General features: G+C 39.2%; 1 long non-coding RNA gene across 1 annotated transcript; it reads right to left on the bottom strand.

Annotated features, from left to right (window-relative positions):
- Positions 1-48436: 48436 nt before the first annotated feature.
- Positions 48437-71855, bottom strand: LOC125394113 (uncharacterized). Its single transcript, XR_007230100.3, has 3 exons — positions 71760-71855; positions 71100-71215; positions 48437-52344 (listed from the first exon to the last, which is right to left on the bottom strand). It is a non-coding gene; the product is annotated as an uncharacterized LOC125394113 (long non-coding RNA).
- Between the last annotated feature and the right edge of the window lie 234 nt (positions 71856-72089).

Here is a 72089-nt window from a genome sequence, read left to right as displayed (position 1 = left end):
GTATGATGATATTAGGGGGTAGTACTGGACCTACAAGTAGGTATGAGATTATGAGATTATTGAAGGCATGCCCTTGGAACAGAGACTTCATTTGTACAAAAAGAGAGTGTTTCTACAAAGCAGCTCCTCCCGTATTTGAATTCCAATCTAGAAATGTGATCTCTCTCTTTTGCGCCTACTGTCACCATAGTGATGTCATCCTCTGGAAGGTTCTTGTGAAAGCTAAGATGATACTAAGATAATACAAATATGTATACTTGTCATATGCTCAAGCCTCTGTATCTGTGAACTAAATATATGTTTTATAAAGCTACCCAGCATCTGGTATTTTGTTATAGGTAGGGGAAATTGGATTGACATCCAAGTGAACATCAAACCAAAAATATTTATTTATTTTTTTGTGAAACTGGAGTATAAGGATTCAGAAGTCAAACCAAACCTCTAATACATAGCCTTTAATCGAGAGGAATTTATTACAAGGATTGGAGTCCATAGAACTCCAATTGACCCAGTCAAACCAAAGTGAGCAAGACGGATGATTGAAAGTAAAGCAGTATGCATTACTTGGGGTGGGGAAGAGGAAGAGGACTCCAGAGAAATAAGCCGCCAAGGGAAAGGGAAGAAGAACACTCACTGACATAGACAGCACAGGAGACGTCATTAGTTATGGGGTGGTTGAGAATGTCTATTCTTCAAGAAAGGTCAACGAAGATAAGCATTGAGAAAAGATGAATTAACTTGTCCATCAAGACGAGATGACCTTTGAGAATGTGGCTTAAGCAAAACACCTGGTCTTGGTAGCCTCTTAATCACTCATTATGTAGTTCACTGGGTTAAAAGGAAACACATTTTTAAACTTAGACTGGTTGCTGGGAAAGCATCAGTACAAGTCAAGCGCATTTGCCAGAATAAACTGCAAGTGGTCCCCGGGAAGCCACAGAATGAAGAGGGTTTGCTCTCCATCCTTGTCTCTCAGTTCTCCTGTGTTAATGAGTTCCTTGCTTTCTCTGTGACTCACTAAAGTACATACTTCCTTCTTCACTGCTATTTCATTCATCAATTCATTCATTTTTTCATGGAGTGAACAAATAAACTCATAAGACATCATTCCCATGTGTTGATTTCAATATACAATCAAATTTATGTTATTAAACTAAAACATTTCTCATGTGTCCACTAAAGACAATCAAAGCCAAGTAGTCGAACTTCGTTTGAAAAGTCATAACAGTATTTTGCCTTTCTTTGCATAATATAGATTAAAAAAATAATAGAGTGGGGGGACCCTTAAAAACTGTCTAAGAGAAGTTGCTTTCGATGCTAATTCATAACTTCGCATTCAGATTTAATTAGAGGCCATGTTGGCCAAAATTCCAACACTGACATTTATCTTTGAGGTTAGCCCCCTCCCTTTTCTAATATTTGATCTATCTCTGGGACTGAAATGTGTGACCTTCCTTTGTTCTGAGATGACTTGAGGCCACAGGACACATCTACCCTGTAGACAGAAGTCAGGGGAGTGTTTACATTTAAAATCTTTGTTCGCACCACTGGATAGAATGACCTTGTCTTTTACAAAGCACACTAAGTAACGCCAAGCAGGTAAGGAAAACAAGCAAAGACATAATTTCCAGAGAAGGCTCCCGACAGCCTCCATAGCACTCCCCAGAAAGCCAGATGTCCCCAAAGCCCACTGCTTTCCTTCTCTGTAATATAATGGTGTGTGCACAGCCATCACTTGCTCACGGCAATGCTAAGGAACAAAGGAAACACTTTGAGGAAGAGATTTCTAAATCTCTAAACATAATATTTTGGTGGCTGCTCTGAGATCTCAGTTTAAACAAGTCATGATCCTGAGCCAAGAGCAGTGACTTTTCTCCTCCCAGACCAATAGCTGACAACTTAATTCTTTCCTGCATTATGTAATAACCAAAAGTTTTAAAATCAGCCCATAATTTTTTGTTCGATGACAAATATGACCATTTAGTTACTACTCTGCCAGCATTCTGCAGGACAGTCACCAAAGTGTTTGGAGCCAATCTGATCCCTATGCTGCCCTGATATTTAATGCTTTTAATTTTCTATCTCCAGGCCATGGGTTTATCGATATGAAGAAAAGTATTCCTTACTGTTCTTTATTCATGCCTAAGCCAGTTATTTAGTTACAACACAAAAGTTAGCAAGCAGGTATAACTTTTTGAAATAGTATGCTAATTATATAAGGCATTTTGCTTTGTCTTAATCCAAGAGGTATCTTGAGGTCAAACATAAAGCATTCTAGAACCAACCTTCACTATAACCTTTCATGTTTATACTTCATCTTTATTGTTTTCATTTTCTACCAAAATGAATATATAAATACATAGATTATTTTAAGATTAAACTATATTCATCAATGGTCACCGAATTAATACTTAGGTAAAATACTGTTGCTAAAACCATGGGTCCTTGTACCATCAGAAAAGTCAGATGGAGGTACAGTTTATAAGAACAAAGAACACAGCCTTCATTCTTCCCTGAAGCATAAAACAGCCAGCACATGGTAAAAGAAAATGTCAAACATAATATAGTGAGAGACAGATTTGGTCTTTTGAAACCATCCTTGGTCCAGGTGGGATGCTGTCTGCACCTGTGCTTTTCCCACCATTTTTCTTTGTAAGTTGATGTCCGGAATAAGTTACATTTCTATTGCTGTGATAAGACACCACAACCGAGGCAACTTACAGAAGGAAGGGTTTGTCTTGGGCTCACAGTTTCAGAGTGGTAAGAATCTATCACCATAATCACCCACGACAGGAAGCAGGAATGGTGAGAAGGACTGGAAGATGAGAGCAAGGCTCACATCCCCAATCACAAACTGGAAGCAGAGTGAACTTGAAATGGTTCATTCATTTAACACATTCTCGGAGACATTTTCTCCAGAAGGACCATACTTCCTAAGTCTACCCCAGCAGAGCTACCAATGGAAACCAAACACTCAAATGCCCAAGATTATGGAGAACATCTCATTTAAACCACACTTACAACTCATTTGTCACATTTCAAAAATGACCGTGAGATGTCATTTTTGCCATTGTAATAAGACAAACATTATTTTGCTACTCCTTAGAAATTATTGTGTTCTTATGTGTGTCCCTCACCATAAAGAAATGCTTCTGTTATTATCTTAACAGTCAACTACGTGATTTATTATTGTAATAGAAATAGTATGATTTCGGCACACTTTGAGCTGAAGAGAAAACTGTTTACTAAAGTCCCTGGCCAACTGGGACTAAACAAGGCTTAAGCAAGAACCAGCCTTGGACAGAAAATTTTACTAACTCATACATACTTGAGGCTTATACACTTCACAAACACTGTCATCTTTAAATGTCATTTGGGTGCAGGCCCCAGATTACACTTTGAGCAATTTAAACAGAGACAAGACACTGCAAGTCTGGCCCCTTAGGCAGATAAGAAACTTATTTAAATAGCCAAGGCATTCCATATTACCAGAATTATCTTGAGTACACCAATATTGTTCTTTTTGGAAACAGTTGTCACCCAGGGTCATCTTGCTCACCTGGCAGAATTGTGTCTTTTCTAATAAGAGAACAGGGCCCTCAATGGCAGACCTGGACTTAATAATGGTTATGACCTGTCAACGTCTAGTGTGTTGTGGTCCCTGGGTAAGGGTCTCGTGCAAATCAAGACACAGGGGATGCAGAGTATGAACAACTGCATAACAAGCTTTATTTTGTATGGATTTTTACACAGACTAAAAAGCATTACCTCAACTCTAAAACCCCCCTTTACTCACGTACGTGGTCATGAGAAACTCTTGCCTCACCTTGCAAGAAACAATACCCCAATTATAACAGTAATAAAAATGAAAAGAAGTAGATAGAAACAAGGCAAAAAGTACACAGAAGCAAAGCACTCCTTTGTAACTGGTAGAGCGTGAAGAACTGAGCTCAAAGGCCACTTCCCTATACAGGGTACAGATTTCCGACGGAACATTTGAGAAATGGGCAGAGAAAGTTTGCTTTCATCTATGCTTGGTTTGCCAAGCAACTGTTTCCCAACTTCGTCTCATCTGTCCCAGGAGGAGCCTGCACTCTAAGCCAGTTCTGTGTCTCCACAATGACCCTATACTGTCTTCCCTTGAGTTGCTCCATAGAAGTATATGTTTGGGAAAGGGCCTAATGGCTGGTCAGTGCTGGTGAGTAAGCATTTACATCTTAGTATCGTAAATTTTGCTTATCTCTAACAGGCCTGGTTAGCATATGACTTATCTTTGGAATATTTGTGGGACAGTGCTCCTTTAGCTAAATTCCACTCATGTGACTTCATGTCTCCTAAGTAAATCTACTAGTAGGTCCTCTCTGTTACTTCAAGCTTCTTCTACATCAGCATGTTTGTAGACAACTGAGTCTATGGTGTCACAGAGTGGTTATAACATTTCGAAGCCATTGTTAGACTAGCAATTGGCTTAGCAACAACTTGTTTGTTCATTTTCTCTGTCCCTTTTTGTAGGTTCTTGCTCTCCTAGTTAAAAGAATACAAACAAACAAACAAACATAAAACAGGTACAGAGAGGAGCTCAAGAATGTTATTGGTGATGGGTGGAGGGACGACAAAACGACAGGGTAGGACGGCTTAGAATTTGGGTAGAAATCTCAGAAGGCAGAGGCAGAAGTATCTCTGTAGTCAAAGGCCAGTCTAGTCTACAAAGGAAATTCTAGACCAGTGAGAGTTACATAGTAAGTTCTTTTCTGTCTAAAAAAAAAAAAGAAAAAAAGAAAAAAAAAACACAATGATTGGTCTGAAAGGGATGGCAAACCTGGTAAGGGTCAGCTGACATCTCAGAGGACAGGAAAATCTCTCTGCTGCCCATTAAAGTTGTGTAGAAATGAACTGACAGTGTTACCAGATTGTAAAGCATCAACTTGGGGCCCCAGGCTAGGTGGGAACATGTCTATCAAAGCAGTGAGGGATGGAGAAATTCAGAGAAACGAAAGAAGGACAGATAAAAGAGTCCAGGAACTCTCCTTTGCCTGCCCACCAAAGATTGTCTGTGGGATTCTAAGTCATTCAGGTTGAAATAAAGGGCAAGAGATATGCTTAATTAAGCAGTTCTGACCAAAATGTACCCCAGAGCATCACTGACCCAGCATTGTCTCAGTGCTGCTTTGTTAAAACTATGTGAAATCTTCCCCTGGGAGGCAAGTTAATAGACAAAGAAGAAGCATGTGTGTCTCTCTTCAAAATATCTTCTCTTCTTCCAGGATGACTGTAACAACAGACAGGCAAATTAAAGAAAAAAAAAGAGGAAGCATATAGATCTATTCACTATGCTCACATGCAAAAGGGCTTTACGAAAAAAAGCACCTCAAAGAAGAAGGAGGTGAATAAAGCTTAAACATTGTCTTTTCAGAGGAGAGAGAAGTGGGGAAACAGGGGCTGTGAGGAGTGTTGGTAGTTTAAAGGGGAAATGTATGATTTTTAAGAACAACAGATAGATAAGAAAAAGACAGTGGCTAAGAACTTAGATCCTCTTAGCTCTAGAAGAGTTGGTGATAAGTTAAGGAACAATAAGTTGGCAAAACTACACTCTGAATAAAAGTCAGTATAGCCTGAACATGTTGGCATACACCTAGAATCCAGTACTGGGCAGGTTAAGGTAAGCGGACTACCAAGAGCTTGAGACCAGCTAGGCTACATACTGAAAGCCTCTCTCACATGGAAACCAAGCCATTGTCTATTATCTATTATTGTCTCCTAATTAGTGACCTAGTAATAGGTAATAATATGTAAATGATAAATAATAATAATAATAGTAATAGGTATAGACGTTCTATAGTCTTATAGTGTCTTCACAAGAAGAGATGGTGTTTTTAGTGTAAATAGAAACCTTTAGTTTTATATTAATCTTGCTAGGCTAACACAATTTTGACAAGAGAGTCTAAGACAATTACATTGGAAAAATAAACCTGTGTGTTTGGACTTGGGAAGCGGAAGAGAGTCACAGGGGAAAGTTAGAGAGAAGTTGATTTCCAAGTCTGTCTAATTTAAGTCAACATGAGCACATAAAACATTATGCATTAAAGAGCTGTTTTCTGAGTTGATTGGGGTCTGCTAGGTTTTTCCTTATCTATGGAGTGTCCATGAGCATCAGCCATTTCTTCTTTCTGCAATTAGAGAGAGAAAAGGCAATGAAAGGTAGTGTTGAAGTTATCTGAGCATACTCGGGATATACTACTCAATGCCTGGAGTGTCTCTCCTGAGCCACAAGACTCTGTCCTCTCAAAAATCTATTCCTACATTTCCTTTCTGAGAAATTTGTATGCAAGAAGCCTACAGGAAAGATATTTTTAAAATCTAGGAAGTGTGCACTGTTCTTTTTTTCTTTTTCAGGATGTCTAGCCCTTTTCAGTTGGAGTACACACTTCAGCAAAGTATTTTCTGTAGCCCAGTAGAATGGTCCTACCCTAAGTTCTGAGGTCAGTATATAGGCCAAAAAAGAAGGCATATCTATTGACACACCAATAAATAATGTCTCCTTAGAAATGTGTGCACTAACCTTGATTAATTTATTTCAAATCATTAAAACCAATAGCTTTTAGTTTGTGTAAGATCTTATGTAATAGCAGGAAGCTAAAACTGATTAATGACCCTGAAGCTAAGTATCTACTTGGTGTGTTTATCCAGAAGTGGTTTCCCACCAGCCTCTTAAGATATTGAATAAAGGTAAAACACTCATTAGTAAAACGAGGACTTGATCTTGAAAACCTTCCTGATTCTTCAAGACATTAGCATTCTGGAAAGCCTCACTTTTGCTCACTTTGGTCAAACAGTCAGTTCTTGCTTCCTGTGTTGTTCTTTTGAAGAGACTCTTGACAGAAAAGCAGGTACAATGCTCCATAGTGTAAGTGGCTGTGTCTTTTTTCTTCCTTGGTCCTCACAGCAGAAATATCTCAAGAGGAAAGGAATAATCATGCTCATTGATGTTATGGTTACCAGAGTCCAAGATCCTAGCAATCACCAAGAAACTGAGCCACTCATCCCAGAAATAGCACATGAAAACTGACGATGAAAGGCAAGGATTTAATTAGGATATTTATAATGGGAAGACAAGAAGATAAATACATTTTAGTATGTATTTAGGGATATTGAGCTTTTAGAAGAAGCTCAACCTCAGCTCACTCCATGAGGTATCATGGAGGCAATTGTCCCCTACTAATAGGGACAGTGTTATAATAGGACTATCTACTCTAAGACTCACTGCTGGACCCAAGATGACTAGAGGCTTAAAGTAATAGTTGCTTTCCAATATCGCTCTGGGGGTGAAGAAAACCACATTGAAAAAGTAGAAAACCTTAAATATTCTTCTTGGTACTTTAGCCTTGAAGGGTTTAGGTAAATTTAAGGTTTACCAGCCCTCTTTTACATGACAGACATTGATGTGGGATTCCCCTCTCTATGTTTGAATACCAGTGATTTATAAAGAAACTGCTTTGGACCTATAGCAACCATTTGGGCAATAAACTGTTCTTTCCTGGACTGCTTCATGTTATGTTGTGTGAGCCAGAAATGCAGGACCCACAGAGAAATGATTGCTGATGTTACCTAAAGGTGAGATGATCCTTCAGGTTTTCTGCTTCATGAAGGAATTTGTCAGACATTCTGCAGGATACAGACGAAAGTAACTGACAAACTGCCATTATAGCTGGAACTTTCTTTGAAATTACTTGCTTTGTGGAAAAGTCTTCTAGATACTATGGGCCTATAGGCTGAAGATGGATGCCCCAAGTACAGAAGAACTTTGGGTGACTATAAAGGCAGCAAGATGTCTCTATCAATTCTAGAGTTTTAGAAGTTGCTTACAATGCACTTCCTGTTTACTTAGGTAATATTATATCTTTCTGGAGTCTTTGATAAAGTTGAAGAATAGATAGTTATAATTTTAGTTTTTCTTAGTTATGATAAAAGATAAAGTAGATATAAATATTGTAACTATAATTCTTAATTAATACCTATCTTGTTATATGTAATTTTACTATGTTAAAGTGAAAACCTCCCCTTTTATTTTAACAGAAAAGAGGTGGTGATGTGGGATTCCCCTCTGTATGCTTGAATGCCATTGATTAATAAAGAAACAGAATTGAACCTATAGCATGGCAAAATAGAGGTAGGCAGGGAAAACTAAACTGAATTCCTGGAGAAAGAAGGCAGAGTCAGCAAGACACCAGGTAGCCACTGCTGAGAACAGACATGCCAGAACCTTGCCGGTAAGCCACAGCCACATGGCAATACACAGATTAATAGAAATGGGTTAAATTAAGAAGGAAGAGTTAGCCAATAAGAAGCTAGAGCTAATGGGCCAAGCAGTGATTTAATTAGTACAGTTTTTATGTTGTTATTTCAGGACTAAGCAGCCAGGAACAAATAAGAGGGTTCTTACAACAAGACACAAGGAAATGACACATTGTCTTAGTTAGGGTTACTATGGTTGTGATGAAATACAGCTTGGAGAGGAAAGGATTTATTTCACTTATTCTTCCATATTATTATTCATCATTGAAGGCAGTCGGATAGGAACTCAAATACGGCAGGAACCTGGTAGCAGGAGTCCCATGTTGAGTGCCATTTTTGTAGGGGGAGACTGCTCTTTCATTTCCCAGCCATTCAGACCCAAAAAATCACACAGAAACTATAATAATTACAACACTGCTTGGCCTATTAGCTCAAGTTTCTTATTGACTAACTTATATCTTAAATTAACTCATTTCTATTAATCTGTGTATCAGCTTGAGGCTGTGGCTTACTGGTAAGGATCTAGCATTTGTCTCCTTTGAGAGCTACATGGTATCTTTCTGACTCCACCTTGTTTCCTCCTCTATCTCTGATGGTAATTCCCACCTAGTTTTATTCTGCCCTGCCATAAGCTAAAAAGTTTTTTTAATTAGCCAATTAAAAACACCATATATACAGAAAGACATCTTACATCAGATGCAGAGGTTGTCAATGGGTACAGATTATTGGCTTGCTCCTCATAACTGGCTCATCCTGCTCTTTTATAGAACCCAGGACGACCAGCCCAGGGATAGCATCACCCACAACAGGCTGTTCCTTCCCACATCAATCACTAATTAAGGAAAATACAGGCTTGCCTGTAGGCCATTCTTTTCGGTGGAGGGGAGGGCACTGGATTTTGATTTTGTTTTCCTACACAAGGTTTTTCCATGTAACAGCCCAACCTGTCCTGGAATTCCCTCTGTAGATCAGGCTGGCCTTGAACTCACAGAGATCTGCCTGCCTCTGCCTCCTGAGTGCTGAGACTAAAGACATGCACTACCACCACCTGGCTTTGTAGGCCATTCTTATGGAGACGTTTTCTCAGTTGGGGTTCCCTCTTCTCAGATGACAAGAGTTTGTGTCAAGTTGACAGAAAATTAGCCCTAACACATGCCTACATGTAGAACTGTTAAGGGATCTGGCTAAAAGTTTTAAGCTAAGGAGGAAGATGCAAAATGTAGGCAGACATGCTTCCCATTCTTACTCTGTTTTAGCTGCCCATTGTGCATTTGCAGGCCCAAGTGAAGAGTCCGTGCTCTTTCGCAAAAGTGGCCTTTAATGGTCTGCCCCCCCCCCATCTTCTCTACTATATAAATGAAGGAACACAAGTAAGTGGAGAGACAATGTTATACAACTCCAACTATGAGGGTATCCCTCTGCCTGTAAATGTTCTACAATCCTTAATATCAAATAATCATGAGGACAGGAGATAGAAACTGGTCAGTAGGACAGTGTGCCATTGCTGGAGGCCGGAAATGCCATAGGAGAGAACTTATTCTTGGTCTCTGGTTGTCGCTCACTTTTACTCCAAAGTTCCAAAGTGAATGTGTCTGCACATCTGCCTCTACAGGCCTCACAGCACTGTCTATCATAAGTCCTTCAATAAAACCCTCAGGCTAGCAGCCTGGTGGAACCCCATCCCCAGAGGCCTGTTCTGCTGTACTGCAATTCTGGCTTCTCTCTCTCTCTCTCAACATCCCACCTATAAATCTGTGATAAACTACTATCTGAAGCTTATCTTCTGTGGTCTGTGAATTTTATTCTTCAGATTCACAAGACAGGAATGTGAAAACCACTGAGTCAGTGAAAGTTTTGTATGACTGTGAGCATCTGGTATCCTAAATTCTGAGTTAAAGGCTAATCCAAAAGCCTAGGAAGGCTCCAATACTCAGGAGACACCACTCAAATTTCCCCTATCAATGATCAAGAGACAAACGAAGAGCAATGCAGAGAGATTAGTTTGTTTGCACTGGTTCTTTGTCTGGGCAGTAGATGAAGTACACCATACCTTGGCAATCTTTGTCTTCCAAACTGGACAGGTTCTAAGTTTTTGAGGTTCTTATGGAGCCTGCCTAATGGTGCTGCTAGAGCAAAAAGTCATTTCCTAGCATTTTGACAAAGCATGAAGCCATTTAAAGCATCCCACGTTGGGACTTTGTACCTTCTAATGAAGTGTTCTTCCATTGACATAAAACCACAAACCCAGGAACTTCTTATTTTTCCACTCAACTTAAGACAAAAGCGTATTTTAAATGAATTAATTTTATTTCATGTATAATGAGGGAGGTGAAATAAGCTGTGAATATGTTTTATTGTCATCGGTTAACAAAGAAACTGATTTTGGCCAATTGATGTAGGTGGGTTTTCTGCATTTCTGTTGCTTTCATTGGTTAATTAATAAAGAAACTGCTTGGCCTCATAGGTCAGAACATAAGTGGGTGGAGTAGACAGAACAGAATGCTGGGAAGAAGGCAATGAGCTGCCCGCCATGAAGCTGCCAGGTCAGACATGCTGAATCTTTTCCGGTAAGCCACGATCGTGGTGAGATACAGATTATTAGAAATGGGATGAACCAATATGTAAGAGTTAGCCAATAAGAGGCTAGATATAATGGGCCAGGCAGTGTTTAAAAGAATATAGTTTCTGTGTAATTATTTCGGGTGTAAACTAGTCGAGAGCCGGGTGGTGGGACACAGCCCACCGCTTCTTTTGCTACAGCCAATGGCTTAACAGAATCAAGGCAGGCTGAAAGAGATATATAGAGAGAGTAGGCAGAGTCAGAGAGAAACCTTGTAACTGCCCTTAGGAAACAGACACACTGGAACCTTGCCAGTAAGTCACAGTCATGTGGTGATACACAGATTAATAGAAATGGGTTAATTTAAGATCTAAGAGTTAGCCAGAAATACACTTAAGATATTGGTCAAGCATTATTGCAATTAATACAGATTTCTGTGTAATTATTTCAGTCAGGGTGGTTAGGAAACAAACTAGCAACCTCCAACAACACATGTATGTATAGTATTTGGCCTGCAAATATGTGTGTGTACCACATGTGTACATAGTGCTTGGGGAGCTTAGAAGAAGGCAATGAATTTTAGTGACATGCCATCCTGTTCCTTCTGGTACATAGAAGACACACGCTCACAAATGGAGAGTTTATTCCCTGATGTTAATTTCTGTCTCAAAAGCACACATTTAGAGTGTCTCTGTACTTTCAGCTAGTTCATCCCAGCACCCATATCAGGTGGGTCACATTCACCTAATTCTAGATCCAGGAAATCTGATGCCTTCCTCTAGCCCCCAATGATACCTCCACAGACAAGTGAACATGCGCATGTATACATAAACGAAGATAAATAAATCATTGCTTTAAAAAACTGGTTAAAACTAACCTTGCAGACAAAGAAACCCATTTTGTGGCTGCATGATTTTTATGGACATATTTTGGGGTGCTGTGCCTTAAACTTTGTATTCCGCATATCTGTCATGCCAGGGTCTTTAGGGGCTCACAGTCTCCTGAGAAAAGAGAAAGGCAAATCAGTGTGCTGAGTGCTGGGACAGTGGCATCCAGGGCAGACAGAGGAATCTCATTGGTATCATCTGTGGGTTATTAGTCATGGAAAGCTTGACAAAACTGTTGTCACTATAATTTGTCACAGTGTATTCCATTTGACTGCCTCCATCCAGTTTGCTTAAAAAAGAAAGTATAATTGAAACAATTGAAGCATTATTTAAAATCAAGTTTTTGTCCTAGCCTAGTCAGTAGTCAGTCACCAGAGCTCCGGGGAGGAGCCATGTGCCTGATGGGTACTACAGTGGTTAGGGAGCAGAGTGAAGCTGAAGCACTAATGCTCATTCCCGTTGGCTCACTAGTCCAGCCTCTCTCAGCTCTTATAATAAGGAAGGAGTAAATACCTGAGCTACCACAGATCTGTACCTGTAACTAGACTCTCAGGTTCGCTACCACAGCATTCCAAAGAGAAAAACCAAGAGACCAAAAATGCAAGGAATTGGGCTGATTACAATTTGAACAAATTGGGAAGAAGACAGAGAAATAAACACACAAAAACCTCTTAAGTTCTTTCTCACTTTGCCATGGGAATATTACCTTGAAGGACAGATGGGTCAAAGGCTAGACGTTTTTGTAGATTTAACTGAGGGGTTAGGGATGCTTTACTTTGAAAGGTCAAGCCTTCCAGCTCTAATACAGTTCCCTGTACCCCCAAACAACTATTAACTGAGAGAAGTGGTTCTACAGTGCTACCGAGAAAGGCTGAGGAAGGGTGATGACATGATCTGCTGGTCCAGGAGATTTGAGGTTCAGCTAGGCACATGATTTAGATTTGAAATGGCAGTACTTGAGAGAAGGAGGCATGGTGAAATCAACAGTTTGAGATCAGACTATGCTACATAGCAAAATCTTTACTCAAAATGAAAAAGAAAAACAAAAACAAAAGCGTAAGAGTAAATAAAGGGGGAAAGAGGGAAGAATGGAGAGCAGTGGATGAGGAAATACAATTTTTTCTTTCATATCCAGAACTGAGGAGGTTGATGCATGTGTGTCCATGTATGCATATATGTATGCATGTGTGTGTGTGTGTACAGATATGTCACATGAAAATAAATCAACTGAAAAGAGGAAGGAGATCAGCAAGAGGTAAAAAGGAGGAGGGACGGAGATGATAGTGTCTCACAGGGAATGTGAGATAATTTATTCTTGTGCCAGATGTGGGTGAACATGGCCCAGAGACACTGATTTAGGCTTCCCTGAATAACATTACAGATTAGAAATGGTCATATGAATTTTAAAGTCACTGAGCAAAAGGAAATCATAAATCATGGCAGTTTTAAAAGGTGGTGATATTGGATACGTGAGTACGGCAAAGCTGGGAGAACTCTGCTCTAGGATTTAGATATTAACATATGATATTCTTAGCTTTTGCATTGGTGAATGCTAACAGTCCTAGTGGTCTGTTAACTTAGGACATTTCAGGGTTTTATCTGATCAGTGAGCTGATGTTAAATCAGACAGGAGTGAGCAATTGATGACTAGTAAGAGGACTAAAGACAGCTCAAAATAAGTTGGCTCTGGATTCCAGTATTCCATTACATTCTTGCTGTCAGTCAGTCAATCTTGTAGAATTTAACCATGGATGTGGCTTTGTTTGTTTTGTTCTGGTCATTTCTGTTCACGATGACAAGAGGATCTGAGGAAAATGCATGGATTTGTATGTATGAAAATGTCATGATTAGGTCAATTATTTTGTATGCTAACTTTAAAAAGTAAAGAAAAAGAAAACAAATTCCACAAAAAGTAAACAAAAACAACATTTGCGGCATGGAGGCCTACTAGGTCAAGTATTTTGCCCTACATCTGCACGAACCCAGGACACAGGGTTATATGTGAGCCTAAATGTTTACTGTAGCTCTTCTTCCAGTTTCTTAAAGTTTCCCCCTACACTGAGATGTCAACTAGTTTTGGAATTGTACAGGTTTGTTTGAGCAGTCATGTTGTTAAGATTTCATGGGTGTCACTTCTAGTCATAGCTAGAAGGTACAATCTAAGAGCAGACTTCCTGGTTCTCTCGTTCTTACAGTCTTCCTGACAGCAGAAAGACATGAGCCTCACACTCTCTGTTTTCAGAAATTATTTTCTAAATCTTCAGATGTAAGTATATAAATAAGAGTAACCACAGATGCCAGGAAAAGTAAAGGGGAATCATCAGGGGACAAATGGTTGTAAAGCTTTAGAGAACTATTACATTCATGAACCATAACGATAGGCAGCATGGGAAGATATCCCTAAGGTTCAATAGTGTCACTCATATCCTAGTGGCAACCAATAGCTGTCTAATTGGATTCAAGTCCTACTTAATAGGAGGGAAATTGCTCCTGGTATTGTAAATCTAGTCAACCCCACAAGGCTAGTGAGGTTCTGGGGTAATGTTGGAGGGGAACCCTCTCTCAGCACTTTCTTAAGGCAGTATCATTTCTAACAGCAACCTAAATACTTATCTTTATACCCAAAAATAAGTATAGAATCCATCCTTCATCAAAGAACCTTCCTTTTTGCAGCAAGAGACCATTACAGAAAGCCTTAACTACTGAAAACACAGAGAACAGCTCCTTAGGGTACCCCGTTTCAATTGATACATCTGTAAAACAAGTCCTACACAAAAGGCTCCTCTGTCTTTTTGATGCTATCAAATGTCTTTCTACATGCTGAACCATAGAATCCCTATGCCCTACTTCACTTCTCTATTGATGCAAAAAAAAAAAAATCCACTATGACCAAAAGCAACCTTGGAGGGAAGGATTCATCTAATCAATCTATCCTTCCATACTTGAGCAAAAACAGGGCTGGAATTCAAGGTAAGGACTTAGGGGCAAGAACTGAGGCAGAGACCATGGAGGAACATACTGACTTGCTGGCATGGTCACATTCAGCTCCTTTTTTTAATAAAGCACAAGACTCGAGCACGTGATCTAACCAGATTCTCTGAATGTGACCGAATTCTCTGGATGTGGCTGGCCCGGAGTCTTTCTGAAAAGCCATTGACAATGACACTGGGACTTGTTTCCTCTGCATATACTGGATTTTTGGGATCCAGTCTGTTTGGATACTCACCTTCCTGGACCTGGAGGGAGGGGGGAGGAACTTGAACTTCCCACAGGGCAGGAAACCCTGACTGCTCTTAGGGATGGAGAGGGAGGAGGAGAGGGAGTGGGGGAAGTGGAAGTGGGAGGGTGTTGGGAGGAGGGGCGGAAATGGAAACTTTTATAATTTAATAAACTTTGAAAAAAAATAAAGCACAAGACTGCCTGCCGATAGGTGGCACCATTCACAACAGGCTAGTTTCTCAAAAAAAAAAAAAAAAAAAAAAAGATGGATACAATTCCTGAGCTGAGGTTTCCTCTTGCCAGTGCTTCTAGTTTGCATGGAATCAACAAAAACTAACCAGCGAAATGTGGAACCCATGCGAGTGACCTCAGTAAATTGAGAACTGAGGTGACAAGGGCAGGTGTCACAGTCCTCTACATTATTAGCCATATAGGCCAGGGTATGTGAGCACTTTCCAGGGCACTGTCCTAAACTTTCCTAGTGTTGCCAGACAAGGTGTGAAAGACTTGCATATTATCTTTAATTGGTGTTTATATTGCCAACATTGATATTATCATATAAGTAAGAAAATTCTGAATGAGATTATGTTCAAAAGGATATCTTATATTTCAACTTCAGGAAAAAAAATTAGGAATCTCTATTAGTGACTTTTCACAATGGAAATGCTAACATGTGTACTTTGGGGGTTATAGGAAAGAAACGTGGAATCTTTTCCCCAAAAGACTAGTAGTGCATTGTATGTATCAAGCATAATAAGTTTTAAATGAATTTAAATAAACTTCTACTTCGGGGTTTGTCTCCATGTGATGGGCAATAGCTAGAATGTCCCTCATTATTCTTGCCTTTATAGAATCCTTTCCCTGAGTGTCCCTCATTATCCTTATCTACAAATAATACCCACTTTGAGTGTTAGCTAGACCCAGTGGCTCCCTTGTACGAAACAGAAGGCAAAATGACAGGATGTCACCACTGTGATTAGGCTGCAAAGGGACTTTGACTCTATTTTCAACCCTACACTCTGCGTGTGGTCTTATTTGATCTAAGAAAGTTAAACATTGCGTTGTAATCTGTCATATGAAGAGACCCATGTCACAGGGGTCTGAGGGAATCTTTGGCCAACAGCTAATAAGAAATTAATATTCTCAGGGCAACAACACATGTGGTTAATATAAGAAAGCTGCAAGGCAATCTTTACCCAGCTGTACCCTGAGATGCTAGCTCGGAATAAAGTGGGTGGAGCTTGCACTGCAGTGTCCTCATGGGCCTGGAGTCAGAGGATTCAGCTAAGATGCACCCAGTAATAGTGAAATAACTGCATTGAGTCTTGAAAAAAAGAAAGTTGTTTTATCAGGTCTGTGAGTAAGTTGAGGTGGTTGCTCTGTTATAGTCTTCCTGGTTTTGTTTTTCCTTGCTTGAATCTCCTTTGATCTGCATTGCTTCCATGTGGCATAGAAAAATATGTATAGAGTCGTAGGTAGCTTGCAAGGAAAGCCTTTGGTCTACAGAGCTGTGACAGGCAGGAGAGTGCCCTGGCCTATGGAAGGTCAGAGGATTAGACCCAAGGTTAATAAGTTTTCTGTCTGCTTCCTCCAGAGAGCTTTCAATGTTTCTGATTTCACAATTTGAAAATTCCAAGATTTCACTGGACAGAAGTTTGTCAATTTAAAGGCATGTATGGAAAGTACTGGCCAACTTGTGTCTCCAAAAGTAACTTTGGCGGTTAGAAGTCAGCATCACTCCCTGAGTTCTAGTTCTGGGGAGTAGATGACCAGTTTGACCTCTGTCACAGTGTTGATGGGAGGCTCATTTGTGATGCCTGCCGACTGTTTATGCAGCCTGTAATCCAACACCTGGGGCATTCAGGGCTCCTTGTCTTACTTAATTCATGATTTTACCCAGATTCCAAGTCCTCCTAGTCCTGCTAGACACACCACCTCCTCCCTGCACCCCTTTCTGCTCTTTAGATGTGCTGACTTTCCTTAGATCTCCCTACAATGTATTTTGTATTGGAGAGTTTTTAATTAAAAATTAATAAACTGACATATTTTCTATCTGTCACCAGAATAGAGCCTCTGAGATGATAATGACTATGAATTTGTCTATAGTCTATGTCATCTGAAGGTAGAAAATCACCTGATACACAAGAAACAAAATAAATCCTCCTTGAGTAGAGCGGCCGAAGCAGGGAATGAGTGAAATGAGGTGATTCATGCCCTGGGTATATTTAAAGTGGTATTCTAACACAGGCTCTCCTTATTTAAGTCATCCTGGGTAATGAACAAGGGTAAAACCACACCCTTGGGAGAAGTTAACCCACAGCTTCATATACATTCTCTTTTTAATTTGCTTCTCAAAGGAAAATACTACGGAGATTAAAAAGCAGCTGTCACTGCCCTCCCACATTCCCAGGCACTCCTGTTATTACTTTGCCTTAGCCTTGCAAACATCATGCTGAGGTTCACATGCAAAGCCTGAAGACAGCTCCCACCACTTCCTGCCCCTGTTCGTGGTGTCTAGAGAGCTTCCAGATGGAACTAAGGGAAGCAGAACTCAGAGGCAAAGGAGAAACAAACTTAGCCCTTTATTTTCTAAGGAGGTGCAATGTGAGGCTTGGTTTTGTGACACGGTTGGGATTCCTTAGTTGGGTCTGAGCGGCAATTTGTGAATAATTTATTATGAAATGAAACCAAAGAACAGCAAACAGTGCCTGCTAATTGCTCCTCCTTTCACGGAGTAAAAATTGATTCACGGGAAAAAAATCATTTTAGGTATGAATTACTAAACTTCTGAAAATGGCTTGAAATAATTTAAGATCAAGGAGTGCATTTCTAAGTGCGACTGTGTGCGTAACGCTATAAATTGCTAACTGAAAGTTTTAAAGTAGGATTTTAAAAGGGACACAGTTAGAACTGAAACACACAGTAGTTTACCTTCTGTGACTTTTTCTTTTTAGAGAGTAGGTATCTACCAGTTGTGTTTTCTTCTACATAACTTGTTCTGAAGGCAGAGCTATTAGAAGTTCAAACAAGCCAGATTTTGATCATTGTAGCTACAGAAGGAGAGAGGGTCAGCATCCCCTTGAACAGGGGTGTGCAGAAGGCCACCGAGAACTGTCTCCTAGTCTCAAGGTTCAACCTTCTTCCAAATAGGACAAGACTCAGTGAGAGCAGCAGCTGTCCAGAAATACTGGCTACTTCCAGCAGGGTTGTCCTCAGGAGTTGGCAGCTGTATGTTCTTTCTGGCATCCATTATGCTGTCCTGGTTGTTAAATACGTAGGAAATTTACCTTTGCTATAGCATTGAATTTTCTTTGGATGCAAGTAACCCAGAAGATGTTATCTTCTGATCAAGATGTCATCTCAGGTACAAGGTTGATTTAGGATGGACAGTGAACTAGGCTGGGCCACTGAGAACTCTCCAGCAGTGGTTGGGAAGTTGAAGTCTTGAGTCGCCTTTTTCAAAGACAGGTTAAAGTAATCACACGAGAGTGAACAAGAAGAGTGACTACTCTTTTGGCATGGTGTGAGGTACATTGCAGAGTTGAAGTCTGCAGCTATATTGTCAGCATGAGAAGAGTCTGAGGGAGAACCAGGGAATCAGAGAAGGACAGAGCCAAGAATATAATAGAAAACTGTAAGAAGAGTCTAGTACAAAGTGCACCTAAACTCACATTACCTCTGAGTTTTATAATCTCATAGTGACTCAACAATGTGAACATTTTGTAACAAAATTATCCCCAGTTAATAGAGGAGGATATCACCAGGGAGGGGGATGATACGAGTGTTCAAATAGTGCCTTTCAAGGTCCAACAATTACATAGTGAGGACAAGCAATTGAAAAAGTGCCTATTATTTCCCAGTCTGTTTACATTGTTATAAAATTCAATGTCTATCCAAGAACACATCAGGAAAAATCATCCACCATGACCAAGTAGGCTTCATCCCAGAAATGTAGGGATGGTTCAATATATAAAAATCTGTCATGTAATCTCAAAAGCCACATAACCATCTCATTAGATGCTTAAAAAGCCTTTGACAAAATTCAACACCCCTTCATGATAAAAGTCTTTGAGAGAACAGTGATAAAAGAAACATACTTAAACACAATAAGGGCAATATACAGCAAGTCAACAGCTAACATCAAACTAAAGAGCGAGAAACTAAAAAATGATCCCACTGAAATAAGGAACAGGACAAGGTTGTCCACTCTGTCCATACCTATTCAATATAGTACTTGAAGTTCTAGATAGGGCATTAAAAAACAAAACAAAACAAGGAGATCGGGGATACAAATTGGAAAAGAAGAAGTCAAACTCTCACTATTTGCTCATGATATAATAGCATAAAACATTACCCCAAAAATTCTTCCAGAGACTTCCTGCAACTCATAAACACCTTCAGTAATGTAGTAATACAATATTAAATAAAAATATCAGTAACCTTCCTTTATACAGATGATATACAGGTTGAGAAAGAAATCAGAGAAGTATCACTCTTCACAATAGCCACAAATAACATAAAATATCTTAGGGTAACTATCCAAACAAATGAAAGACCTGTATGACAAGAACTTTAAGTCTTTGAAGAAAGAAACTGAAGAAGACACAAAAAATGGAAAGATCTCCCATGCTCTTGGGTAGGTAGAATTAACATAGTAAAAATGGCAATGTTACCAAAAGCAATCTACAGATTCAATGCAATGCTCATCAAATTCCCAGAAAAATTCTGCACAGACCTCCAAAGAACATTATTCGGCTTCATATGGAAAAACAAAAAATCCAGGATAACAAAAACAATCCTGTACAATAAAGGAACGTCTGGAGGCTTCACTGTCCTTGACTTCAAATTCTACTATAGAGTTGCAGTAATGAAAACAGACTGGCATTGGCATAAAAACATACAGTGGACCAATGGAACCAAATTGAAGACCTAGATATCAATCCACACATGTTAAATCTCTTTTCACTCACGTTAAATCATACAGCAGCAACATCCACCGGAATAGGTGCAGTGATTTAACATGTAATATTTGAGTTTCTGTGGTTTGTTACAAATATAGTCTGTCACCTCAAAAAAATGTGAATTTGAACCCCAAATTATCTTGTGTGTTTGTTTTTGCTGATACAGGTAATCATATTGAGAATAGATGATTTGACTGAGATTTTAATACCCAATAGCTCACCTAGATTGAGAGCCAAACTTTTCACCTGGCTCTGCTATATGTCCTATTTAATATCTCTGTACTATATATCCTATGGAGAATTAACTTTCTAAGAAAAATGTTTCATACGGCTCTTTGAATAAATATATTAAAATGAAAGCATAATACTGAAAAACTCAAAGTGGTTTTGGTTACCTGAAAAAAATCAAGGCAGCCAAAATTCCAGCATGCATGGTTGAGGGGTTCATGAGGTTCACACCTAATTAAGAAACTTCTGGCAGCTGACAATATGTTGAGAGAGGAAGATCATTCTTCTTTGGGGGTGTGGCCATTGGTAGGTTGCCCATGCCCATGCCCCAGTGGCCATTGGTAGGTTGCCCTAACCCACTCCATGTTTATACATCACTAGTCAGATTTAGTGATTTCATTCAAAGCGGCAAAAAAAAGGGGGGAGGACATGAAGTCAGGAGGGGATTTTTACAAAGAATCTGAAGAGGTTAAAGGAAAGAAATGGGAGTGAATATAATCCATAGTTCATTGTCTACAGTTATGAAATTCTCAAAGAATAAATTATTTCAAGCTATAATATTGAGGGACTACTAAAATAGAATGTGAAATGTCTCATTTTCTAACTCAAATTGTACTCAGTTCCCATGTAGGAAGATCCCAGTGATATGCCAGTTTAATCCTTGACATTAGCTTTCTAAAGACTGCAGATACCAAATATTTTTAGATTTGACAACATGCTGTAAGCATCATAAGTGTGAAGAATAAGAAGCTAACTCACAGCCATGTCAGTGTGGCTGAGCAAGGAAAGCAATGAAGAAATAGCGTCACATAGCCAGCCAGGTAGGTGTGGAAACATGCAACAATGAAGTAGCACATTCTGGAATAAATGCTGTAGACCAACTGTGAATGGGACAGATTGGAATTCCAACATGTTGACACCTAACCATTGTAGTATGAGGGCTGGCTTGTTGGGGTTTCTGTCCTTCCCAGTACCCCAACAGCCGGCAAGCAACAAAGAAAAATTACACACAGGACTCCATAAGGTTATAAACTGATTGGCCCATTAGGTCAGGCTTCTTGTTAACTCTTATAACATATATTACCCCATTATCCTTATCTATGTTAGCCACATGGGCTCAGTACCTTTCTCAGTGTGACAGCTTACATGTTGCCTCTTCGGTGGTCTGCGCAGGAGTGACTGAGAGAGAGCTTCTGCTTCCAGAATACTCCCAGTCTCTTTGCTCCACCCCTACTTCCTGTCTGGCTTTCCCGCCTATACTGCCTGCCTGGCCAATCAGCGTTTTATTAAAATATGATTGACAGAATACAGATAATTCTCCCGCACCATTTCCCTCTCTCTTTTTTTTTAAACAAAGGAAAATACCCATAATCCATTTGTTGGGAATGTGGGCGTAGTATTTCAGGCTACTTCCTGCTGGTTGGGGGTGCTGATAGTCTTAAGGGGACCTAAAGAAAATTTTGAGTTATAATCAAGTCATGACTGGAGTATCCTGTGAGTCTCGATCATCTCAGGCAGCAGTCTTGGATCAGTTCTGGATGTTGACCTCTGTCATCTGGGCCATCTGTTCCTATCGGAGATTTTTCAGGTGGCCTCCCTTGGTCAAAGGTGATTATTCTTAACTCTGAATAAATCCAGAGTCTCTCGTTTTCTGTGGAAACAAAAGCAAAATCTCTTCTCCAAAGTAACATACCTTTTGACTTCAGTTTTGAAGCCAAGGTATTTTCAAAATTCCTATCTTGGGTTAGTTCAGCAGCATTTATAAACAAAAGTCTTTTAGCAGTTGTTGCTCCTTCCTCAGCAATCAAACAATTTAAAGAGAGCATAATAGCATACAGTATGAAGATTCTCTGTGCATTTTCCATCTTTATGTGGCTTTAATTTTTTTTTTGTAAATTTTATTAAATTATAAAAGTTTCCATTTCCGCCCCCCCTCCCAACACCCTCCCACTCCCCCTACTCCCCCTCCTCCTCCCTCTTCGTCCCCCAGGGCAGTCAGGGTTTCCTGCCCTGTGGGAAGTTCCAGTTCCTTCCCCCTCCCTCCAGGTCCAGGAAGATGAGTGTCCAAACAGACTGGATCCCCAAAATCCATTATATGTAGAGGAAACAGGTCCCAGTGTCATAGTCAATGGCTTTTCAGAAAGACTTCGGGTCAGCCACAGTCAGAGAATCCGGCCAAATTCGGAGAGTCTGGTTAGATCACGTCCTCTTTCAGTCCCAGTCCAACTGGCCTTGGTAAACTCTCATCAGATCCGTTCCCTTGTATCAGTGGGTGATAGCATCCCTCGCAGTACTGATTTCGTTTTTCATGTTCTTCCTCCTTCTGCTCCTCATTTGGACCTCGGGGGGCTCAGTCCCGTGCTGCAATGTGGGTCTCCGACTGTATCGCCGTCCTTCGTCAGATGCAGGATCACTCGGAAGGCCCTCTGGATGGATATGTGGCTTTAATTTAACCTCTATTTCTTTTATTTTTACTTTTACTTTTTGAGACAGGATCTTTGTATATCTTTGTCCTGGAATAACACTGTAGACCAGGCTGTCTTTGAATTCACAGAGATCCTCCTGTCTCTGCCTCCCCAGTGCTGGGATTAAAGGTGTATGCTACCACACCTTGAACTCACAGAGATCTGTCTCTGCCTCCCAGGCATTGGGATTAAAGGCGTGTACTACCACACCTTCAGGTCACAGAGGTCAATCTACCTCTACCCCTTGAAGTCACAGAGGTCAATATGCCTCTGCCTCCCAGGCATTGGGATTAAAGGTGTGTACCACCACACCCAACTACTCTCTTTCTTTCCTTTTAACTTTAAGAGCTTTAACTTTTAGCCTGCATATACACACTGTAAACCATTTAGAGGTTTTCTTCCTCTTTGAATCTCTCTTTACTGTATATTTTTCTTTTTCTGACCATATGAGTCTTTAATTTACTAAGCAATATGGAGAGCTGTGGCTTTGACGGCTAGATCCAGCTCATTCCTTAGCTTTTCAGCCTCAAGGCTGAGGTACCAGCCAGAGCTGTGTTCACTGCCACAACTCTATGGCGTTTCAAGGTCCTTGCCAGCAAGCAAGCTGCAGCATTCTGCTCACAGACCACACTCAGTCCGACTGCCTGCCTGAAAGAGTCAGAGATTGCCCTGGCAGGACAGCCCAGAAAGCCGGCATTTTAAAACAGCACAGCTTTTTTCCTGCTACAACTGAAAACCGAAAAGCATGCGTTCAGCTTTTCACCAACATCATTTAAGTGTTTCGTGGCAGGACCTCTTAATGAGCTGCAAGGTTTTGCAGCTAAAGCTGAGTCAGGAAGCCTCTCTCAGATGAGAGCGCTTGCTTGCCTCTAGCAAGCAAAGTAGACCTGAGAAATTGCTGCCACCAAGAAGCCATGCTTTACTCTATTCTTTTCTAAGCTTTCTCAGGCTTTCTGTGGATTCAGTTATCCACGTTGGGCGCCATATGTAACATGGGGGCTGGCTTGTTGGGGTTTCTGTCCTTCCCAGTACCCCAACAGCCGGCAAGCAACAAAGAAAAATTACACACAGGACTCCATAAGGTTATAAACTGATTGGCCCATTAGGTCAGGCTTCTTGTTAACTCTTATAACATATATTACCCCATTATCCTTATCTATGTTAGCCACATGGGCTCAGTACCTTTCTCAGTGTGACAGCTTACATGTTGCCTCTTCGGTGGTCTGCGCAGGAGTGGCTGAGAGAGAGCTTCTGCTTCCAGAATACTCCCAGTCTCTTTGCTCCACCCCTACTTCCTGTCTGGCTTTCCCGCCTATACTGCCTGCCTGGCCAATCAGTGTTTTATTAAAATATGATTGACAGAATACAGATAATTCTTCCGCACCAAACCATCAGCCATATATTCTCCGACAGCCTTGGCACATACTAAAGAGAGACCAGAGCTGCTTCACCATGGATAAGGATGCTGTCCAGTGAGCAGTGCTCTGATAGGTACTAAAATGGTTCCGTTGGAGACTACCAGACATCATCATTCTTGATATAGAAGGCTGAACTTGCATACTTAAGGACAAATGTAATTATTTTACATTTTAAGAAAAAAACCTTGAAATCACTTATAAAATGTATTTAGGATATAGAATCTAAGCTTTCCAAGAACTGGGAAAATTATGTTTTCAGTCATTCAAAAATATCTTGGGCAAGCACTGTAGATCAGTTACTAGAGTTCTTGCCTAGTATGCATAAGGCTTGGCTTGATTCTCAGGACCTCGTGAAGCCACACGTGGTAGCACATTCCGGAACTAGGAGTTCAAGATCATCCTCTGCTACGTAGTAAGTTCAAAACCTGCATAAGATACATGAGACCCTATGTCAAAAAAGCAACTCTATATAAATTTATATTCAACATGTCCATTTATATACACACATGCATTCCAAGAATCCAATGATTTTTATTGATATTTCATCAAATCTATAAATTACAATAGAAAAATTCTTTTTAACTATCTCAAATCTTGCAGTTCATAAATACAATGACAGGACATATTCTCTTTTCTAGTTTCTCACAAGTTGTAATATCTCTGTCGTGGCTATAGATTTCTGTAGAGTCATTTTTCACGCTGTGGATCTATTTCCAAGTGTTCTTATGTTCTTTCAAAAGAACGTGTTTAATTTTAACATTCTAAGTAATTCATTGCTACTATTAAAAAGATTAATCATTACTGATACTGATTCTATATCTTGATAAACAAACTTGGCAACTTTTAAAAAGTTGGTGGCAATTTTTCCTTGAATTTCCTGTATATAATATCATGCCATCTGACATCCAAATAGCAGATCTGTATTGCTTTAAATTGTTTTATCACACTCATAAGGCTTTCAGAATCAAAGTCAGGGTCCTGTGCATGCTAGCCAAGTGTTCTACCTCTAAGCTGTGACCAACCTGGCAAATACCTTTTATGTATAAATATTTGAGGAAAATAAATCAGGGATTTTTTTTTCATTCATTTGGATGGATTTGTGAGGGGAATAATAGATTCTCCCAGCTTTACCCAGATAGCCTCTAATCCTGGGTTCTGTTTGGACTCAATGACCCCCTTAAGTAGCAGGCTTTTCAGCAGTAGTTCTGCTTTACTGGGCCGATGAAACATGGTTTAACCACAGTGTTTTGGTTTGGATATTGAGTGAGACTATTTCCCAATGCTTCATGTGTTAAAATTTAACTCAAATTGTGAAGAATCAAAAGTGAAACCTTAGACTGACCATGATGCTTAGAGTTAGGTTTTTGAAGAGGTAACTAAGTAAGATCATTTTGGTGGTGCCCAGTGACTGAATTCTGGGGCTTTACAAATATAGGGAGAGATATCAGAACACACACATACACACACACACACACACACACACACACACACACACACACACACACACGATTTCTGTGTTTGCCTTGTGATGCTTGGAGCCACCCTGGAACTTTATTAGCATGAAAGACATTACTAGATGTTAATCCCCCTCAATTTAACAAGGCCAGAGCTGTGAGCTAATGTTTGCTTTATAACTTGCCTAGCAAATCATAATGTGATATTAACAACAGAAAATTGATTAAGACATACAGTCTTGACAAATTGTTGCATTTTTTCCTAAGGAAAACTTCACAGAGCTGTTGTAGAATATTAATTTAACTATGTAAAATGTATTCCATTCGTTTATGTTGCAGATTAATTTTTGAACTATGTAATGATGTGTCGCTTTTTATCTTGCCTGCCTAAGGCACTTGAATGGTTTACAAAACACTAAATGGCCAACAGCTATGCAGAGAAGAGACAGGTGAAGCTGGCAGAGAAGAAAGGGGAGCCAGCCAGCCCACCAAGGGTCAACCTGCTAGAGGCCAGACAGACAGACACAAAGGAAGCAGGAAATCAGGATGGACAATATGTAGATGAGGTAAATGAGGGTCAGGGTAGCAAGTAGATTAATAGAAATTGATTAATTTCAATTTAAAAAGCTAACTAGAAACAAGTCTAAGCTAATGCCAATCATTCATAATTAATAATAAGTGTCCATGTCATGATTTGGGAACTGGCAGCCTGATAAAGCCTGCTATACAGGGCTTTAATGCTGAATTTGGCTTTATCATAGTTTAACCCACCAAACATGAATTAATATTGGTGATCCACCATTTCATTATAGGCAAAATGAATCCCAGAAGCTCTGATATGCTCTAAGCTATTAAGAGAGTTAGCAAAGAAAAAAAAAAAGAGAGAGTTAGCAAAGAACATAGGATTCTCACATCTTGGAAAATCAAGACTTTTCACCCAAATTCTTTTCTCATAGAGGTTTCAAGATTTTCTTTGTAAAGATCTGAAGTAATTATCCATGTCTGTAAACTTGCAAAGTCAATACTTTACTGTTAATTATCGTGCTATTTCATAAGTCTTGACACATTGCCATGAACTCAGGAGAGGATTTAGAACAGGCCCAGGAGTGAGAGTCTGACTAAGGACAGCAGAGTGAGTCAGGGTGAGACGGGACAAAAGGGCCCTGAGACCTTTTTAAAGGACCCATTAATATCTCAGTTTTCTTTGTTTCTCCGCTGACTCATTTTCCTTCCCAGCCAAGAGACGATTAATCTAGCCTCTAGAATAGAAGACTCATGCCCTCAGAGTGATCACACAACCTTTGGAGCATCCTTTTTGTGTTCTGAGGTCTTTCCTGTACTCTCCTGAGAGACAGGCAGTTGAGAACCAAAGCCCGAAGATTTACTTCTTTCTTTGTTGCGTCATCTCTCCCCTCAGCTAATGAATCACTATGACTGAAATGGCAGGAAAGCAAAAATTATAGTGAAATGTTAAGTAGAGAAACTCTAAATCATATCTCAAAATATCAGCCTTGCCAAGTTATCTAAAGTTCCAAAGGTAAATATGGGTCAGGCATAAATATCCAGAAGTCATGAGCAAAGGAAGGATGTGCTGAAATAAAATGTGGGAAACGTTTATTGTAAGTGCTATGAAATTAGTGAAGTCACTTTGTCTAATAACTCATTTATTGCAGGGAAATGAATGTGTCAACATTTCTCTTGCTCTGTCAAGTAAAGTTTTCCATGGACCTCTTGCATGTAGTTCATATGAAACTACCTTGGACCCATTGGTGAGGAATACAAGAGGGTACTGAACGAGTACGTGGCAAGCTTTTAGAATTATCATCAAATTATCTCAGACGGGCTGTACATACTGTTCTTAAAGTGTTACATTAAATACATAGAACTGGAAACTGAAAGATAGGGCAATATTACACACTTTACATTCCTTCTTGAGTATGCACACAGGTAAAAGTTTTCATGATCTAAACATTATTTCAAAATAATCATGTCTAGATAAATTTGTAGAAAAATATTGTTTACTCTCATGGAGTTTATTGAAAACTAACAAAAGTAAAAAGTAATATTCAAGCCTGGGGAACTCCTGCTCCTCTCTGCTCTTTTCATTAGTTATCACCACACTCTCTGGGACATTAATTCCTGTCCCATACTGAGCTAAGAGTACCACTGTAAGGGGCCACTCTATACCTGTGCTGGTTCAGGGTTTATATCCAGTGGCTTATGGAGTTTCCTTCACTGGTATCTACTCAGGTGCCGAGAACCTGAGTGTCAAATCAGCATCCTCTTTGTCTCACTTTATACTCTAATACGTTGTCTGAAAGTCTCCTCTTTCTTCCTAATGCCTTCAGTGTGCCTGAATGTCCTCAATCGTGTCCTTATCTGCCCTCAGTATTCTAGCCTATTACCATTAAGGATCTGAAAACTGAGAATCTTGCCCTTTTCCTACTCTTCTCTCTTCCACCTTCTCTTCAATCCTGTGCAATGCAGCCAGCAAATCATCTCTCTTAAGAAAATAATTTACTTTTGATTGACAAATAATCACACATATTTGTGGGTACTAAGTGACATTTCAATAGATGTACATCATCTATAATGACTAGACCAGGGTCATTGATGTATCAATCACTGCAAAGCTGCTTCTTCATTTTGGAAATAGTCAAAGTCCTCTCAACCAGCTATTTTGAGCTATTTGGCTAGTTGCTGTCAAACCTAGTTTTTCTGGTGTATTCTTCTTATTCAGCTATACTCCAGTAAGACCCACTGTCATTTTTTTGTTCAATCCTTTCTCACCTTCCCCAGGCCCTGATAACCACTGCCTGATTCAGTTCTTTAAGATCAGTAGCAGAGACTCCACGCGGAAGTAAGCACATGCAATTTGATCTCTTTGCTCTTAGTTCTCTGTGCATGCTATTCCCTAGTTCCATTCATGTTCCTGTAGATATGGTAATTTAAGTGGACTTAATGACAAAATCATATCTGTACTACAGTTACCATGTTTACTCACCTATTGGTAGATACCTAAGTTGATTCCATTTTTTGGCATGGTTAGCAGAGCTACAAAAAATATTCATATGTGGTCACTTCTTCACTATGCTGCTTTGAGTTCCAGATATCTACCAAGTAGTATATAAATCTCTCAAAATTGGGATTGGACAATGGCACTTCCTTTCTCTAAACACGTTCTTGTTGCATTTCACTACAACCCACTAGTAAAACATCAAGCCTTGTCTTTGCCATTCAAAAAAGAATTAGGTGTTTTTTATATGCTTCTCTTCTTAGAGTCAAGTATAATTTGACTTTCTTTCTGCATAGGAAAAAAAGAAACTGTGCTTTGTCTGTGTGTTTGTTTCTTGTTATGTCCCATGCCTGTATATAAGTGCTAATGATTTTTCTTTGTTAATTAATGGCAAACTGAACAAATGAGGAGGTTTTGTTGTTAGGGTTTGGGGGGTGAGAAGATGAGCCCCTCCCCGATGTGGATAAGCAGATAGATGGGGAGCAGGCTCTTTTCAACCTGATCATAATCCTCCACTCCAGGTTGACCTCTGACAGGTTAGAAAAAAAACCCTGCAAGTTAAAGTTACAGAGTCATATCTTTAATATGTAAATAGAAATTTGTTTTTATTGATATTTTAACATTTTATTATTTTTTAAAACAATCTTTTCTCACTTTATATACCTATCTTAGTTCCCACTCCCTCCTCTTCTTCTGTTCCTTCCACCCCACCCCCCCACATCCACTCTTCAGAGAGAATAAGTGCCCCATGTGGAGTCACCAAAGTCGAAGCCTGACACTTTGAGTCAGGACCAAGGCCCTCCCCCCATATCAAGGTTGAGCAAGGTATCTCTTCATAGAAAACGGGCTCTAAGAAGGACGAAGAAAATGAAAAAGGAAATAAGGACTGCGAGGGATGCTATCACCCACTGATATAAGGGGACGGATCTAATGAGAGTTTACCAAGGCCAGTTGGACTGCGACTGAACAAGGAAGTGATCCAACCAGATTCTCTGAATGTGGCCGGATTCTCTGAATGTGGCTGGCCCAGAGTCTTTCTGAAAAGCCATTGACAATGACACTGGGACTTGTTTCCTCTGCATATACTGGATTTTGGGGATCCAATCTGTTTGGATACTCACCTTCCTGGAGGAAGGGGGGAGGAACTTGAACTTCCCACAGGGCAGGAAACCCTGACTGCCCTTAGGGACGAAGAGGGAGGAGGAGAGGGAGTGGGGGGAGTGGGAGGGTGTTGGGAAGAGGGGCGTAAATGGAAACTTTTATAATTTAATAAAATTACTTTCAAAAAAAAAAGAAAACGGGCTCTAAAATTTTTAAAGAACAATTATAAAGGAATATATCCTTTCTTATTATCCCTGAAAAAGCATACAGTAGCCAAGTGCCGAGCCCACTTAAGTTTCCTCAAAGTTCACCTACCTCCTGGCCTCTAGAATGCTTCACTTACTATGAACTTTGGTTCCTTGAAATGGAGCTCTGACTGCGGAAGACCTCTGACTGAATAGACTGTGGGAACATCTGCTGCCTGGTCTTTCCTTGACCTGATGCAGAGAGGCAGCTCGGCTCACCAGGGGCACCCAAGAGATCTTGAATACATTGAGCAAGGCAACTTGCGTATTAGTGATGATGTGTCTTTCTTATTGAAAACTTCATTTTCAATATCTAGACACTTCTGTCTTTTCTTTTTCGAAAAAAGAGAAGTACCCTTAAGCATCTTATGATTCCAAATTACTACTTTGACTGAGAAACATTAAAAAACCTTTCTATTTTCCTATCTGTTTAGCAGCTATACTGAGTGGGATTATGTGATTTTCTTCGTGAGAACTGAGAAAATGAGTGAGGCTACATCAAAGCATAACTCTGAAGACATCTAGAGAGAACAACACAATTTTAAGCGTGTATGTGAGTAATTTTCTCACAGTCACTTCAGAATATTAGCTCCCGAGGAGACAAGTTGCTCCCTTCAACAGGCATTATCATCTCCACTTCAGATGTAAACAGTTAAGTCTCAGGGAAGACACCGGCCCACAAGGTGGGATAAACAACTATAAACTCTTTAGTTGGAAAGCCGGGTGACAACTGTCACCACATGCGGCCCTCAGGAAAGGACTCTCTAGATACACAGGACTTCACTGCTTAGAACGCCATCAGTGTAAATGCCACCATCCGGAGATGAGTAGCCAGAGTTTTTGCAAAAACTACATGACAATCTTTTAATGTGTGTGTCTGTGAATTTGTGTGTACACAATGTGCCCACAGAGGCCCATAAGAAGGCCTCAAAGTCCCTGGAACTGGAGTTTAAGAAGTTTCTGAGTCATCCCATGTGGGTGCTGGGAATAGAACCCAGGTCTTCTGGAAGAACAGAACTGCTCTTAGAGGCTCAATATTGTGTTTTTGTATTGAAAGTACTGATCCTGCAGGAAAAGGAGAAAACAAACCAGCAGGAAGCAATTTAGAAAGGGAGCCCAAGTGAGCACGTTCTGAAGATACTTCAGATAAAGGGCACATGCAGGGGTCCAAGCAAAGAATCCCGGGTGCAGGAGAAGAGGAAGAACAAGGAGATGAGAAAGATTCCCTAACAGCAGGATGGTTCCCAGGAAGCTGAACGCCACAGCTTCACTCCATCCTCAGTCCTTGCCTTCCGCATTCTGCCCTTGGATTCTGGTTTCAATTCAGTTGCCTCCGTGACGCAGTTTTCATCCTGGATGGAACCCTTTCTCCGTGTAGCTTCAGCTGCTGCTTCTGTCCTTGAAGCGTTTCCCGAGGTCTGCTTTCAACTGTTCCTCTCCTAGGTGCCGTTAATGCCAACCATTAATCAAGCTTGTACATCCTTGTCTCCCACAGAGGGCCAGACAGTTTGTTTACGGCTGTCTGGAAGGATTCGCTGCACTGATAAGGCTGGGCTTTCATTGCCTCCCAAATGTGTAATCACGCTTTCCACAGTCCACGGCACCGAGCGGCAAGTCTAAATTAAAAAGAGTCACACAATGCTACAACAAATTCCTAATCTGTATTTTTAAAGATTTGTATAAAAGCCCCAGAGGATTGGCTAATCTTTAGAGATTGAATGACTTCTCCTAGAAATTTGGCATATTTGCAACACATTGCTGTTAATTTTCCACTTAATTGGCTTCAGAGCTGCTCTTCCATCTATTTATAGTTAATGGCTTGTTCTGTGTGTTTCCGTAGCTGTCTTCTTTTCATATTTACGGAGTGGGCTTTTTTACCTTTACATGGGTAGCGAGCTGTAACACATTAAGGCAATAGCTGCTTTATTGCTGCCCATGACCAAAGTAGTCAGTGACCCACCTGGGATAGGAACACATTTCTGCTTTTTGTTTGTTTATTTTTTAATTATGATATTCCTTCCTGCAAGCTGGTTTATTTCATCCTGCTTTGGACATCTTGATTACAGTCCTCAGTAGATCAAAGTGTTTTAAGAACAGAAGCCATCCCTGATCCTTTTTGTTATCCCATGGTATACCTGGAGCAACATGCAGATTTATAGTCACTTGGTGAGTAATTAAAGCTTGTGGAATGAAAGCAGATTCCCCCCCCCAAGTACAGAAGAAGCAGTAAATTAATGAGACTGACACCTCTGAACCTTTCCATCCTAAGTTCTTGCTTTAGTATTAAGCCCAGAGTCATTTTTCACAGACATAGCAATTCACGTTGAGAGGAAATTAATAATGTTGAGAGAGCTAGGCAAAAATCTCCTTCAGAAAGGAGAATATGCAACTGATTTTTCTCCACATGCTGAAAACATGAGCCTACACCAAAATGCTTTGGGATTTTTGACTGCAAGAGGTTTCCCGAGTGGCACGCAAGGTAATGGAACTTTTCTGCTCCAAAGCGTGTGTAAAGGTGCCTGGTGCCTTTCCCTCTTCACAGTGTGGATTTATGACTTTATTGAATTCATCTACCTTCAAATTAGTTACAGATTGCTTTCTCTTATTACAGGTAGGAAAAAGGGCAAAACCGAATAATCGATGCCCTCAACAAGTTGATGAGGTTCTTGACCCCAAATGATTCAAGGGATTTGTGATAAATGTTTCTTCCTTATCAACACATGAAAACTAACCTACTCTCTCCCAGTGAACATTCTTCTAACTTAAAATCACCTTTCAGTTGATAAGAAGTAACCAGTGTCTTCGGTCATGTCTCAAAGTTACTAAATCATTCCTCACCACTTGAAGAAATGGAATTTCAAAAATGTCAAGAGTGGTCACTTGGAGGAGAGGAGAGAACAAATCACTGCCCAGTTTACCATTCAGATACTATATAACTTATAAACAGCATATACTTTTATTCAGTAACGAGTAGATGAGACCTGTGTCAGAACTAGATATAAGTGAATATGATTTTTGTCCATTAACTACTGAATAATTTTGTTTGTTTACGAGTCATGCTAATTTTGCCTGTTATCCATAGAAACAGCAGTGTCTGTAGCTGCAGAGGAGTCTTGTTTTCACCACCATCCATTAATATTCTAATGTTGATATGGCATTTTTTTTCTAGAAATTTCCCTCTCTTTTGAAAGGGTGTTTACTGAAAGATGGTACAGACAGGAACACAACAGTGAGTTTCAAGTAAAGACTAAATTGCTTAAGATTCAAGTTTACAGAGACTCTAGGGAGTTAAAGCTCCTAGGATTGTTCTAGAACATTTATAAATATATGTTAAATTATTTTTGCCATCTTTCATGTATTCTTTTTATACTGTGTATGATGAGTGCACAGCAGAGATGCTTAGAATTCCCTTCCAGTTAAGTCCCTGAGCAGGACACAACAGGAACGGCTTCCAAAGGAGGCACTCATGAGGAAGATGATGCTAGTTTTTGACTGATGGGTAGCCTACCTTTGCTACATCTAAAATTATGAAGACAAAGACCATATAAATATATACAAAAAATATTCCCAGCTCACCACAGCTGAAGATGTGGCTCCAGGTTAAAGTTAAACTCCTTCTGTCTTAGCCTAATGACCTGAGTATAGATTCCACCAGACAACTTAAAAGCCAGATGCAGTGGCTGAAGTATCTGTAATCCCAGCATCCACTACCAGGAGATGAGAAGCTGAAACAAGAGTTTGTATAGAGGCTCAAGCAGCAGCTGGCCTGACTGATATGGGGGAAGAGTTCCTGTTGCCAACAAGGCAGAAAAGTGAGGGGACAGTTCCCCATGTTGTCCTCTGATATTTACACAAGCTCACGTATAACCCACTTAGACATACTCACATATAATCCCCCTTACACACACACACTCACATATAATCCCCCTTACACACACACACTCACATATAATCCCCCTTACACACACACACTCACATATAATCCCCCTTACACACACACACTCACATATAATCCCCCTTACACACACACACTCACATATAATTCCCCTTACACACATACACTCACATGTAATTCCTCACCACACTCACACACTCACATATAATCACACCACATACACACTCACTCACATATCATCCTCCTTACACACACACACACACACACACACACACCTCCCCACCACACACACAAATTCATTGGCTATATATGTCAGACACAGAGAGTCGGATGAAAACCTGATTCCTATGTTCATGATGCTATCATCCAAGTGCTTCAAAGTAATAGCACCCAGTGTGATTTGCAGGTCTAAAGTGAAATTGAGAAACTTACTTCTGATGTCAGGATTAGCAACTAAGAAGAGAAAGAAAATAGTAATTGGAACCAAGCTTTCCAGGAAGAAAAAGAAATAATGTAAAGTTTGGTTGTTTTTATTTTTTTTTATAGCTAAACAGGAACAACAAGTCAAAGTATGTAAGCATTTAGCTGCATGACAGGGTGATTACATATGGTCAGTTATGTGCAGTATCCTACACAAAACTGTAAGAAAGGATTTTGAAAATCTTCCCTGAAAAGAAAATGTGTATATGTGCATGTACATGTATACACACAGTATATACTTATATCTATATATAAATGTATATATAGATATATATCTATTGCTGGAATTGATAGAACTATAGATCATCATATTAAATAAGCCAGATTTAAAAAAAGTCAATACATCTTCAGCTTTGAAATGTGCAGAATTCCGCACGCATGTGTGGACCTTCTAGCTGCTATGAAATAATTGCTCTCTGTCATGCTTTTCCAGAACCATAGTTGTGTGAGTTTTACTGTATTGTCTAGAAACCACCACTATCTGTATCCTGCCACAAATCAGAAGTCTACAGTATTGGCAAAGCTACTCAAACACAGGAAACCTCTTTAAAGTATACGTTGTCACTGTAAAGCAAGCTAGACAAATAACCATGATTGTTTTTCAAACAGTGAAATCGATTGTAGGTTGCCCACACAGTTTCTTGACATAAGCTGAAATGTAAACTGAATTATCTTGACCAGGTTCTCTCTCTCTCTCTCTCTCTCTCTCTCTCTCTCTCTCTCTCTCTCTCCCTCTCTCCCTCCCTCTCTCTCTCTCTCTCTCTCTCTCTCTCTCTCTCTCTCTCTCTCTGTCTGTCTTTCTCTGTCTCTCTATGTCTTTCTCTGTCTCTCTCTCATGTATGTGTGAATGAGTGTATGAGTGGCTATATTTTATTGACAATGCCTGGATTATGCACTTGACTCTTTAAGATCGGAACTTGAAAATGTATCACTTCAAGCTTCTTTTGCAGAAGTAATGCTGGGTCATTAAGAGAAAAAATATACATGTCTGAGTGAAAGAAATCTTTTATTTAACCCTAAAACTGTACTTAAGAGTACAATTTTACAATTTTATGTAGAATAGAATTGAAGGGAGAAAGTGGAGTGGAATGAAAGGGTTTGCAGGTTGAGATGTGTTGCTCAGAGTCCTCTGGGTTGATGAATACTTTGAAAGAATGCTATTGGTCAGCCAATCTCGTATTTGTGTGCACATGTACTAATGGAGCAGGATGGCATGGGCAGAACTGAAAAACAGCTTTCTGGGAGGGAGGCCTCCCTCTGCTATTATTCACTGTTGCCAGGGGATGCATTTGATGACACCTTTGGAAAACAGAGGAAACAAAATTCCTTAGTTATCGTTCAGATTGGGGAACCAAAAATTGAAAGTCATGAGGTGAGTGTTGCTTGAATGGCATCCTTATTTCTTGAGCAGGAAAACTTGTGTTCTTGAAGATGCAATATTGTGTGTATTAACTGTGCTTGAGCTAATAATGCAGTTCAGAGCAAGTAATGATGCAAATGGTCCTCTAAGTAAGCATAGAAAATGAAAATAGAGAAAGCATGCCAGCTGATTACTCTGTTCATGAAGTGTGGGCATTTTTCCCCATGTAGACACCCAGCTGTCTTATATTTCTCCGACCTCCCTCGCAGTTGCTTGAGTCTACAAAAGTTATGATCACTAAAGTGGTTTGGGATGTATGTGCCACCTCGAAGCCTGGCTACGAGTAAGAGTAACTTTGGACAATACTCTCACTGCCTCTTCTTTCTTCTCATCTGTTTTGAGATGTAAAAAGCATGGTAGAGGACTAAGGGATTCATATAGTGCTTTTTAAAAGAAATACAGATTTAATAAAGCCATGGGTTAGATCTTTAGTGAAACAACTGTAAAAGCAGCAAAGTCACAACCACGAGATAAAGAAACTTAATAAGAAAGCATACAAAATACATAAAATTCCATTAATGCAATATGAAGGTTTTTTAATTTAGAAGAAAAGATAAATTAACAAAATTAATTTTATAAGATGGTTATATATGATTAGAAAAAGTCATGAATTTGTAAAATCATCTAACTGTAATATCTCCCAAATGAATAGGAAGTCAATATACATTGTTTGCATTCCAAAATCATGGGCACATACTTCCTGAAATACATAAAACCATAGCATATATTCTAGTTGGATTCCTCCAGTGATGACATTTGTTTTGAGTAAATACAAAAGATATAAACCAATCACAAAATTAAAAGAAAATCTGTTAAATATAAAATACATTAACAGAAGATGGAGACATGTTTTTCATAACCATATCAGAGCCAGCAAATCAAAGCCAGATTTAAACTGTGGTCACAAGCCCAGATGGAATCTTATGGTTTCTCTAAGAGACACATAAAAGACTTAAGTCTTTAGATGTATTTCAAGATCAATGAGACAAAGTAAAAAAGACCAAAAATGTTAAAATAAGCAAACTCAAATTTGAATTTATAAGTATAAGTGAAACATATAAGATCATTTTTAACTTAAAAATGTTCAATAAAATGCTCTTATATTGTGCATCAGGCGTATTGGCAATCTGAGGGCAAATATACACAGGCATAAGATGATGGTATTCTTTCTAATACTGGGTTTCTGCCCCCAAAATTCTTGACTCCAACAAGTCATTTAAATCAAGTGTAGTCATGCCTTGGAATCCACTGGGAATTAGTTTCAACAACCATACAGACACCAAAATCTGTGCATATCAAACTTTGCAACTGCTCAGGTCTTTCCCTGCCCTTGTAGAGTGATGCCTATAACCCACACATGTAGGAGGAGGGCCCACTTGTTTGTTCCGGCCACCCGGCTAACTTAGCCCCAAAATAACGACACAGAAACTGTATTAATTAAATCACTGCTTGGCCCATTAACTCTAGTTTCTTACTGGCTAACTCTTATATTAATTTAACCCATTTGTATCTCCATGTACTAGTTGCTTACAGGCTAAGTTACAGCAGTATGTCTTACTCTGGTGGCGGACCCATGGTGTCTCCTTGACTCTGCTTTCTTCCTCCCAGAATTCAGTTCCATAGTCCCTGCCTACCTAAGTTCTGCCCTCTCAAGGGGCCAGGGCAATTTCTTTATTCATTAACCAATGAAAGCTGCACATAGACAGAAGGACCTTCCACACCATTTCCCCTTTTTTATTTAAACAAAAAGGAATGCTTTAACATACTAAAATTACATATAATTATCAAACAAATTATACAGTTATCAAGCAAAAATTACACTTACAATATTTATATCTACTTTATCTTTTATCATAACTAAGAAAAACTGTAACTATAACTATCTATCTATTCTTTAACTCCATCAAAGACTCCAGAAGGATATAATGTTACCTAAGTAAACAGGAAGTGCATCATAAGTAACTTCCAAAACTCTAGAATTCACAGAGACATCTCACTGCCTGGACAGTTACTCAAAGTTCTGTACCTTTGGGGCATCCATCTTCAGCTTACAGGCCCATAGTATCCAGCAGACTTTTCCATGAAGCAGAAAATTTCAAAGACAGTTCTGTCTATATTGGCAGTTTTCGGTCACTTACTTCTGTGCCTTGCAGAATATCTGGCAGACTCTTTAATGAAGCAGGAACCCTGAAGGACTGTCTCACCATTAGGCAAGTTCATCAGTCATTGCTCGGTGGGTCCTGCATGTCCAGTTTATGCAACAGTCCAGGCAAGGGCAGTTTCTTGCCCAAATGGCTAACCAACTCCATAAGGAGCCTCTTCAATATCCATCTTCTTCTTGAAGTAGATTGGTGCTGCCAGGAGCAGATGTGTCTCATTGTCATGAAAAGTCTTAAATTCTTAAACATTTTAAATGCCATATTTTGAAGGTCTCTGAAAGATTTGAAGAATACCTCTCTAATTGAAATATATCTTTATACATCTAGAAAATCCAACTTTACATGACTACAAGCTTAACTATTACAGATGAGTATCTATTAACTTATATTTCTTAATTATTCATTACATTTAAATGAGCTACACAAACACAATGCCTTAATCAAGATCAGAACTACATATGCATATAACAAGATTGACCTTAAATTTGTATCAATAAACCAAGATCTATACCAAAACAAATTATTCATCTCTATAGCATATCCCCCTTTAAATTTAAACAAACAATTACGAACAATATTTGGGAATATAGGTGTACTTTTGCCACATATCTCTCTTCATACTTCAAATAATCTCTACGTTTTTTGTAATACCTAATGCAAGGCAAATTGCATGTAGTAGATATTCTATGTTTAGAAAGCAAATGTCATTATTTATTAAATGGAATTCATCCATTCTGTATTTTCTACAGTTTGTTGGATCTATTTATGTAGACAACATGGGGAGAGAACACTGACTACATGCAGTTTTAAGGCTGAAGAGGAATACAATTAACTCAATTCAACTGTTATTAGTAGAGAAGTTTTCTTTTTGTCTTAAATTGCCGATATAACATTGGCAAATACTGCAAACAGTACCTTAGGAGGTCACAATAATTTTTTCTTTTCATTTATGTTTGTGGTGGTGCGACTGAACCTGGGAATTCACAAATGTGAGGCAAGTGATCTAACACTGAGCTACATGCCCAGCCCAAAATTTAAAATGTAGAGATTATGCTTGTTTTATTTTCTGACTATTGCTGAGTTAGTTAGAAGTAAATGCACTGGTGTAGATTTGATGCCTAATGATTTCTGATAGCAATACATAGGCATGCTGAGTAAATCAAACCAAAATTGAAATAAATGGAAGAGTCTACAGGAAGCAGAGGTATTGTCAAATGACAGACATGGAATAAGCTGAACTATATAAACTCAGAAGCTGTTACAAGAATAGTTGGGAAAGACTTGAATACAAATTTAGAGACTTGAGTCTTAATATAAAATGGCGCGGGGGGGGGGTATGGCTGAAAAGTAGGACTGAGAGTTTGTCAAAAGCCCTTTCAGCAAAGGGCTGGTTTGAAATTTTCTTAGACAGGAAGATGGAAGCCTCATAGTTCTCAGTAGATTGAAAAGTAAACATCAATGTACCCACAGTAAATATCGTATTGAAACAAACGTGACCTGAGTGGAGACACATTCTCAAAGGAATTTAGGGATAGATTGCTCTCAGAATAGTTTCCGGTGAAGTAAATAAGAAATATTCTTCAGAAGGAGTTTTATGACACAAACTTTAAATGTTTTCTGAAGGAAGCACTGCTCTATCAAAGATCACTAAAGGATCAAAGGCGAGAAACAAGATATAAGAAAACCATGAGTAAAAGTCAGCAGACTGCACGGGAGGGTAGTCATCTCTCCAGCTTAAGTCCCGAGATACTCAAATGATATATATATATGCTTCAGACTCACCAGTATCAAACGAAATAAAATAGATCACAGAAAAGAATAATGTAATATAAACAAAAAGAATTACAGGTATGTTTCCAGAAATTATAAAGAGAATGTCTAAAACTCTAAGAAGGGGTTGCTTGTGACCATTTTAAAATACACTCAAGAGGTCAGATTAAAAGCACACTAGTTCAACAGAGTGACACTGGGCATATCAACCACACTCCAGCACGGGTACCGTGCTCAGAAGGAGATGACCAACACGGTTCAGAATCCATGTTTCTCGGCAACTTTCCCCTTTTTTATTTAGCAGTTTAAAGTGAGAGAAAGAACGTCAAGTTGGGTGGATGGGAAAGGAGAGAGCCTGGGAGGAGTTGGAGATCTGAAGGAATATGATAAAAATAAGGTGTATAAATTTCTTAAAGAATATAGTTTTTAAAATAATTAATTTAATTTTTAATTTTACATACATTGGTGTGAAAGTGTTGGATACCCTAGAACTTGAGTTACAGACAGCTGTGAGCTGCCACGTGGGTGCCGGGAATTGAACCCCATTGCCTTTGGAAGAACAACTGGTGCTCTTAACCACTGAGCCATCTCTCTAGTCCAAGAATACACTATTTAAAAAGGAAAAAAAATTAAAACATAAATTTTGGGTGGAAACTTCTTCCCAGGCCCTGTCATCAACATATACAAAGAGTCTGTGATGGTCAGGTGGAAACTTCACCACAGCCCCTGGCATCCATATATTCAAAGAGTCTAGAATTCTCCGGTGGAAATTCCCACTCCAAGTCCCCTTTCTCATTTCTCTCCAAACCCTGCTGCATCTCAGAAAGCCTGGCAAATGATGACCCCTCCCCCAGAGATGCTCAAGACCACTCCCACAGGGTATTTAGACTACCCTCCAGAAAACAAACATGTGGCTTTTTGTTCCTCCTTTCCAGTCTCCTCTCCGGAGGACTGGAAATCCATCTGGGAGTGCTGTATCCGTAAACCTGGGCTTTTTTCTAATTCAATTTGATTTGGTCTGATTTGGATTGTTTTATCAGTGGAGAGGCTTATCAGGGTACAGAAACTTTTCATCTGGTGGCTTCAACGAGGGACTGTTTATCCCCACTGGCCTGGGACCATGTGGTGGGAAAACACCCTTCTCCCTTTAACCTGCTCTCTGCCAAGCTAAGATCAACTTTCAACTGGGTAAGTTGTCCTTCCCAAGTCATTGCCTTAGAGGCCCAGCGCCTACTGTGATTTTCGGGGTGTCCTGCCAACGATGCAGCCGTGCCAGGCCCCCAACCCGTTACCAGAAGAAGGACTTGCCTTGTCCTGTGGGACCCCTTTTTCAGAAGATCTTCTGTTCAAGTGAATATCCCATACCCCCTTTCTTTTGACACAAAGCCTTCCACAGTGGATGCCTTGCACTGGGCTTTGGGTCCCTGCACAGACTTGCAAACTGGGCACCTGCAATTTGAGGCCAGATCCCCAATGCCCTTGGACTGCCTTTTTACAAAACATTTCAAATTGCAGCTAATACCATACGTCGTAAATGCCTGATTTGTCTGTGCACTAAGGCCTGGCCTCAGAATGCCCTTCACAATGGGACACTGTGGCCACCAAAAAAAACTTTTTAATTTTTTATCCTCTAGGACCTTGAAAAATTTTTGCCAGCATGGGGACAAGTGGACAAAACTATATGCCCACTATTTCTGTGTACTGTGCTCCCACCCTTTCCTCAGTACCAATGTGTTTCTGTTTTCTCTTACAGCATTTGCTGATCTGGCCCTCAACAGGGCCACTTGTGTGCTCTCCTGGCTCCTTTAGCCTACTTCTAGATTTTTCAAGTTGATCAGTCGACACAGTTTCCTGGGAAAAGTTTTGTTCATCTGTCTATTAATATATATGTAAAAATAATGTGGCCACAGTATGCTTGCTTTATGCCTATATGTGTATGTGTGCTTGTTTTAAAATCTGTAAAACTTGTAGCTCCAGATGACAACTGTTCTGGAAAAGTACAAACACCTGGATAGCTGCCATTTTGGTTGAGGCCGAAATGAAAACCTCAGTGCCATCTTTACTAATGGCACGCATGTGCACTGGCCCCACCAAGGAAACATTCCTCTCCAATATACTTTGGCTTACAGTATATTTCTATATGATAATTCCTGGCCTAAAAAAGCAAGGATTATAGCAATACTGGTTGACTGAGATATTAAGGCTGCACTTCTGCATTCATGTATAGGAATGAATCTTGCTGGCAGCCAGGTTTTATAATTTAAGAGTAAATCCCATGATGCTGATTTAAAACACTCAATTGTTTACCTTGTTAAAATATGGTTTTGCCTTCTACAGATGAAAATTATGCTCGAGGTCTTAGGACCACAACTGAAAACCAGAGACAAACATTCCTCCTAATTCTTGCCTCTACTAATATTGGTAAGTTGTTATTGATTGGGTAAACTGTATGTCCAAATTTAACTTATATCTAATTTAGACATACCTGAAGGTAATGGTACCCTGGTTCTCAAGTGTCTTTACAGATCTGAGAGTATGGCATTTAATAAAAAACCTTCTTTTGATAGACAGACATGCCAGCTTCTGCAGTATCCTGTAGCTCCTCCAAGAAGTTGCATGGGCAGAGAAGAACTTCCTCCTGGAGGCTTACTTTGGATGTGACAAATCCAGTCACACAACAACAAAAAAATTACCTTTTACCTCATCAGCTGCCTCACCCTGTCTGGACTAGACAACAGGGCACTGGGGGGATCTACCGTCTCATCCTCCCAAGACAGGTGGAACACACCCTATCCTCACAGAAAAATCTGTCAAGCCTCCTGGTGTGAGAGGTCCTTCTGTCTAAGTGTTGCTTTTATTGGTTAATGAATAAAGAAAACTTCCTTGGCCTGTTGATAGGGCAGAACTTAGGTAGGCAGGGAAAACTGGACTGAATGCTGGGAGAAGGAAGGTAGAGTCAGGAGAGAAGTTGTGGAGCCGCCAGAGTCAGACATGCTGAAACTTTAACCGGTAAGCCACAACCTCATGGCTATACACAGATTAATAGAATGGGTTAAATTAATATGTAAGAACTAGTCAACAAAAAGCAAGAGCTAACTGGCCAAGCAGCGATTTAATTAATACAGTTTCTGAGTGAGTATTTCGGGGCTAAGTGGCTCTCTCCTACACCCTCCTGGGCTTAGCAGCTAAAAGCAAGTACTGCTTCTGAGTCTGGTATTCACCAAAGGCCGCAGAGAGACTTGGGATTGCCTGGGTAGCTGGGAAAGCTGTCTCACTTCTGCTCGTTTACTCATCCCTCTCAGATCCGTCTGATGGCATTTGATGAGTAGGGTACTAAAAGCTCAACACTCTCTTAGTTAAGTTTCCCGCTAAAAATACAGACAGGTGTGCCTCTTTCACAGGCTTCAGAGTCCAGGATTAACAAGTTCCAGACAGAACTTCAGAGGTTCAGAGTTTTAATTTCCTCCAACTGTCTTCTAAACTGTTTGTGCCTTTTAACCTAAAGCCATAGCCTTTTGACACCAAGTTATAAATCTGTTCCAGTTGTTCTACAGATGCCTGCAGGCTCCTACACAGGTCTACTCCTTCCAGACTCATGCTAAGGATAACGGGCAGAGTGTTCTCCAGATAATTTCAGCACCTGCACCAACTCCTGGGGCTTCACCATTGGCACTGCCTCTCCAGGATCCAGTGGGCACCTACCCAGCAGCTGGAATCTGGCTTTAAAGGGCATATCTGCTCTCACGTCTCACTCATTCACCTTTGCCTCTCCCTGTTACAACCAGGGCTCTTCTCCGGCACTTTCGTTCTGGCTGTTGTCACCTTTTCCATGGCTAGCCCCGTTCACAGTATCGCTACAAATAATCCATTATTTTCTTGCAGTATGCCTTCTCAGCCCCTTCAAGAGACAGACGCCTGAGGTCTCCAGGATGGCAGTTAACTGGATGCCTCTCCACCCATACCTCCTGCAGAGCATGAGGCCAGCAAATCTCAACTCTTCCCCATTTCTACATTGTCCCATAACTGCAGGAAATAGCCAGACTTGAACAGGCTCCCCTATACTGGGATGTTTGAGTGGAAACTTCACTCCAGTCCCTGTCATCCATATATCCAAACACCTGGGATGTCAGGTGGAAGCTTCCCCACAACCTCTGGCATCCATATGTGCAAATCGAATGGAATGTTTGGGCGGAAATTCCCACTCCAAGCCCCCTTCCCATCCCTCTTCAAACCCTGCTGCATTTCAGAAAGCCTGCAAAATGACTCCTCCACCAGAGATGCTCAAGTCCACACCTATTGGGCATTTAGACTGTCCGCCAAAAAACAGACATATGGTTTTCTGGTCTTCATTTCCAGTCTCCTCTCTGGGGAACTGAAAAGCCATCTGGGAGCATTATATCCAGGAAACCTGGGCTTTTTCTAATTTGGTTTGATTTGTTCTGATTTGGATTGTTGCATCAGTGGAGAGGTTTGTTGGGGTACAGAAACTTTTCAAAACATAAAAAGACTTAGACACAGATGAATGGATAACTAACGCATCAAAAATACATGCGCCAGAAAAGGAAAAATATAACAGGAAAATATTGAACAAAAGTTGAAATTACCTCCTTATTAAAATACGTGTTTCAGGAGAGAATAAAAAAGAGTGAAAATTGTAAATGTCTTTGTTTCTTTTCTTGCTCCTGCGACATAAATGCCAGACACAGAAGGGTTTATTTGGGCTCCGTTTGAAGATAGGCCTCTCACAGAAGCAAAGTCATGCCAGAAAGAGCTTGAGGCAGCTGGGCCCCTGGCACCCACAGTCAGGAAGGAGAGAGACAGATCCAATACTCAGTGATATTTTATCCTTTCTGTTCAGGACAGGACCCAGGTTGATGAGAAGGTGCTGCTCACAAAATGAAGGTGGTTCTCTCACGCCCATTAACCTACTCTCGACTATCCCCCACAGGTTTGTCTAGAGGCTTGTCCCATAGCTGACTCCAGATCATGTCAGGCTGATAACTAATATTAACAATTACAAGAACTTTAAAAACTAGTTGAAAACTTCCTACAATGAGTAATTTTTTAAATTAATTATTTTTATATCCTGACTGCAGTTTTCCCTCCCTCTTCTCCCCCTGAACCTTCCCCCAACTCCTCTCAGCTCCCCGCTTTCCACTCCTCCTCAGTTTCTATACAGAAAAGGGCAGGCCTCCTACAGATTTCTACAAAGCATGGCTTATCAAGCTTCAGTAAGACTAAGCACTTTGCCTTGTATTAAAGCTGAGCAAGGCAATCCAGTATAAGAAATTGGGTCCCAAAAGCCTCTAAAAGACCGTCCCTGTTCCCAGTGTTAGGAGTCATACAAGAAGACCAAGCTACACACTGTTATATATGTAGAGGGCTTCCATTCATCCCATGCATGCTCCCGGGTTGGTTGTCAGTTCAGCCTCTGTCAGTCCCTATGAACCCAGATTAGTTGATTCTATGAGATTTAAGTACTTAACATTTCTATCAGTAATAACTAAAAGAAATTTTTATTTTGATCATGTTGTGTTGAAATCACAGATGAGGGTATCTAAAGAAATAGGAGAGAAAACATCAATGCCAGAACATAAAGTTACATCAACAAAAAGAAGAAGCTAAGAATTTGATTTTCAGCAGTCTCTTGATAGCCAAAAGAGGAACCTACAGAGTGACGAAGGGAAAATGGTTATGAATGAGGATTATGTGCAGAAACAAAGTGCATTCCTAGAGTGAGAGAATTTACAGTTAGAGTTACACTAACCGATGTCCAGTGTCGGTAATTTTAATAACTGAGCAAAAAACTTTTAAAAGCTTAGGTGATTTTTTTAAGTACAAATTCAGAATAAAAATATTAATTATAAACCTGCTATAATATAATAGAAATAAGATGTCATTCATAAGAAAAATGAAATATTCATGAACTCGGGAATAGATGAAGTACATGCGATTCAAGAAGACAATGGAGAACTTAATTCATATGTGAGAATCAGTTATGCAAATGAAATTATGCTGTAGAATGATTTGTCGGTGGCTGTGCCATAGGAGCAATAGGTGACAACTGAAGGTCGAGGTGTCAGCCTATCAGGTCCGTCTCAGACAGGCAAGGCTCCGAGACCACACACCCTGGCCTATCTTTTACGTCTACTGTGCCTTTACATGTAAGCTGCTGCTTTTTCTCTTGTATCTCTCATGGCGTGAATGGGTGTGGGGAGATCCCCAACTGCCTGTAATGTAGTGTGTTTATCCCATAAAAATATCCCGTTCTACTGGGTATTTTTACCTGAGGATTGCTATGAAGATGATTTCTTCCTAAACCGTACTGTCTAAATGATAATAATCTTATTAATTTAAATAGAGTTTTATGATAAAATATTAAACAAGGAGTGTCACACAGCAGGGACACATAAGTTTCTATTGAGGAGCCATGTAAACTGTGGCTTAGGTTAATGATTACAAAAACAATTGAGCCCCAATAGCCCAGCTAACTTAAATTCTTGTAACCTTAGCGTTGGGCAATGTGTTCAGAGATTTAAGAGTGCACCACAGTTGAAACAAAACTTTGAAAATAACTTAAAGTTAGACTAAGACATTTTAGTCAAACATTTTTTTGAGGTAAAAAAACCAAAGAAGATAATCTAACATTTTAGAAAGGCACATAGTTGAATACAGAATTGATTAAGGTCTGAGAATAAGAACAAAGCAGCTCAATATTTACTAGCTGATGTTTTCTTGCTAGGGTTGTTGATGATCAAAGGTGACGATTAACTCATTGTACCCATTTTGCCTGGTATAAAAACCTACTGATGAGTGACTATGTATCCTAACGATTTAAAATGAAGCTGCTTGATTTTTTTCACATATAAAAGTTTAGGTTTATAATTTCTTTAAGATTTCTTAAAAGAGTTCTAAGTCAGGTTTTGTGATTCCTCCAGAAGTTCCTTTATTGTATAGGACTGTTTCAGCTATCCTGGGTTTTTTGCTTTTTCATGTGAAGTTGAGTACCGTTCTTTTGAGGTCTGTGAAGAATTTTGCTGGGATTTTGATGGGCATTGCATTGAATCTGCAGATTGCTTTTGGTAAGATTGTCATTTTTTACTATGTTAATTCTACCTACCCAAGAGCATGAGAGATCTTTCCACTTTCTGGTGTCTTCTTCAGTTTCTTTCTTCAAAGATTTAAAGTTCTTGTCATGCAGGTCTTCCACTTGTTTGGTAGAAGTTACTCCAAGATATTTTATGCTTTTTGTGACTATTGTGAAGGGTGCTGTTTCTCTGATTTCTTTCTCAGCCCATTTATAATCTGTGTAAAGGAGGACTATTGATTCTTTTGAGTTAATCAATAGAATCAATAAAAAAGATTTAAGAAGAAAGAGAGATTTCTTACAAGATTACTTTTCAAGGTAAGTAATAGAGTAACTGGCCCTTTCTTTGTAACTTCAAACCTGCAGCATACCAAAAAGAGACCTGATGGAGAAGAATATCTTGCTTCCCTCCATGTTAATCTATTACAAGTTGCTTGGGTATGAATGTATATGAGTTCTTGGGATAATTTTCTTGACCTGTAATACATAAATACTTGATCAAGTAGGGGATATGGAAAACATGCTGCTTTTTACTGTTTGCTTTGTATTCATTGTAATCATTGATTTGAAAAATAAAATTTAACCACATTGTAAAATCTATATCTCCTGAAGAACTTTGTTGGGGTATATAAGCTAAGGGGAAAAAAAGTATACAGTCGAATAAATACAGAAGAACAGAGAGGAATAGAAAATAAAGAAAACCATCAAGAGAGTGTGTGAGTGTCTTTTTCCATTAATCCCCCTCAGATAAAAAAGTCTTATATGGCCCGACCCTTGGGCTTCTCTCTGAGCCTTGCACTGCTGACGGCTGGCCCCCCAAGGCAGCAATAATGATTACTTGCATAATTGATGATGTTGGGACATTTGACTCTGTGTGCTGAATTTCAATGAATCATGTTTCATTGTATGCAGAAAATCAAACCAAAATGGATTACTAATGTGAACTTACAATCTTTCAAAATTTCAAAGAAATGTAGAGAATGTATTTGTTGTAATTTGATAAGGGATAATTGCAAAATATGACACAGAAAGTATAACCTGTAGAAGACAGAAAGCTTTATTAAAATGTATAATTTTTATCAGTAAAGTATGACCTAATAATAAAATTCCTCTTCAGTGTCTGTAACTGGTAATATATTATCATGTAAATTATCCTAAAAATTCTAACAATCCATAAGAAGCCACCAAGATAGGAAAAAAACTATAGGAATGTTTAAACCATACATGCAAAAATTTTATAGGTGAGAAAATCCACAAGTAAATAAATATAAAAGCAATGAACAATTTTATTAATAAGCAAATGTACACGATAAATTAATTAGATACCAGTTGTCAATAAAAGTTAGCAAGTTTGACAGTACATTGATGAATAAGTAGGAATATTTTAACCCTCATTTTGCTGGTTGGTAAATTATTACTACAGAGAAATTTGGTAATTTGTTATAAAGTTTTCAAAAGTGTAAAATTCAACTTAGCAATGAAGTTTCTATAGTATTTTTTAAAAAATGTTTTATGATATTTCCAGGTGGATGCTCTTTAAAAACTTCTCCCTCAAACATTGAAGAACTAGTCCACAGACAACAATCAAGGCATCATTTATAATGGAAAAAATATAAATTGAGAAAAACCATTTTACTTCTAAAGAAAAACAAGTTATTTACATAACTTGGTAATATACCAAGGTTTTATTTATTTTTTAACTATATATGTCAATTTATTTGTATTGGAGATCAAGCAGTACAACAAGGAGGACAGATATTGCAAATGATGCCGTTGCATACCATCTTAGGAGTAAAGCTGCTATAAATTGAATAAAGTTTGTCATCTATTTAATACACTTACTTAAATATTTGTAAATATAGCACATGTTAATTTTAGGTTGGGATGTGCTCTGAATGAAAAAAAGTTTAAAAAAACAGATTTTTAGAAATAAGCTAGTTAGATATATTAGATTTCTCTTTTACCTGTACATAGTTGTATATTAGTTTTTCTGTCTTTCTGAATGATAAAACATTTTATATTTTATACTAAAAGTACAAGCTATCAAAGAAGAAATAGAAAACTTAAACTTTATAAAATTAAAATTTTTGTTCTTCAAGAGAGTGAAAAGAAAATTTACACACATGTGAAGTATTTGAAAAATGCCTATGTTCAGTATAGATGAACTATTCTCACAGTTCAAACATAAAAAGCAAATTCAATCTGAAGACAGATTTCTCTGTCATGCCACTGTGATGAAATGCCTGACACAGAACTTGATGAATTAAAGGGATGCTTCTGTTGATTTTGCCGTTTGAGAAGTTCAAGATGAAGGCCAGGAAGCCCCATTGCTTTGGGACTTCGATGAAGGTAGCCCATCGTGATAAAAACCTACACTGGAATATGTTCTCCATCTTGAGGAGGAAGCAGTAAGAGAGACTAAGACAGTGTCTTGCAACCCCTTTCTAATGTGTGCACCAATGACTCTTGAACCTCCCAAAAGCGCGAAGCTTGTCCTAATGCTGTGATCCTGGAGAATAAAACCTTCGACTCTGGGGTTCCCTTTTTCCTCACAATCTGTTAGTCACCAGTCCACAAGGACAAAGGGACAGAAGCGGTGACAGGGAGCTTTGCATGGCCTTTAAACATGATGGAAATAGCCTTTCAGGCATCTGCTCCAGTGGGACAGCTCAGCTCCGTTCCAGAGTGAGGAGAGATGGAAAGGATCAGGACAGAAACTGGGTATCACCCAATCTGCATTAAACAGCATGTTCCCATCATAAAGCTCCTAGTGCAAGTCTTGGTTGTCAAATGTACAGTCACAGGCCTATTGGAAAGTTACTAAGGGTCACACTAGAGATAAGTCAGGCATCTGGGCCTAGCGACACTCTCAAAATAACGTCAGATGGAGAGCAGAAAGCCTTCAGCTGAGAGGGAGTCCTCCATGTTGTCGAGCTTGGAGAGAGCTGTCAGACCACGGTAGACTGCAAAATCTGACCAACAGGGCCTCCCAACATTGAACAAATGGTTCAAATTTCCACATCAGGCAAATGAACGCAACAAATGATTCTCCAAGGAAAATGTAGACATGGCTAATAGGTACATAAAAAAATGCTTGATATCCTTAGCCATTAGCAAAAAATGTCTCCTTGCCTACTATGATGGTTATCATAAACAATTGTCAACAAGGCCCAGGGAAATCGGAATTATCATACATTTCTGGGAACAGCATAAATGTGCTACTTGTTTTCATTGGTGTCTGGTCCTTTTTTCTGAAAACACACAAACTTTTAAAGGTGTAATATATATATATATTATATATGTATATATCTGCATTAACACAAGTATGGAATGTGTGGTGTGCACAATAAATTAAAGATGGTATTCTTTCTATGATTGAGCAGGTAAAAGGCATCTATCAACTTCATAAGTCTGTTTGAACTTTATAGCCAAACTGTGATATAAATCTCTACCATTCCAGATGAAAAGATGGCATGTAAAAATAATTCATGAGAACTCTGAAGCCAACAATATTTATGATATCTCAGCCAGTCACAGAGCTGTGCCCCTGTTGAGTGGTCAGCATGTATATCAACTGTCCTGTAGTTTTTCTTGGCTTTTTCCCTCATGTCTGTAACCGTAAGCCTTAGGAGGTCTCCACCAATCAAATCTGATTTGACCAACTTTGAAGAAACTCAAAGCTTTTTATTTCCAATGGAAACAAACATAATCTCTCCCCCAAAGTAACACATTGTCCAACTTCCATTTTCAGGTCAAATCACCCCTAAAGCATATAGGCTGGTTTAATTCAAGAGTCTCCTCCACAGTTCAATGTCTTTCAGCAGCTGTTCTCTGTTCATTAGCATTTTTCTATGATTGTCTATATTCACTTTCTTTTCTTTCCTTAGTATCTAAGCCCATTTTTCGGCTTAGATCTTACTGTATCTGTTTAGAGGTTTTTTCCTCAGTCTGGACCTGACTTCCTGTGTCTTTACAGCATTCTCTGACTGCAAGACAAACTTTGAATGGTCACGTGGCTCTAGTGACTAGGTCTGCCCCTCTTGGTTCTACGAGAGCTTAGACACATGGTGGCACCCACAGCAGCTGCATTTACCACTCCGGCTCTCTCAGAATTTGCTGAGTCTGAGTGACTGGAGTTTTAACCTATCATGCTGGATACTCATGTGCTTGTTGCACATCTGGGTCTCTTAAAAGAGCCAAACCTCTGTATGCTGCATGGAGAGGGCTCTGTGCGCATGGCTCACGTTAGATGCCATTTGTAGCAAGCTTTGTTGTTGGCAGCTCACAAAAAGTGACACAGAGACATTATTAATTATGAAAGCTCAACATTAGCTTAGGCTTATCACACTAGCTTTTATACCTTAAGTTAACTCATTTATATTAATCTATGTTTTGCCTCATGGCATTTTACCTTTCATTCTGTATATCTGACTCTCTCTAGGTCTCATTGGCATCTGATATGCACTTAGATTTACTTCCAACTTCCTTTCACTCCACCCAAAAGTTCAGCCTATACCTCCTGCCTTGCAATTGGCAATTCAGCTCTTTATCAAACCAGTCACAGTAATACACCTTTACACAGTGTACAAATATCCCACAACAGACAATATTAAGGCAATCTGTCAAACTGATTTGTAACCATCAGGTACACTAATCCTATCAGACTGTATCTCAATGTTGTGGTGCGCACCTTTGAGCCAACTGTTTGTCAAGAGAGTTTGCAAACAGCTAGATAACTGTATGCAAGCAGATAATACATTGTGATACACATGCTCCTCTGGTTGCAATATTTCTTAGTGAAGGAGTTGAGAATGATCAGAGATAGAATCGCCTTTTTAAATTCATCTAGAATGTTGTTAATAGTTTTTAGCTACAGTCAAAATCCCAATTTGTCCTTTTAAACATACTAAATCTAAAGACTCATTGACAATGTCAAAATTCTCTCAGATAAGCTCTAACCTTTTTCTAATCAGTAAAACCTTCATAATGAACTAAAACAGCTACAAGCATTAGCAGGTCAATATCTAGCATAGACATTAACAATAAATGTGTAATTTGTCAAATCACAATTCTCTTATATCTATTATAATCAAAAGAGAAGAAAAAGTTTCTATGACGGGTAAGCTCTGAATCTTTTTTTTCCGTCCATAGTTTAATTATATTGTTGTTTCTAAGTGTTAAAGATAAGTTTGAACTGTCTCAGTCTCTGAACAGCAACAGAGACTTATATGCCATTTTTTCCCATTTTTGAAGAAGGGTTTTAGTCCCACTTTGCCTCTATAATAAGTGTTCCATTTCTTTAACAAGTCTCTTTCCCTCACAGGGGAATATTTTTTGAAATCTCAGTTCTCAGGTCCTTTATTTCAATAGCAGATTGAACACCATGTTGGCAAAAACGAGTTTGGTATCTCATGATATAAGTATGGATAAACTGTCAAACATTTAGTCAATGTTCCTGAACAAGCTCGAAAGTAAACAGGGCACACTGAGGTCTGGAAGTTTGCACAGTAGGTCCACCAAAAAAATTAGGAACCACCACTCGTCACCATGAACTTCCTTGCTTTCTCTGTAGCTTGCAGGTCAGGAACAGATCCAGGAATCTCTGTGAGGGCATCAGCAGCTACAAAATCATCATCGCAGTCACTCCTCTGTTTCACACACCCATCTCATCAAGCTTTATTGTCTCCCTGTGAACAAAGCACAAATATGCTCTCAATCCCGAATTAATACCAGAATCGGGGTCTTTCCCACTTAGTCTGAGGATGTAACTCCTTCTTATTTATTTATATCTTGAAGTTGTGTTGTATGGGCATGTTAACTCCATGCTGTTTTAGAGCTAGTAATTTGTTAGCAGCTTCTGTGAGCTGCCTGGGGAATTAGGATTCTGACTCCCCTTGCAGAATTTTACTGAGAGGCTCAAGGTTCCATGTAAATAGGACCATAGCCATTGGATATTTTATTTGAGGTTTGTAAACTATCTTTTTAATACAAACTGTAAGTCTCCCTAGCTGACAGGTTTTAACTTGCTTATTTACATTTTCACAGACACCTTTCTGGGTGGGGCAGAGCTGTGCTACAACCCACAGCAGCGGCCTGCTAGGCTCGGGCAGCTAGCTGCCCAGTGAAGCACTAGGCTCTGTAATCCAGCTATCAGTGTTTTGTTCTTGTCATCCTCCAGCGCATTTAGGGAATACCCCAAGGTGCGGACATTAGGCAATCCAGCTAATAAAAACTAGGGATCTCTGAAGAGCCCACACAGACAGCAATGGTTACTGCTTTCAGCAGGAGTTCCTAATTCGAAAGGAAGTTCTCAAAGCAAGTACACAAAACTGACCTTTGACTTCTCAGACTCTGCACTAGGGAAAGTATAAAAGCCAAGAGCCTCCAGCTTCCATTGACCTCCATCTGACTCAGTGTGTCTCTGAGGGGGTTTCCAGAGGAGATGCCGTGTGCTGCAGAAGACAGTAGGAGGATCTGCCTTCAGGTAGGTGAGCATCGTCCCAAATGGAACACAGGTGGAGGAAGAAAATTGCTTTGATTCCCAGAAACTGAGACTCTGCTGCCCTTGAGTATAAGATTGCCAATCAACGCAGTCTGGGAATTTATGGTGGTCCCTTACCACCCTGGTGTTCTTAAGTCACTAGTGCCAGGCTGAGAGTCACAGTTTCCATAACTGTAATACTTGCATACTTGGACTCAAGACATACTGCCAGCCTCTGGGTTGGCATATTAGGAATAGCTTGTTATGGGATTGCCCAGCCTCTGTAATAGGAAGATAAATTCCTAACAAATCACCTCTCTTATATCTATGTATGTAGCTCTGCCTAGCCTACTGTTTTGTCTTTATACACTGGAAACAGGGCTTATTTTGCAGTGATGGGAATAAAATTAATTGTATATTTATCAAAAGTGAATGTATTCTACTTATATAACACATAGCAAATAGAATATATTTATATAATATGTTGTATTATATACTAATAAATATAAAATATGTAGTATATTAGTAATAATAAATAAATATATAACTAATTAAATAGTGGTGATGTTCACACAACATTGTGTAAACACTAAAAGCCTATCAAATTGATACTTGTTAATGTTGGGCTTCATGTTCTGAGGAGACAGCAGCTTGGAAGTTACGGAAGTGGTCCCTTAACGCACAACACAAGGGCTGGACTAGTCTCAGAGGCATAGGGAGGCAGAATGGTTGGCATAAAGGCATTTTTCCAGCATTAAGATGTTTCAAGGCATTAGCATCCCCAGGATGTGCTCACTGAACACCAGGTGCAGGATGTGCCGCTTAAACATTTTCTGCTTGATATTTAGACTAATCATGCACTTTCATCATAATTTCATGTTCCTAACTAGTACTGATTCTAGCCCTCTTTGTATAATTTTGTTCATTAAATTTCATTTATTCTTTAGTAGATTGATTATTCACAACCTTTAGATTTCTATCAGTTGTGTCTTTTCTTCACACCTGTACAAGAATACGTCAACATGTGTTAGGAATTAGTCCTTCATCTTTCATAAAGAGTGCAAGTATTTCATAACAGCATTTATGAAGGTTCTTTCTGTCATGAAATGTATGTAAATTTGGATATTAAAATGTGTCTGCCTTTTTCTGTATAACCTTTTACTTCCCTGGGCTTGGTTACAAAGACTTTCCTGACCTTTGGGAAGTGCCTGTACTTGTAAAGATTTCCTTGGAGACTTTTTTTTAATTTCATGTTTTGCTAAAATCATTATTTCATCTTGGTAATTTCTTTCTAACATCTGTGAAAGGATTTTGACCTCATAGCTTTCCAGGTAGATCATTATGATATCACAACATCATTTTGAATATAAGGTTTCTCTCCTACTGAATTGCAAGGGCACATTTGCCCTGTGACCAATCCTATGTAAATTAAGTTCTGGATTCTCTTTTTGACAAAACTGCCAGCCTTTCTCATTCTATACTAACAATTCTAACAGCTCTTATAGACTAATATATTAATTTGAGGAAAATATACATTAAAAGAAAATTAAATGTTTCTAGTAGACGACATGCCATTCCTTTTATTCATGTTTTTTTCAGGTATTTCAATGAAAGTTTACTAAATTCTCATGCTTTTTATGCCTTTTTTTGGAATGTACTAATGAATATTTTTGTCTTAACTTTTTACTTCTTTTGGCAGTACTAGGTTTTCCACTTAGATACTTATGTATCTTATTACTCAGCTCAATTTTTAAAGGGGAATATTTCTTATTTTCTAGTTGGTCATTATTAAAAACAATGTGTACCTGCATATTTTTATATAGTCAATTAATGTACGACACTCTACCTCATTCATTTTGTAAGTTATTTTACTAAAAGATTCCACATCTGTAGCTATGTTATGACATTCACAAAGTAAATCTATCAAGTATTTTTCAAATATTAGGTTTATTTCCTTGCCTTATATTAACAAGAACAGTATCTCGACATTATATAATACTAAAACATATCATTTACAATGCAAATTATTCAATGAATATCTTTACGTTTTGACTAAATAATCAAAGAAAGCAGTGAGTTCAAGAAGGGAACTCTAAAACAAAGGAAGCTTTACTAATCAAAGTTATTCACAATTTTATCAAAAAATAGGAGTTTTTGGCTTTGAACTAAGGTATATCATAGATACTTTTAAAAGTTATATACATTAGGAAAGTATGGTATACAAACATAATTAATTCCAGCTCTCTCTGTAGAAAGATCTTGAGATGTTGAGAATATACAATAATATACTGAGAGAGAGAGAGAGAGAGAGAGAGAGAGAGAGAGAGAGAGAGAGAGAGTATATCTGGGCATATCTTTCCAGGCTGGTCATTACTGTAGTTAGTAAAGTTTACAGGTAGTAAAACTGATCATTCCTTTTCTATCCCCCCCCTCAATAATCTGAATATTGCCTTCCAGCCCTGTGAAAGCTAGGTCACAGTAGACAGTGCTTCCAGGTTGGTATAGTTTGATTTCTCCATATTCTGTGACTCAAGCATATGGTGTATTCAACAACAGACTCCAATTTTTTAAAAAAAACAATGTATTCCTGTCATCTGAAGAAGAAAACTAATTTAATTTTGCTACATAAAGAGAGGGTGACATAACCGTTAATTAAGTTGCATGGAAATCCAATATTTGTTACCATAGCTTCATGGGCTAAATTATGTTGTGGCCTCCAAAATTATCGACAATAGAATGAAGGAGACCAAGTAAGGAAAACAGGCCATAAAGTCTCAAACAACTTTAATATAAAATTTGCGTTAAATTTATACTGTACTGGAGCCATATGTTTTTACTACAGTGAAGTGTAATTTAACTGTGCTAGGTATTTTTTAAAACCCATTTAACTCACGGAATCGTAATATTAAAACAATGCCATATTAAAACAATGGCAGTAATATGGAATCATATTCTAAAGAAGCTGTTGTATGATTACTTGCTCTGCTGATCTGAGCAATAATTAATTCTCAGGTATAATAGCATACTCTCTTTTGGTTATTTCTTTTTAGAGATGGTTTAATATAACTGCTTTTCTAATCCAGCTATTGACCCTAACCAAATCCAGTGAAGTACAAAGACTATTAGCAAATGATACAGAGTCGAAAACCAGCAGAAGAGAAGTAATTTCTGTTTTGTTTTAGAAATCATTTTCATACACTCGGAAGACTCTTTGAGTTGCCAAGTTTCTATTATAGTTCTTCAAAATATAATAAAATATGAAAAACATAAAGCTTAATATCTTGGATACTGAGGAGAGATGGGATGGTATGTATATTCCACGATGAATAAAGAACAGCCAGGAAAGAATTATGTTCAACACAGCAAATTCCCAGTGCTAATGAGGAAAAGAGGAAACGAGATCCCAAATAATCCAGGAAACTAGAACAACATGTACCAAATTCTCAGGGAGTATCAACCCACTATTACCTTAAATGGGAATGGCTTCAAGGTACCAATAGAAGAAGCAGAATAACTAATTAATATTAAGAAAGAAGAACTGTCAGCTGTCTCTAAGAAACAAATACTGAGCAAAGACATCTGGAAAACTGAATATCAAAGGGCTAGGAGATTAAGGGCAGTTGCTTCTCTTATAAGGGAGCTCTTGTTTCTCTTGCAAGGGACCTGGGTTTGAGTCTCAGCACTCACAAGGTACCTCACAACCACTGGTCACTCCAGTTCCAGGGGAATCCAGTGCTCTCTTCTGACCTCCTGGGCTCCAAGCACACACATGGTACATACAATTAGGCAAAGCACTCGTGCATAAATTATAATAAATACATCTAATAGAAATTTTGTGTTTGTCTTGAAATGCCCTTACTTCTGCATCAGTCTTGAAAGATACACTTTGCTGGGTATATCATTTTTGGTTCACAGTTATCTGCTTCCAAAGCTTGTAATATGTCACTCCAAGTTTTTCTGATGAAACGTTCAAGATTATTCTGATATTCTCACCTCTATATGTTAGTTGACATTTTTAATATCATTTTTGTATTGATATAATGTTTGGCATAATGTCTTTACTTTGTATTTTTGGATCTTCAATATGATGACATTTCTGGTTATGTCTATTTGGGATTCCAAATGTCTCTTGTATTTGAATGTCTACTTCATTATTTAAGTTTTGAAAGTTTTGGGAAGTTTTCTGCTATAATTTGAATAAAAAAATGTCTGTTCACTTTGACTTTATCTATGTTTCTTTGTCTTCCACACAAATTCTTAGGTTTGGCCTTCTTAATATAACACTTACTTCTTTGTTGTCTTAGAGTTTTATTACTGTGAAGAGACACCATGACCATAGCAAGTCTTATAAAGAAAAACATTTTTATTGGAGGCTGACTTACAGTTTCAGAGGTTTAGTCCATTATTACCATGGCAAGAAGCATGGCAGCATGCAGGCAGATGTGGTACTAGAGAAGGAGCTGAGAGTTCTATATATTGATCCAAAGGCATCAGGACACTGTGTGCCACACGGGCATAGTTTTGAGCAAATAAGATCTCGAAGTCTGCCTTCAAAGTGACACACTTCTTCCAATCAGAAGGTGTAGTGCCTCCTAGTAGTGCCAAGCATTCAATTCCAGGAGTCTATGGAGGCCATTCCTACGCAAACCACCACAATATCTTCCTTAATTTCTTTTCCGTTTGTATGTATGAATGTATTATTGTTTCCACTTTGTTGTCCATTTCTGAAATTCATTTTTAAAGGATGCAAATAATATTGTCTTCCTTAAAAAGACAAAAACTCATGGTGAATTATTTTAAAGTTTTAAGGAAAGTTTTCAATGTGTTCTAGAGAATAGAAATGGGGCGTCAGTAAGATATCTCTGTGGGTTAAAGCACTTCCAGCAACATAAACACAATCAATCCCCAGGATTCACATAGTTGGAAATGAAAGAAAGAAAGAAAGAAAGAAAGAAAGAAAGAAAGAAAGAAAGAAAGAAAGAAAGAAAGAGAAAACTCATACAAATCTCCACATACAGGACATGGCATGTTCAAACCCACAACCACAATACACATAATAAATAAGCAAGCAATTACATACATAAATAAAATGAAAAATATATAAAGGGAAAACTAGAAAAGGATGGAAAAAATATCACTTTATAAAGTCAGTATTATCCTGATACCCAAACCAGATAAAGACACAACAAAAAGAAAACTACAGTATGAATACCAGATGCGCATAAACACAAAAATTACTGATAAAATATATAGGAAATGGCTTTAGGAGACAATTAAGAAAATTATACATCATGACAAAGTGGACTAGATAGGAGATGCAACATTCATTCAACATATGCAAATTAATAGATGTAACACTTCAGATAAAAACTTTCAGAGCAGAAATCACTGAGCATGCTGGCACATGTGTTTAATCACAATGCCTTGATAGCAGAGGCAGGCAAACACCTGGGAATGCAAGGCCAGCCTGGTCAATACAGTGAGTTGCAGGCCAGTCAGGGCCATATAGTAAGACCTTATATCTAAACAAATGAGAGAAATCACATAATCATTTTATAGATGCAGAAAAAAAACCATTTGACTAAGTTCAACATGTGTTCTTGATACTGTCTTGCAGACATTAAAACTAAATAACTCATGTCTTAAAACAACAATAGCTATATACAACAAATACATCCAACACTCTATTAAATGGGCAAAAGTGAGAACAGTTCTGGAAAGACTGAGAGTGAGACATGAATGTCCACTCTTTTATTCAACCATGCTTAAATTCTTAAGGGAAAAAGAGTCATGCTTTGGAGACATGATTCTATGTTTAAAAGATACTACAAAATCTTCAAGAAAACTCAGATCTGATAAACACTTCTATGGGAGGGGAATACTTAATCAATATGAAAAAAATCAGTCATCTTGGTGATGAAGAGATGTCTCAACGATTAAGACTATTTATTAATTTTCCAGCAGACTTGATTTCAATCTCCAACACCTAAATTAGGTAATTCAAAACCATATATAACTCCAGTTTCAGGTGATCTGACACCCTCTTCTGACCCTAAAGGGCACCCACACAAATATGGTACATACTCATACTCTGCACATTCTTTGTGACTCTTATCAGAAGCTCAGTGTGATTCTCCACAGCACTAGAGAAAAGCAATCCAAGAGTTTATATAGAACTTCAAAAGATGACAGATAGGCAAAGAAACCTCAAAGAGAAAGAACACAACTGGAGGAATCACAACATCTGACATCAAATAATACCACAGAGCTATAGTGAGAAAGGCAGATTTCTGCCAGCATAAAACAGACAATTAGACCAATGGAGCAAAAGGAGCAAAAAAGATCAACAATGATATTGCCATCTAAAGTAATAAAGGATGTAGAAACATGATTTAGGAAAAAGTCTACTCAACAAATAGTGCTGCTAAGTCTGGCTCTCTGCCTATAATAGAGTGGGATTCAATCCATATCTTTTACTCCATACAAACACTAATATGGCACGAATCAGACACTTTTATTTAAACTCTGAAATGCTAGAGGAAGACATGGGAAATGCACCTTAAGATATAAGTTTAGATAAGAATTTCCTGAACAAAACTCCAATGCAACCCACAAAGCAACAAATGGGACTACTTATAATTAAAAAAAGATTCTACAAAGCAATATAAAATATCAGTAGAATAAACAGACTGCTCAACTATATTTCAGACAGGGGACTGATATCCAGAGTTTGCAAGCACACATCACACACACATATACACATGTACAAACACACACAGACACACACACACACACACACACACACACACACATCCCTAACAATCAACAAATGTTCTAATGAAATGGACAGACTGTTTTCCAAAGAATAAGCACAAATGACCTCTAAGTATTGTTTCTTTTAATGTTCCACATACCTACACTTCAGGGGAATGCAAATTAAACCTATTTTGGGATATCAACTCAAATGGCTTTCATTGAAAAGAATCTGATAACAAATGCTGCTTGAATGTGGGAAAGGAGAGTCCCTTTATCCATCGCTAGTAGAAATGCAAACTAGTACAGCTGCAATGGAAATTAGTTTGAATGTTTCTCAAAAAATTAAAAATAGAACTTTCATATGACTCCTGAACAAATACCCAAATGATCTTGTGTCCTACCACAGAGATAACTTGTATATCCACATTTATTGCTGATCTATGCATGATAGAAAATCGATGAAAACAGGCTAGTGAACTATCAATTTACAAATGGATAATGAAAGTGTGGTATATGCAAACAGTGGAATTTTATACAGATTTAAGGAAAAATTAAGTTATGAAATTTGCAGGAAAATGAATGTATCTGAATGGTGAAATATTAAGCAAGGTGATCGAACTTCAAAAGACCCAAAACTTTTTTCATCATATTCTGACATTAGCCTGTGTTTTCTCTATCATATGTAGATACTAACTTGTAATGTACATGTGATTTTGTATGTATATAAATGGGTAAATATGTGGGTAAAGTCTAAAATAATTGAATGAAGATGAAGAAAAGCTAAAACTCGTGATGAAGAGGGAGAAGGGGCCTAGGGAAATGGATCCAAGGAATGTGAAATAGGAAGAGACCAGAGGAAGGAAGTTGTGGGTAGAGGGTTCATTAAGAGTAGTATGGGACATTGGCGTTGCGTCTGCTGCATCAACACCTGAGACTTTATAAGATTTATAATTTGTGAATATGATTTCACACAAGAATAGCAATTGTAACTTGGAAAAAAAGAGTAGACGGGGGCAGAGGAGATAAGGAGAATAATCTACTCAAACACTTGTTCAAAATGCCATGATGGTATCTAATGAAGTATATGCTACCTTAACTTTTTAATCCATTTGTAACAATAAATAAGTTGGTTTCATCTCAGGGAGTCATGGTTGGTTTGGCATATACAAATCAGCAAATACAGTTCAGCACGTAAACAGATTTAAGGACTAAGATGACATAATCATAGCAACACTGGCTCCCTTACAATACTGCTTTTTGATGGCTTCTTTGCCTTTCTGTTGACTGAATCTGAGAAAACACTTCCCTAGGCATTTATCTTAGAGCAGGCAGCTCAGCTCCTTCCCCAGCATTCCCAGTGTAGCCTCTTTGTTCAAATAACTTTAATTTTTCTTAACTGCCTCCTCTTGGGTCTTGTTCTCAAAGCACCTAACCTGTTGTTTCGATGCAGAGGACAAGGTTTCTTTAATGCTTTTTCCACACTCACTATGAAATTTTAAACTCACTCTTGCTCCTTCTCTGTTGAAACTGCACATTGTGTACGTGTGTGTGTGTGTGTGTGTGTGTGTGTGTGTGTGTCTTCCCACTGCATTTGCTCCTCTTTCCATTATATACCTGAGTCAGAGCCACAAGCAGTAATTATGCAACATCCTGAATGCCTTGCTGTTTTGGAATTTCCTAAGCTAAAAAAAAAAAGGTTACTTTTGAAATCTTTCAGATTCTTAGACTTGTTGATGAAAGAATTTATAAATGGACTCAGAAGGAAACTAAAGAACAATCCTGTTTATTGAGGGAAAAAGCAACAGGCAGGGCAGCTGTAAATGTTAGTAGTCGCTGAGGAAGGGAGAAAGCTATGCTGTTTGCAATCAACTGAGGGGGCTAAAGACGTGTTTTAATTTTTAATTACTGTGTTTAAGAGATCTAGAAAATAAAAATGTCTCTCACCTGTAAGCCCCATTTGCCCAAGGACAGATGAATTCCTGGAATGTGGGGAGACTGTTGTTCATATGAGCCATAAGCCAAGTGTTTTCACTTCTGTAGACAGGTTTGGTTGCACCAATTGCACAGGATGAGCGTTTGATCACATGTAGGCAGGAGGTACATAGGCAGACGGAATGTCAGGATGTATGCTTGTCCCATGTAAACAAAGGCAGGATAAAGATAGGTTTGGGGGTTTTACCTTTATAAACATCTCACTACTCTAACTCGTGGTCATTCTCTGGGAATCCTGGGTATGGACTTTGCCAGTGTCCATCATCCTGGCCAGTTTTTAATAAAGTTTGCCTCAAAGTTAACTCAAAAATTGTGGTAGTGGTCTTATTCTTTGCTAGTGGGATTAAACACAACTACACAGTAGACAAGAATCAAGAGGAGACAGAAACTTTAGAGGAATGGGAGTAAGAAAGCCCAGAGTGTTTGGTAAATCATGCCTAAGCTTTGTCTATTATCTGCCCCTCCCCCCCAAAAAATGAGAAAGAAGGAAAAGAAAGTTTTGCATTTCTGAATAAATCAGAAAAGTGGGCAGGTTGTACTGAAGAGGGGTCATCCAAGTCAGTTCCAGCTTGGGACCTCTGGGTCCTTTCTCTGAAGTGCCTGGAGTCTTCAGCTACAGAGATTTACCTCCCACCTCTGGGTGGTAACCAAGGCAGTGACAAAATACTTTTAGGATTCGCAGAGACCTTTCAGCGGGACTTATACAAGCCTGGAAGGAATCAATAGGTTCTCATCTTCTGTGGGAACAAAAACAGAACCTCTTTTCCAAAGTAGCATGTCCTTAGCCTCAAATTTTGAAGTCAAGATATGTTTAAAATACATATGTCTGTTTAGCTTAGCATCCCTCTGCAGTCCAAAAAATTCAAGGAAAACACAGTGATATGCATAAATCCAGAATCTCTGTGTATTTTCCATCTTTATGTGGCTTTTTATTATTCTATTACTTTTAATATTTATTTTCTTGTCTTTACTACTTTAATCTATGACTATCTGTACTCTTTCATATGACTTTTACCATTCTATAACTCTCTATATATTTTCTTCTCTCTCCCAAGCCTACATACTTCTTTTAAACACTGTGACCTGCTCGGAGGTTAATTTTTGTCTGAATCTGTCTTTATTAGATATTTGTAATTGTTTTCTGAACAGAAACACCTTTTTTTAATTTTTAAAATGCTAAGTGGACATGGCTAGAATCAACTCTACAGCCCTGCCTGTTGGTTCCATCCCATCCAACATGGTGTAGGTATAGTCACTGCCTCGGCTAGCCAAGCTCACCACCCCAGCTCCAGGGACATAGTTAAACAACTTGTAGCACTCTGCTCACAAACCACATTTAAAGAGCCAGAGTTTGTGCTGCCAGCACAAAGAGGAAACCCTCTGTTAAAGAAGCTATGCAGCTTTTGCTGCTAATGTTGAGTCAGGAAGCCTTCTCTTAAATATAGCCACACCTCTGTTTGCTGCCAGCAAACAGAATCTTACTAAAAATATGTAAATGGAGACTACTCATTTGTTCCCAGATGCCCAGACCCAAATAATCACACATAACTATATTAATTACAACACTGCTTGGCCAATGACTCAGGCATATTTCTAATTAGCTCTTACATCTTGAATTAACCCATTTCTATTAATCTGTGTATCACCATGAGGCTGTGGTCTAGAGGTAAGATTCTGGCATCTGTCTTCTTTGGCAGCTACATGCTGTCTCTTTGACTTGTTTATTTTCTCTATGTATCTCTTCCAGCCTGGCTACATTCTGCCCTGCCATAGACCAAAGCCACTTCTTTATTAACCAATAGTAATACAACATAGTTATAGCATACAGAGAGGACTCCCACGTCAATTGGGTCTTTGACTCTTCGAGGGAGTTGAACAGCCCAGATGAGAATAGTTTATTTTAAAAATTATATATATTTATACATATATATTATTTATATATATATATATACACACACACATATATATTCTATCTATTTATCATCTGTCTGTCTTTCTATTTATCTAACCTGAATTTAAATAGTTAATTGTATGCTTCCTTGTGGCTTTCTAATTCATCCATATTGTCATTTTACCTACCCTTCTCCTCTTGTATTGATCTTCTGTATTCATTCCTATATTTTAAATGTTTTATTTTGAAATAAAATAACATATCTCAAAATATATAATTTTCAGATCAGTCACTATTAATGTAATTCAGTTTATGGTATGTTTATTTTCTAAGTGGTATTTTAGAATCTAATTAAATATCAGATTTGTTCACTTAAAAACACTAGAAAATTCAAGTTTCCAGAAACAGAAATGCAAATCAGTATCTATTATAAAAGCATGGTCTTTGGATAGCAATATAGTCAGAGGTTCATTCATGAAACATGAACACCAAGGTTCCACTCTGCTTTGGTCCTGAGTTTCAAGCCATATTTGCTATTAGCTTTAGGCTTGAACTGAGAACAATAAATAACCATAGCTCCAGCCTCTCATGCACTCATGCTCTTAAATGCAGAAGAAAAAGGTTAATATTTTCCCTCCAGTCCCAAGAGCATCATGCTGAGAAACAACAGCTTGGTTTGCAGTCATGTTAATCTTAAATACTTACCTATGATCAACAGGATGGATTGTGTTGAATGATTTAGATCAAGTGTGGCTCCACCTGAACATAACCAACCCCAGAAGACTGCATGGGCTTAGAGTAGGGAAATGAGGGCCAGGCTCTAGAAAGCACTAGCTGCCTTGGGAAGGTAATAAAACCTCTACAGCCTTCCAGATAATCACTGTTGCTAGCTTCATTGCTGACACGTGCAGAGCCGTGATTAGATTTAAGAACACATATTTCAATTCCAATACCAGCTCTTCCCTGTACTGCGTGATAATTAGCTACTCCCTGTACATCATAACTGCATCTTATTTAAAGTAGAACTGTAATAATACCTTTCTTAAAGGCAAGTGTAGATCAAATTAAAATTACATGGAAAACACTTAATACATCTGTGATAGATAGAAGGGCACAGTAACTAACATTTGAGGGCTAATGCAGAGCCACCTTTCCGCTGACTTTTCCTGTGAGCATCCTCTCTGATCACTGGACTTACAAAGTCACTGTCTGAGAAACAACAAGTGAGGAGAGATAAAGGTGGTTGCCGAAATTCCCTTTGCCCCATTGAAGTCTGAACCGGACTGATGAAAAGCAGGAACGCCTTGCATTCTAGGAGACTGCCTGTGCTAGTTCAACTTAACTCCATGTTCTTTTTATTTGGGTTATAGTTGGTAACTGAACTATGCTTTTACACAACTTACCTATCTCTACAGTGAGCAACAACATCACGGACTAAATTTTATTTTAGATACTTAGTAATTGGCAAAATAAGGACTCAACCAATGAGTTCCTCCTCCCTGCCCCCTTCCCCGTCCCCAAACGGAGGGTATTTACAACTCTTCACATTTCTCTCATCTTCTTCCAAAATCCACATCTACCAGAAAACACACACATCCTTCCAAGGAAAGAAACAGTCTTTGGGTTTCTCGAGGAAAATATGTTTATGAGAAAACCTGCCAGTGAGGGTAGACTAGGTCACCACACTTCCTGTATAACCGTCAGAACACCACAAGGCGGCAAGATGTCAAACGCTTACCTTCCTCTGCTCTGGCATGTTTGTTGTGGGCTTTGAATGTTTGCTCAGTTTTAGGGAAACCCACTTAAAATAGCACCTGTACAGTCATGTCTAAGAGCAATTGAGAAGGCACAATGCAGTTCTACATGTTTGGAGTTTCTAAAATAGTTTATTATTTGATTGTATTTGAGAAATTCCATCACAAAAGAAATACTGCCCAGTTTCTGTGACATGCCCTGTGTTTTGCCATTATTACTGGTAGAAGAAAATGGTATTTATTCATCTGCCTCCTAGCAGCTAGACTATACAATTAACATTTTTAAAAGTCAACTGCTGGAGCCAGAGAAAAGGCTTAACTGTTAAGAGCACTTTCTACTCCAAAACCCATGGCATTATAATCATTCATAACTCCAGTTCCTGGGGATCTGATACCCTTTCCTGACCTCTTCTGGCACCAAGCATGCACACGGTTCACACACATACATACAAGCAAAACACTCATACGCAAAATCTTTTTTAGACAAATGTAAATCTTTAAGTATATTTTTCTTAAGTACCGTGACTAGCTAACCAAATATTCACTTGAAAAACCATTTAGACACAGAAGATGCTAGCAAATCTTATGTTAAAAAAAAATACTGGCAACAAGGCTTTGAGTATTGGTCAGAGTATCCAGAGTCACAGTGATTGTGCTTGCGTAGTTGTGCTACATGTTACTGAGGATGCTTAAAAAATAATCACTTAACAAAGCACTTATCAAATCATATGTATTAGATATAATCTATTTTAACTTTTAGATCTTTAGTTGCCTATAATAGCTTCAGCCAATTACTTATATAATTGGTTGAGTGTAAAATCTTTATACAATTCAAGTGGAAATGCACTAAGTAGCCTAAATTACATGAATAATTCACCTAATATGCTGTTATTAAATTTTGAACTAGTTACTTTTTATTCTATGTTATTTTTGCTCTAGGAAACCTTGGAGCCAGAGAGGTGGAGAAATGGGCTCAACTGGGAAGCATGAAATCGAGACTGGAGGAAATTAGTCCAGAGCATCATCCCAAGAGGAAGGGAAGTATGTATGGAAGCATATTAACACAAGCTGGGCCCATGCAGCAGCCTTCCTGGCACTCGGGGAACTCTCTGAATCACTGTCTGCCAACTTTGCTAAATGCTCAACTACTTCTGCTTTAGATATGTGTTTCTTTGTTAAGCATTCTCAGTGACCGTTTGTGTGATACATGATTCCCTGATGAAATTTAAGGACATAATTTGTCTTTAGTACAAAAGGGAGAAATAAATATGTCAGTGAGCCAAGGGATGCCACATTGCTTTGGTCACTTCCGGTGTCAGTTTAGTTTCCTGAGGTGAGTGTTACTGACAATTAGACATGAAGAGCAAAGAGAATTTAACTGAGGAAGAAGTACCTTCACGGGAATAGGGGAGAAAGGAAAAATCTTTGGCACCATATTTTTGTTGGTCGTTACAGTTTATAATTTCCCCAGAAGGAAGGAAGTCTCAGCAAGAATTCCTGTCCATAGAGACATGGCCTTTTCTCCCCAGTGGAGGAGATTCTACAGGAATGTTCTGGTACATTCCAGAAAAGACAACAGAATATGACAGACTGCAATAGGAAAATAACAAATGTGTTTTTATTTTGGAGTACTACTTCACACCTTATGAGCCAATATTTGTGCAGACTTAGCGGAGGGGAAGTATTTAGAAATACTAGAGGCAGAAGAAGTAGGAGAAACCAGGCTGACTTCATCTTTGCCCTGGGAGCCATTTGAAGACTCCCGCCAAGTTAGGTTTTACTGTAAAACTTACATTTCTGTTTCTCAGAATTGGCCTACGCCCCTGTGAACACAGGAGATGTTCTATAACAAATATTCCAGGAAGATTTCCTTAACTGCAATCTGTAACCAGGATTGCTTGTAAAAATCTCCCACCTTGTAATTTTGCCTTATAAAAGAGGCTTGAAAATTCGGCTCAGGGCTCCTCTCTGGAACCCATCTTAGGATGAGACAGCCGCTCAACTTTCTTTGCTTCTATTGGCTGTAATTTGTGGTTGGTGGCCTTTAATCTCATTTAGTGGGATTAACATTTGGAGCCTCCAGCAAGATAAGACCCCTACCCAAATTCAGAAACCTGACCCCTATCCTCTGGGACTGAAGCCCCACTTCCTTGGGGATGCACACCTTGGTGGGCACAATTTCATTTAAGGGGGGTCATACAAGCAAATGGCCTCATCAGCAGGAAACCAGCAAGCCTTTGTCTGGAGAGGCCTTCACTGGTAAGCCATAGTCTTACTTCAATGACATCTTGTCCTGATTCTGTTGGAACACCATCAAGGACCAGTGAGGTATCTGACCAGGCATATGAACTCCTGGCCAGGGTGCTAGCAAGAAGTCACACAGCCAGTTTTGTAATACTGGAAACCCAGATGGAAGTCAGTTGGGCCCAGTTGTATGAATTAAAGTGACTCCAACATGTTTTGTTTTTAACTGATCTCTTCTGACTGTATAATGTGTTGTGTGTTCCATGTTTATTCATTTACTGTTTGCTGTCTCAATCCCTTTCATGTGTTTCTGTGAACTCATTAATCTTTTTAGGTATAGGAATCAGACTGAGCAAACGAGGGAGAGAATGGGAGCAAGTGCAGCTGCAGCGGCTCACTGTCCTTGGTCTCTCAGCTCCTTCCTCTGTCTATAGCCAGGACCCTAAATGATGCTGGAGCTGCCATTGCTCATACACCACTAGTTGGGGAGATGCAGGTACCCCCTCCCAGCATCCTACCCTGGACCGCTTTGTTCATTTCCCCCTCTCTCAGGCCTAAATCTACTGCTATTGCTGTGGCAACTCCTGTCACTTGCTATGGCTGCTTTGATAGCCAGGGCTCAGAATTTATTATCTCAGCTTTCTCTGTTCTCAGATTGTTCTGTTGCAGCACACCCCTCCACATCCCCCCCCCCCCCCCGAAATCACTTTTGCAGGGATTCTGGTGTTCTTTAAGTGTTTTATGTTGTTCTACTTTATTTAAGAGTTCTGAAGTTGGGTATGACTCCCTCCCTTTCAATTCAAGCAAGTTTGTCTAAAAGTTTCTTGGGAAACAAAATCTCTGTCCTATATCAGGAAGACCACCTGACTTTGTGACAGGGGAAAGAGAGCAAATCAAACGGCTGAAAAATAGACTGCTAGTTTCATTTATCTGCCTTTTCTCAAGATTTACATTTGTGTAAATTTTTTGAACCTCAAGACTTGCAAATTTATTGAATCTGGTTGAAAAGTTTGTAAAATCTGTAACAAAAGTTGACTTAACTACGGGGTCGATAGTTAAAAAATTATACATAGATAATCTTAAAGGGATATATACCAAATGGGTTTACCTTAGAATAAATAACAGCAATGTGACTTGGCACCACCATCTTGACTGATCATCCCCACCAGGATAGAAGCAAACACATGGCTGGTAGCCAACTTTCCTGAAGATGAGGAAGGTACATGCCATGTGACTTTACTACCATTCTGTTTATACTTGATCATGCTAAATTCAAATGTACTTTATAGGAATAAATTTTACTTAACTTTCTATAAATATTTTCAAGGTCAATACTAAATGACTAAAAACAAGTAAAGTTTGTTTTTAAAGTCAGGTATACCTAATAGATAGCAGTCCTCAGTGCGTAACTACAATTCAGGACTAGCGTTGTGAGAGAAATACCGGGTGTCTTAACAGACTAGAACAGAGTAGACGGATTAACACTGAGGAGGGACCACACACCAGCCAATGTTCACCTGCACACAGCAAAAGCGATGTTAGCTTAAGTCTAAAGGGATTCACAGGATGTGTTGAGTGACTTTCATAATGAGTATTGAAGCAACCACGGGGAGAATAAGCTGGGCCTCAAATCTGCATCACGGGGGAACTCTGAGGGAAGGCAGCTGCTGCCCTCAGAATAGCATCACTCTGCTAAATTGCCACAGAACTGGATGTCTTGCAGCCTGCTAGGTTCTGAATTCAAGTTCCCCGCAAGGGCCTCAGTTTGCTAAATGTAAAGCCTTTCAGCACCTCCTCGGCACAGACCGTGGCAAACAGCACAGCGTTCAGTTCCTCAGTTCCGGGAACCAAACTAGAGACACTGGAAGTCTTAAACAGAGAAGCCTCTCTGTCTGCGCTGTTGAAAAGAAAGGCCTTCCCCTGGGGAACAGCTTAAATGAAAGGGAGGAGCTTCCTGAGAGCAGACTGGCCTGAGCAAAGACCCAGGCAGACAGATCTGTAGATTTAAGCTGGGAAGGAGGAAGAATTTGGTCATTTCTCCCATTCAGACCTGTCTAGGAGTCAGTGTGGAGATCAGACATGGAAGTCAACTCAGCTTAGCTGGAGCATCAGTCACAGGCCGTGGCCCCAATGTAACCCTTTTCTTAAATAATAGTGGTGTCTTTGAGGCCGTCAAGCAAAGATACTATTAAAGTAATAGATAATTCTGGCTGCTGTGGACAGTGGGTTGAGGAGAGCCACTGTTGGGCTTCTGCTCAGGGAGTGGAGATAGAGTAAAGTTAGCTGATGCTAATAATCACCTCTAGGATGCTCAACAAGACCCAGGGAAATGCAGAGGAAATAACAAAGGTGCTAATGCCTCCAATGATCATTATGCCATTTCCTTTCTTCCTTCCTCCCTCCTTCCCTACTTCCTTCTCTCCCTCTCTCCCTCCCTCCCTCCCTTCCTCCCTCTTTCCCTTCCTCTTTCTTTCCTTCCTTCTTTATTTTTAAGGATAAGCATGTAGAATCTTGGCTCAGTACACAGTGTGACTCATTGTCACCAGTTTACTTCCCCTCTGATTTCTTTGGATCGGGATTATCATCAGCATTTTGAAGGACTGTGTGCACTACACACTGGAGTTAGCTGCTCCGTTTCACCTAACACCTCAAAGGATAGATGGGGTGTTTAGTTTTAATTGGGCATGTTAATTAGCTGAGCCAAAGGGGATTTCTGATTGATGGATCTTGGTGGTGGACCTCAGGAGGAGAAAGTGGCCAAATAAGGGAATAAACTTTGGTGACTCGCTTTAGGAATGTAATCCAAAGGCTTTTAGCAAGCTAGAAGGAATGAGAGAGAAGGGCAAGGCCTGCCACAGCCATGTTTGCTAGGCCTGGGGTGGTTAGAGTCCCTTCAACGACCTCTGTGCTCAGAAACTAAGTGAAGGCTTTTAACTTCATAATAATCGATAAAGGTTCAGGAGAGGAAGAGATCATGGAAAGAGTGAAGAGAGTGGGGCCCTTGCCTACAATTCATGAGGCTGCAGGAGAGAAAGGGAGGGGAGAGGGAAGGGGAGAGAACGGGAGGGGAGAGGAAGGGAGGGGAGGGGGAATAGAAGTAACTATGGATAAAAGGCTATAGTTCACATAGAGATCGGGGAAATACTGAAGGGATTTGACAAAAAAAAAACAAATAGGAAGAATAACGTAAAGTGCTGGAGGAATGGGCCTCTGCTTCACAAAGTGACAGCATTAAAAATAGCATCTGAATGAACATATTTCACGCCCCAGTGCATGATATTGCTATTCAGGCCCGTGTCTTTGCAACCCGTGTAAGAACGTTACCTGTGTTGCTCTCTTGTGGGGAAGAGGTGTAAATCTCTCAGCGGGGTGTGAGCAAGGACATGAGGAGCTGGATGTCATGCCACAAGGTGCCACCTCTGCTGTGAGGACTGGAAGAGCTTCAACAATGGCGTTCAGAAAAAGAGAGACAGAGAAATGTGGGGAGGGTAAGGGGATGGAAGGGGAGTAAAAATAGTCCAACCGCTTCCAAATTTCTCTCCTCTCCTTCCTCTCAGCTAATTCTTTTCTTAAAATCTTACATCTGGCTGCCTCCCTCACCGCTCTCCTAAAGCTATTTTCGAAGTCCCTGGTGGCCTCTGAATTTCTAAATAGGAATGCGTTCTCCGCCATTATTTTTCTGCCTGCTCTGCTTAGAAAGGAAGTTGTATAGCGAGGTCTGTTTTATGCTCAACTTACACCCTCCACTCTTTCTAAGAAAGACAACAACGACTCAAAAGTAAATAAGTAAATATATTAAAAACCAAGCTAAAAAAGTAATAATCACTCCGCATTTCTACTTCAGGCTCCACAACTGAGCCGATTAGCTGCAGATGCTGAGAACATCCCTCTCTTCATAGAACCTGCTCACACACAGGAGCAAGTACAAACAGTAAGTCCATGCATCCTGACACGGTTTCCTAAAAATGCAAAATCAATGCTTACATCATACGTTGCTATGATAATCATACTTCATCCAGTGGTTTCACCAAAATGCCTCAGAGCTGTTATTCTTCTGTTCTGGTCCCTTTAAGGGCAAGCCACGCCCACTCCCAGCCACTTCTGACCTCCCTCCTTGCCATCTTAACTCTCTGTGTCTCCTCTGTCTCTATGTTTTTATGTCTCTTTATCTCTGTCTCTCTGTTTCTCTGCCTCTTCTTTAAGTAATAAATGTTTAGCTTTATGTATAGCCTTATGTCCATTTACTCCGCCGTCCACTGCACCCATTCGCCTGCTCTCCAAGCCGCATGGCAGGACCAGCCTGCCACCCTGGGG

The sequence above is a fragment of the Myodes glareolus genome, chromosome 20 (genome assembly GCF_982192425.1).
Source record: "Myodes glareolus chromosome 20, mMyoGla1.1, whole genome shotgun sequence".
NCBI classification, from domain to species: Eukaryota; Metazoa; Chordata; class Mammalia; order Rodentia; family Cricetidae; genus Myodes; species Myodes glareolus.
This window is presented reverse-complemented; position numbering and strand designations above follow the sequence as displayed.